At 36.6% G+C, this 62,443-nt stretch overlaps 4 protein-coding genes across 8 annotated transcripts; 2 read left to right on the top strand and 2 right to left on the bottom strand.

Annotated features, from left to right (window-relative positions):
* Positions 1-9,236: 9,236 nt before the first annotated feature.
* LOC104115418 (uncharacterized) lies at positions 9,237-11,598 on the bottom strand. The gene is made up of 2 exons (XM_070194495.1): positions 11,571-11,598; positions 9,237-10,183 (listed from the first exon to the last, which is right to left on the bottom strand). The coding sequence occupies exons 1-2, from the start codon at positions 11,596-11,598 to the stop codon at positions 9,237-9,239; spliced, it is 975 nt and encodes a 324-aa protein (XP_070050596.1).
* Positions 11,599-14,011: 2,413 nt separating this feature from the next.
* On the top strand, positions 14,012-15,675 carry LOC138905975 (uncharacterized). Its single transcript, XM_070194490.1, has 3 exons — positions 14,012-14,549; positions 14,928-15,427; positions 15,625-15,675. The coding sequence occupies exons 1-3, from the start codon at positions 14,012-14,014 to the stop codon at positions 15,673-15,675; spliced, it is 1,089 nt and encodes a 362-aa protein (XP_070050591.1).
* A 5,842-nt stretch (positions 15,676-21,517) lies between these two features.
* On the top strand, positions 21,518-31,732 carry LOC104103682 (protein RBL). Of its 5 annotated transcripts, none has more exons than XM_070181537.1 (6): positions 21,518-21,786; positions 22,406-22,504; positions 23,063-24,150; positions 24,255-24,516; positions 25,640-25,747; positions 31,211-31,732. In XM_070181537.1, exons 1-6 carry the CDS (start codon positions 21,768-21,770, stop codon positions 31,213-31,215), a joined length of 1,581 nt encoding a protein of 526 aa, XP_070037638.1. In that variant the 5' UTR covers positions 21,518-21,767; the 3' UTR covers positions 31,216-31,732. The 5 variants fall into 5 exon arrangements, with proteins under 5 accessions (XP_070037638.1, XP_009609900.1, XP_009609898.1 ...); XM_009611605.4 differs by lacking the exon at positions 31,211-31,732 and adding an exon at positions 21,900-21,947 and having other exon boundaries at positions 25,640-26,004; XM_070181539.1 differs by having other exon boundaries at positions 21,519-21,786; positions 24,255-24,513.
* On the bottom strand, positions 31,716-34,118 carry LOC104093299 (inactive protein RESTRICTED TEV MOVEMENT 2). Its single transcript, XM_009599032.4, has 2 exons — positions 33,752-34,118; positions 31,716-32,815 (listed from the first exon to the last, which is right to left on the bottom strand). The coding sequence occupies exons 1-2, from the start codon at positions 33,891-33,893 to the stop codon at positions 31,812-31,814; spliced, it is 1,146 nt and encodes a 381-aa protein (XP_009597327.1). The 5' UTR covers positions 33,894-34,118; the 3' UTR covers positions 31,716-31,811.
* Between the last annotated feature and the right edge of the window lie 28,325 nt (positions 34,119-62,443).

Genomic DNA, 62,443 nt, shown 5'->3' with positions numbered 1-62,443 from the left:
TTTCTAAGTTCTGATTTGTTTTTCAAGCAAACTCATTTTTTTTTTGCAATTCTCTACAAGTGGTTTTCACAATTTTTCAAAAAATGCACATTTCTCCTTTTTCATAGTCCAACTCAAAAACCCAACCATACCTCCATTTAGCTTTAATCAAGCTCATAAATATTTCAAGTACTCATGAGAGGTAAAAAGTTTAAATAAATGATTAATTCAAATAAAATGGATCAGGCTTGCAGTGTGGTTGTCAAAGAAGTAGGATTACATGCTCAGAGGGGCTAACTGGGATACACAACAATTAGGCGGGCCATAAACATATATAGGCTCTACAAAAAAATACATATATCACTTTCTAGATTGAACAAGACTTCTATTTCGCTTTTCAAATACACAAGGCAACTTCTAGACCTCAACTGACATGCACATAATATCAACAAAATCTCACACATATGTTGGCACATATCTCACTTAGGACCGGATCTACCCCAACTCTCTAGTCAAAGCAGTTAAGCAACATCAAAATCAAATATTTTAAGGCACTTATACATGAGTCAAGAACTGAGCCTAGGCGTCACAACTAACGCACCTACTACTCTCAAGGCACAACGAAGTCAAGAGAAGTCATCTCCATTTAATACCATAGCACAAGACTTCAAATTTCCTAACAAAAAACAACTAATTATTGTGATACCTAATTTTGCCCTCATATTTTATAAAATATTATATACAATTTCAAAATGTCATTTTCATCATTACCTAATTTATAAAAGTCATATAAGTATTTTCTATAATTTTTCATAATTTTTAAAGCTTTAAAATTAATTTTCTTGCATTTAAATTGTTCAAATATTTATTAATTACCCGTTCAAATAATTTTGTGACGACTTAATCATCCAAATTTATTATTTACATCCACATGTATGTTTTATAATATTTTACTTTATTTCATATAATTAATTTGTATTTTTGAGTTATTTACACAATTTTGCAATAATAGCCTATATTCTATACATAATTACATTTATTACATTAATTATGCTAAAAAGCATTTTTTTTTTTATGTTTGTATAATGTTAAACTATTATTTTCAATTATTTTACTGCATAAGTAATATTTGTATTATTTATTAATTACTTTTCATAAATTATTTTAAACAAATTTTACATATTTAATTTATAGCCCAATAAAGGGCTAATTTCGGACCAAAATCAGGCCCAAGGCACCTGGCCCATTCCATTTCACCCTTCAACAGCCCAACCAAATGCCCCTTTTTGAAATCCGGTCGCGACCCGTTACACTTAACCCATCCCGTTTCCTATTCGAACTTGGCCGTTGATCTTAAATGATCAACTGCCCATAATAAACCTTCCCCTCTCTTTGTAAACCTAGCCCCAAACCCTAGAGACTAATCTCCCCGCCAGCCACCTCTGCATTCTCTCATCTCTCCACTCTCACACTAAACCCTAGCCGCCTCCATTCAAACCCCAGCCCCTAATCCGGTCTCACATGGAAAATCTTCTATATTCTCTTTCCTTTTTGCACACACAATAGTTCTTACCATTTCCTCAATATTACAGTATGTGGTACTCGATTATTTATGGAAGCTGAGTCAACGGGTATTTATTCAACTCTGATTCTGTACTAACTTCATGTTCTTGACCTGATACACTTATTACCAGGCTATATGGGTCCGATTTAGTGATATTCTTTGGCTATCTGTGTTCTCCTTCTTGAACTAGGGTTTACTTGATTTTTCTCCTAAATTGATTCTAAATTGATTTTTGCGTGCTTTCTTTCCTTATTTCTATTTGATTGATTATATTTTCTTGTTTGTTCGTTCAATTTCTACTATTATATAAACTCCCTTCCCCGTTCTCCTTCTAAGTCTCAATGACTATCACTTGACTAGTGTTACTACCATTATTCTCTCACTCTCACTCATTCTATATTATTCTAAGACTTTGATTTTGGCCGGCTGAAAGCCAAGGCAACCGGAATTCGATTGTTTAACCTTTCTTAGTGTGAGCATTGCACCAGGTTCATCTGAGACTCTTGGGAACTCTGACACACTGAGAATTTTGGGGTTTCCGTCGTTCTCTCTTTGCTACTGATAAGCAAGTTGCTTCTAGCATTTAGTTTTCTACCTTATTTTCTCTTTAGTTCTGCAAACCGGTAAGTACTGAGACTCTCGCAATTTCATTTTATCTTGCTTCTGTTCATGCTTTGTATGCTCATGTCATTTAGGCCTTTGTGAATCAATATGTTGTTGTTCGCCTCTGTTGGTATTCTTATTTCCTTTGGAATTATTTTGTGCCTCTGTATTTTTCTAGCATCTGAACCAGTTTGAACTCTAAGCTTCGATGCATGCCTATTATATGTGTGCAACTTTAACGATTCTGACTATTCTGATTACCTATTGTTTGTTATGAGACTCTTCTCATACCTTGCCTTGGGTTCTTATATTGAAACTCTTAGGGGATCATCTCCTACCCAGAACTTGCTTGAATGAACATCTGCATGTTGGATCTTTTATGTGTAATCAACTGTTTCTTTACAAACTATGACTATGTGAATCCCGTGTTATAATACTGTCTTAATGTCCAACTGAACATGTTTTTTCTGCTATTTGCAATTCTAGCGATTGTACTCCTTGACTTGTTAATCTTGTATTCTTTAGCATTGCCTAAGACTTCTAGGGTAGATTTCAATGTTCAACTTATTCTCTTATGTATAGTTAACTAGCATGAAACGTGATGTTTGCTTGCCCTGTTAGCCTAGAGTTGATATATGATTTACCTACCATGAGCTCTTTAGGGTCTTTGTGCTATGATCAATGCTCACCATGTTAGGTCTCATGTTCAACTAAGTGATATGTCTGCCAAACTATGCCCACTAGCATATTCTTATGCTGTCACATTCTTACTAGGCTTTCATGTTAAAGCCTCTATGTTAAGACTGCACCTCACCTGTCCTTGTCTATGATACTACTAGATTTTCATATTCAAATCCCTGCCTAAAGCTTTTTAGGATAGTCCTGGACCATACTTTGTTTTGAAACTTTGTTTGGAATAGTTTACCATCCTATGATGGTCAATCATGTTGCTCTTAAACTCTGTTTCTGGAATGACAAGCACAAGTGTGTCTTGTGTGTCTCCCAATTTAACATGATCTTGCTTATATACCTTGATTAGAACCGTTTCTAGTTGCAGTTTTAAGAATTAAGTGTTTAAGTTGTTAATGAGTCGCTTGTTACCCGTGTGGTTAAATTCGACATCCATTTGGGTAAGTAATTTATTTTGTTGGGCATGGAAGGGGGCCATATGTGTACTTGGACTTGGGCACTGGATTCAGGGGCACTCTAGTTGTTTTTGTGAGCCTATCGTTGGGCCTGCTGTTTTGTTTGGGAAGTAAGAAGGCCTGGGGATATCCCTGAGTTACTTTGTATTGGGCTTGTAATTGCCGTAGTGGGCATGTACTTGTTTCAGTCCATATTTTATCATCTTTAAATATGTATTATTTCATTATGGGCCTGTAATAATTTGTAAACAAACAATTGGGGAGTTATTGAAATTGGGAAAAACGGGTATACTCTATTCTTGCATAAAAGGGTAAAAAAACATGCATATAGGATCTACGTGCTTTATTTGCTATTTTGTTTAACGTGCTTTATTTATATACACTGATAGAAATCATGCTTATAGAAAATCATATACTTTATTTAACTTGTCTAATACATGCACGCTATCCGAAGCATGTTAGTTTAAGTAAATATTTTATTTGTTTCCACTTTTACTTCTTTGCGCTATTAGACAAGATGTCTATAGAAATCAACGCTAATAACTACTTGTTTAATTATTAGACAACATGTCTATAGGATGCAGTAATACATTGCCTTCGCTAATGCTCATCTATATATCATGACTATAAGGTTTTAATTAATTAGTCAATTACGTTCGTTTCTTTCGTTATATTGCCTACCTAGACGACATGCCTATAGGGATAAAGTATTATAAAATCAAGTTCGAATGCCAACTGCTAGAAATCCTGCCTATAGGATACTCTCACTCATCTAAGAAGCATGTCTATAAATCAAACGCTGTTAATTATGAGGTTTCAAACTGTTTTACTGCCTCATTGTGCAAACAATTTAGATATCATGCCTATAAGATTTGAAATACTTATAAGCTGTAAATTTGTTAGTCTAAAGTTGCAGTACTGCTTGTACAATACTGAAAATTAGAATTATATAGAAGCCATGCTTATAGGACTCAACGACTCTAGTGCATCTTAACTGTCTACTGCCTAATCTACCCGCGTGCATTTGTTGCTTATGTGTGGAGGCTAACTTGAGCCATTTGTTTTCTTTATATGAAGTCCTACATATTTTGAATGTGCGACTAGTTTTATTATTTTGAGCATCCTAAGTAAAGTCTAGAACCACCCAAATAATAGGTCCAAAGCCTTATAGACAATAGGCAATGGACGAGTAGCACGCGCATATGACACTATCTAAAATTGAATTAGAATACTTTAAGTAAACAACTTTAACATAGTAATTGGGTAGCGGGAGATGATAGTTTGTGCCCGCTGAATAATATGAGCAACCCCTACCCTAAGGGAATTGCGAAGTATTATTTATATTATACGGGGTGATCCTTTGGGCTAAAAAACATAGGATCCCCCCTCCCCTCCTATTTTATATGTTTATTGTTCTCACTTCTATAACGACCCGACTTATCGTTTTAAGAATTAACGTCCCGTTCAGTGACTTAAGGTCTCGAGCAGCTTCGCAATATGTATTATGACCCACGGTGTGGTTGAGTTTAATTTACTGAAGATTCAGAATTAAATTAAAAGAACAATCTTTATTTAGAAGCATAAATGGAAAGAGTTGACCGGAGAATTGACGTTTGAGTAAACGATCTCGGATTCAAATTATCATGATTCCAATAGCTCTGTATGGTGATTTTGGACGTAGGAGCGTGTCCGAAAAATTATTTGGAAGTCCGTAGTGGAATTTGGCTTGAAATGGCGAAAATAGAATTTTTGGAAATTTGACCGGGGAGTTGACTTTTTGATATCGGGTTCAGAATCCGGTTCTGAAAATTTGTATAGGTCCGTTATGTCATTTATGATTTGTGTGCAAAATTTGAGGTCAATCGGACGTGATTTGATAGGTTTCAGCATTAAATGTAGAAGTTGGAATTTTTTAATTTTATTAAGCTTGAATTGGGGTATGATTCGTGGTTCTAGCATTTTTCGATGTAATTTGAAGTTTTGACTAAGTTCGTATGATATTTTAGGACTTGTTGGTATGATTTGACGGGTCTCGAGGGGCTTAGGTATATTTTTGGATCATTGGTTGAAAGACTAGTAAAGTTAAGAAATTTGGGAGTTTGACCATGGTCAATATCGGGTCAAGACGACCTCCTTTCAGTTTGTTGAGTGCGCGAGCAGGTCCGTAGCATATTTTATGATTGAAATTCATATATAGTTTGTGTCCGGGAGGTTTCGGATGAGTTTCAGGGTGGTTTCGGATTATTTCGGAGAAGTTTGAGTTTGCTGGTTTCTAGTGAAACACTGTTCATTCGCAATTGCGAACCATTTATGGCAATTGCAAAAATATTGTTCATTCGCAATTGCGAACCATTAATGGCAATTGCGAAAACACTGTTTATTCGCAATTGCGAACCATTTATGGCAATTGCGAAAACACTGTTCATGTGAGGTACTATTCATTCGCAAATGCAAAGTTTTTGTCCGCAAATGCGAACCTGGGCAGAAACTTAAGGATTGAAAATCTGTCATTTCTTCATTTTCGATTGGGATTTTTGGAGCTCGGATTTTGGGCGATTTTGAGGATTTCTTCACGACTTCGACTGGGGTAAGTGTTCTATATCCTAAAGTGATTATATTTAATGAATCTATGATTATATTCATCATTTAATTCGGATTTAAATAGAAGAAATCAAAATTTTTACAAAATCTTCCAAAAACGAAAATTTAAGATTTGGAGGTCGAGTTGTTATTGGAATTCGATAAAATTGGTATGGTTGAACTCGTATCAAAATGGGTATTCGGATTTCATGAAAATTATGCCGGGTCCCGAGGGGCGAGCCCCACGTTGACTTTTGTTGACTTTTTGGAATAAAATTTTAAGTCGACGTATTATTATCCGGAATTATTTCCGATGAATTTTAATGAAGTTATACAATTAATTTGGATAGATTTGAGCTGTCCGGAGGCCAATTCAAGCAAGAAGGCTATTTTGAAATATTAGCCTAACTTCAAAAAGGTAAGTGTCTTGCTTAACCTCGAGTGGGGGAATTACCCCTTAGGCATTGAGTCTTATGTACCATTTGTGAAATGTGAAAAGCCGTGTACGCGAGGTGACAAGTACGTACTCGGGTTTATACGTGCAAAATTTATTGAAATAAAGTCTTAGGCATTATTGCGTAGTAAATTAGAAAATTGTAGAAAATTATTAAATCATCTGTTTGCCATGCCTAAATCCTTATTGTTGGATTTATTTTATATGATATTTGATGTGATTGTTACTTGAAATATTTAAGAAATTTCGTGAGTATTGTTGATTTAATATTTCTTGAAAATTAATTGCAATATGAATCTTCTTATGCAAATAATTAATTTAAGCGAGCTTAAGAATAAATGTTAATATAATTATCTAAATTTGCATTAATGAAGATTTTTCTTTATGCTGAGTAATTTCTATCTCAATTAATTATTTTTGGGTGTTATATATATTGTGTGGAGCCTTGGGCTATTTGTTGTGAAATTAATTAATTTTGTTATATTTTTGGAATTTGGTTGTGGCCATTGGGCAAATTGTGATATGAATTGATATTATTATATTGTCGTGTTAATTTCCCGTGTAAATTATTATTTTGTGTGAGTTACTATTTTGGAGAGATAAGGGTGGCATTTCATCGTTGATATTATGTGGGTATAAGGGTGGCATTTTACTGTTGTTGTGTTTGTTGGAATATTATCTGGGCGGAGCGATAAGGGTGGCTATAGGAGCGATAAGGGTGGCTATTATCAGGGATAATATGTGATGATATGGGGTTGTGGTATTGATAATTTTTATGTGATGTTGTGATTTTCTTGTGTTTAGTTCTATACTTTGTGAACTTGTCTTGTTGTTGGTAAATTGATAACAATCTGATTTATGTTGAAATTGAGAGCCTGTGGCTATTGTCAGGCGGATTATAAAATGAAATGTGAGTACGAGGTGCCGTGAGTAAATAATGAGAATATTTAGCACGTGAATTGTCCGTGCAGTTGTGATATGAAATGTGGGCACGACGTGCTGTGATGAAATGATAATGATAATTGGCACGTGAATTGTCCGTGCAGTTGTGATATGAAATGAGGGCACGAGGTGCCGAGAAAATATGATGATTTAATTATGGGCACGAGGTGCAGTGGAAATATGAAAATGGGTTGAGACCCGTGTTTACAAAAAATATGAAAATGGGCTGAGACCCGTATTTTTATGATTATGAAATGAGGTGTCACATAGTGACTTTTTAATTGAAAGAATTATATTCAAAATATTTATTTGGAAGGATTTTTACTTAGAAAGTATTATATGAAAGATATTTATTTGAGAAAATTATATTTAAAAAGATTTATTGAAAGAATTATATTTGAAAAATAATTGTTTGATAAAACTATATTTTAAAGAGAGTTATCTGGAAGAATTATATATGAAAGATATTTATTTGAAGGACTTGATTTAATTGGGTGTACTTGTGTTTATTAATTGTTGAGTGGTATTAATGGTATTATTGTTGTCTATTGTGCATATCACTATTTGTTCCATGTTGTCCTATTGTTATTTGTTTCCTATTATTTTGTATATTATATTGCACAGGTTATTAGACTAGTGAGTGTCTTGACTGTACTTCGTCTCTACTCCATTAAGGTTAGTCTTGATACTTACTGGGTACCGATCGTGGCGTACTCATACTATACTTCTGCACATTTTTGTGCAGAGCCAGGTATTGAAGATATCGGACTTGATCAGAGTTAAAACGCGATTATAAGGATTCAAGGTAGAGCTACTTGGCCGTCGCAGTCCCTTGGAGTCTTTTCATTTTATTGTACTGTTAATTTGTAATCAAACAGTATTGTATATTCGGTCCTCGTGATCATTCCATGTATTCAGTTAGAGTTTGTGACTCAGTACTACCAGTCTTGGGAGGTTGTGTATTGTAATTATTTCCGCTGTTAGATTTTAATTCAAAAAAATGGCTTCAAAATGTTAAAGAAATCGGCTTACCTAGTCTTAGAGACTAGGTGCCATCACGATGCCTGTGGTGGAATTTTGGGTCGTGACAACTTCGTCTCTTGAACTTAGAATAATTAAATTATATCCTGTAACCTCCAAAGACTTGTGTTGATTATTTATATAGTTTAATTCCTGTGGGATCTTCTTTACACTTGTTTATATTTTAGTAGAACCTTTAAATTCCTTGTCTTCCCTTACTTATATGATCACATGGGACAATTATAATCCGATAGTCCCATGTAGCATAAACTTTGCCCGGGACCCACAGTTGTGGACCGAGCTCGAAGAGTGCGTAACACGAGGTAATTTGAGCCCTTACCCGATCTTTGGTAATATAGACAAATTGAACAGAGTTATTTGTAAACAGGTGCCTTAACGCACTTTAAAATCATTAGGTGATGACTCTTCTCTTTTAATACCCACTTAAAAGAGTTGTCACATGTCGAAACCCGCTTTCGATAGAAAAGGGGCGCATCAACTATACTCGGTTCAAGCAAAACCCTTGAAAAAGAACCGCGGTACAAAGAAAAATCAAGGGAGAATTGTTACACTACCTAAGAAAAATAAAATATTTTTTTCTTCGACTTTTAACCCTCAAGAAGATGGTCGAGGAAATCCATCGTCGGAAAAAGTAAAAAAAAATCCAAATAAAAGAAAAGAAAACAAACACACATGTACATATTTACATCCCCTACCCCACACTTTAAATTGTGGCATGTCCCCATGACACACAAATAAAAAGTAAGAGGTAAAGGAACTTTCCTGAATCATCTGGTCTGGGTCTGAATCGAAGTCGATATCTACTTTGCACGTGCCGAACCAGTGCACACATCCATGCTGAGAGTTTTTTCTCTGCCTTTTTTGAGTACACCCTACACTTATCATGCTTATTCTCTCCAGCTCATTCTTTTAAGGCCCCCAGTGCTCTTTATATCTTGAAGACCACCCTTTCTTCCCCCACTATGAGCATGAGCTGCCTTTCTTGAGTGTCCAAAATCACTCTGCTAGTAGTCAAACAGGGTCTCCCTAGAGTAAGAGGGATCTCCCTATTCTCTTCCATATTCACCACGATGAAGTCCACAGAGAACACAAATTTATCCACCTGAACTAGTATATCTTCCACTATTCCTTCAGGGATGATTGTAGTCCGATCTGCCAGCTGTAAAGACACAGGTATTGACCTGATTTCTCCAATCTCTTCCTCCAATTTCCTGAAAATAGACAAAGGCATAAGATTAATAGAAGCACACATATCACACAAAGATTTTTCAGACTTAGTACTTCCTAAAGAGCAAGGTATAGTAAAACTCTTTGGATCTTCACACTTTTGAGGGAGCTTATTTTGCAAAATAGCATTGCAATGCTCTGTGAGCTTGACAACCGATGTCTCTTCCACTTTTTGCTTGTTGGAAAATATCTTCTTCAGGAACTTAGCATTTGCTGGCATCTGTGAAAGCACCTCTGTGAATGGTAGATTAACATGCACCTGCTTGAGCACGTCTAGAAAATGCCTAAATTGTTTGTCTAGATTCTCTCTTCTCTGCTTCTGAGGGAAAGGTAGAGAAGACATGTATTTGCTTTCCTCGGTCTCCTCATTCATTGAATTCTCATATTTCTTCTTCTTTTGAGCTCTAGTCTTCCCTTTCTTCCTCAGACCATTATCTACCATCACTTCACCTTCTTGAAAGTTGCTATTTTTCTGTTCCTCCACAATCTCTACAAGTCCTTCAATCAACCCATCCTTTTGTTTTACCCTGGAATCCTCCAATAGGTGCCCACTCCTCAAAGACACTGCGTTTATTGTCTCTTTTGAATTTCTCTCAGTATTAGCAGGAAGAGTTTGACGAGCGCAAAACACAGAATTAAATATGCTCGCTAGTCGAATATAGTATAATAAAATATTATATCCACAGGGATTGCAGTTAAACAGTATTTTTGTAGTTTATAGCTTGATTGTTATCCAAGATGATCAACAATTGAGATTTGTGTGATTCAAACTAAAATTTAACTAAGAGTTTAAACTATTGATGAATGACAATTGCAATAGAGAAATGAAGATATCAATGGGAGAAATTAGGGGTTGATTGGATAGGTGCAAGACACTTGTCTGGGATTTAACTCTAGTCGATTTACTTCTAAGGTTCAAGTGAGTCTCTCGAATTCACTCTATTATTAGTTAAAACGTTCAGTAGAAACTCCTCTCTTGATTAAGTCTCAACCTCATAATAAGAACTAAGTTAAGCTCGGTGAAGATATGCAAGAATTCGTAATGGATTGGTCTTTAGGAGAACCGCTTTCGATTATCCTCCTAACTAAGTCTAAATAATAATTCAACTAGCCTCTTTATATTACTAAGAAGAATCAATGAATTTAACCAACAAGATAATGCAAAAATATCACAAGTTATGCCTCTTTCAATTACATGAACATGTGAAAATAGATGCAACAATAAAAATACCCAAAACGATTCAATATATAAAAACTAGAGTTAATATCTACAAACCATTCCCAATACACCAAATCTATCAATCCTTAAAGAGAACTACTCCATAGATATGGAGTAATTCATCACAAATAAGTTTAAGTTAAAGGAAAGCATAAAAGATCCAAACCCTTGTCTTGAGTGAGGATTGAATCATGAAATCCTTGGGCTCTTGCTTCTACCACTTCTTCTTAGCCTCCTTAGGTCTTAGATATGTCAAAAGTCCCTAAAATACCACTTTTCCATGTATATATACCAAGTAGGGTCGGTCCTAAATAAACACACCTTCTCCTTTACGAAGTAGGACTTTTCCCGGACAGGACGTGTGTGGCCGCGCACCTGGGATGGTGCTCACGCATTAGGCCGCACACTCTGCGTAGTGTTCTGCCTCCTATGTGCGCCCAGTGCGCGGTCGCGCACCTGGGTGACGTCCAGCTCGATTCTTCATTTCTCTTTTTGAATGCACTAGTGTCCGTTGATCCTCGAACTCGATTCCAACTTAATCCTTGGGTTTTACTCAAACTTCAAAGCTCCAAAATAGCGTGAATTCATCTCATAACATCTACATAGCTAGAAATCACTCCTACAATGTATTAAACATATAATTAGTGCAAAACACTAGCGATTAAGGCTCAAACTCAATTAAAGTACAGTAAATTAGAGTGCGATAGACGACTAAAACCTGAGATTATAAAGTGAACACGGTGTGTAGAGCTTCTCCAACTCAAGACCTAAAAAATTTCCGCTGTCACTGTAGCAGTGAGCAGTGCCAAACAGTACCGTGAACAGTGACTTCGTCACTGTTCATCGTGGACAAAGCTGGAGCTTTAGGCTTCAATGGCCACAATGGCCGGCGACCAGCCGGATTTTTCGACTAGTCTACCCTCCCCCAGCTTTGCACAACAACATAAAACAACTAACTCCAACCCAGGCCCTCTAGATTACTCTAAGATTTTGAAACCAAATTCTTTAAATCCTCCAGCGATGGCTACTGCTGCAGCTTCAATTCAACCCATTCCACTGTGACGAGCAGTGTATTTAAATGGCCAACCAGTGGTTAAATTCACATAGGCAGAAGTAGAGAGAATGGACATGATTGAAGGCCTTCAATATGTTGTCGTTAGCAAGCTTTCATATGGTTCTCCGGAGATTCACGAGCTTCGCTGAATAATTCCAACTCAATGTGGTATCAAAGGTGAGTGTAATATCGGATTCCTTAGAGATCGTCATGTGTTAATTAGATTTACTCTATGGAAAGATTTCCTCGATTTCACATCGAAGAGTATGTACTACATCAAAGCCAAAGATGGGTACGAATACCAATTGCGTACTCTTATCTACGATGCAAAATTTAAGGCGGGTGAAGAAACTCCGATGGTGATGGCGTGGATTTCTTTTCCTGGACTGCTGCCTACCTTTTTTGTAAAGGAAAATCTGTTTTCTTTGGCTACAGCTGTGGGAAGGCCAGTGTGTCTTGACGCGGCAACTACAAACAAAACTAGGCCGAGTTGCGCCAGAGTAAAAGTTCTTGTCGATTTGTTGGCCGAACTACCTAAAAAGGTGCGATTGGATATTGATGATGAAGCTTTTGATGGTGTTTGAATAGAATGGGTGAGAAGTCAGTATGACATGCTACCAAAATATTGTAAGGAATGTAAACTACAAGGACATGATGAAATTGAATGTTGGCGTTTGCACCCTGAGCTTATTGAGAATCGAAGCAGCAAGAAAAGGAATGATCTTGCTGGGTTGAACAACTGGAATTCTGCTGCTGATGAACAAGGAAAAACCAAAAATCACATTACCCCTTTAATGATTCTCACGAGTGGAAAAGTAGTCGGGAACGTAGGTGCACAGTGGAAGGAAGTTCGGGATAATTGGGGAACCAACAAAAATAACAAAACCCAGGTACAAGGGAAAACTGGCAATGCAATCGTGCTAGTGAATGCTGGTGTATAGCAGGTGCACAATAACTTTGCACTGATGGAGGTCGAAGAAGATCAGACAAACAAGGTTCAAACAAGGAATAAATTTGCAGTATTAGAGGAGGAACAAAGTGATATAAACGAGAACAACCAACTGGTTTTGGTGGGGGAAAAACCAGTCTTCAGTTCTAAAGATGGTCCTACTCCTCCTGGGATCCAGTCCACAATCGACGGGGTTCATAGAAGGTTTGGGACTAGCAAAGAGGAGCTAAAAAAACTCAATGTGACCACAAACCAACCTTGTCATGCGATTCCATCTCAAACTTTTAAAGATACTGGGCAGATGGAGGATCTTGATGAGGTAAACTCTACAAAGGTTTTATGGAGCGATGCAGTTGAGGTTAAGAATGATCAGCTGGGCAAAACAAAGACAATAGAAGACAAGGTGAAGAAGGACAACAATCCAAGCTCACCTGGCGATAGGCTGGCGACGCCAGACCTAAATCCAGGCTCACCGGGCGATAGACTGGCGACACCAGGCCTAAAGCCAGGCTCACCTGGCGATAGGCTGGCGACGCCAGGCCTAAAGCCAGGCTCACCTGGTGATAGGCTGGCGATGCCAGGCTCCCCAGACATTAGGCAGGCGATGCCAGGCTTAAAGCCAGGTTCACCTGATGAGGCAGCTACAGTAAACCCCAACCTTAGAGCCACTGGAGAGATTTTAGCCTATGTAGATGGTGTTTCGGCGTATGTCCATGAGCTACAATTCAAGGAGTATAAACATGCTGATGAGCGGGCAATTATTCCAAGAGCATCCGGGGAAATAGAGGAAGTGCCTATGGAATCTGGCACTGATCAAACCATGCAACTACATCTTAATGTTCTAACTAAGACTCCTCTACAATATTTACATGATTTAGTTACACACAATGTGACACCAATTGATGAAGACTTATTGAGACAAAATCCAATGGAGGATGTAGGAGATGATGAATCAACTGCCAAAAACTTCAAACAAGTGGCTAGGGAAGGGGATTTATCACCCACAACTAGTGCTAAAGAAGGTAAAAATACTAAGAAGAATCAGAGTAAAGATCCACCACAACCTTCAAGAATAATGCCCAGAAGGGCAGCTTCTCTATCTAGATGATGGTCAAAACATTAATATGGAATATAAGGTTTGTGAATACACAACAAACCTTTCCTAGGGTGATCAATATGAATAGGGAGCATAATTTTTTTGTAGTTGCATTGATGGAGCCTTTTCAAAAGAAGGGACTCATTGATAGATATAAAATGAGGTTGAATATGGAGACTGCTTATACAAATATTAATGGGCAAATATGGTTGTTCTTCGATGCAGTGGTGGAATGGGAATTAGTGGAGGATAGTGAGCAACATGTGACTGTGAGAGTGTTTCACCATGACCTGGGGCAGCACATGATGATGACATTTGTTTATGCAAAATATTCAGTAATGGAGAGGTTGGATTTGTGGGATCACTTGTGTTATTTAGCAAGTGATATGGAATTACCATGGTTGGTAGGAGGGGATTTCAATGTGATATTGCACGAAGATGAGAAAATAGGGAGACTTCCAGTACACCCTCCTAAATATAAGGATTTTGTATTTTGTGTAAACTTTTGTGGTTTGTTTGAGCAAGGGTACAAAGGAAGTCCATTCACATGGTGGAATGGGAGATCTAATGCTGAGTGTATATTCAAGAGATTGGATAGGATCTTTGTGAATTTGTCATTTCAAAACATGTTGCCAACTATTGAAGTTGAGCATCTAATCAGAACTGGATCAGATCATGCACCATTGCTAATGACATGTGGGGTGTAGACAACCAATTTTGTCAAGCCTTTCAGATTCTTGAACTTTTGGACAAAGCATGCTACATTTATGGATGTGGTGAGGCGGAATTGGGAAGCTGATTTCATAGGGGATCCGTTTTTGATGTTCAAGCAGAATATCAAGAGGGTGAAGGCATCACTCTCAAAATGGAATAGGGAAACATTTGGTGATATCTTCAAGCAATTGGCTATTTTGGAGGACATTGTTAGGGTGAAGGAGATGTTGTTTGAAGAAGAGCCTACAACTGAGAATAGGATTGTGCTTCAAAGGGCTCAATCTGAATTGAAGAAATACTTGAATATTGAGGAGCAGTATTGGAAGCAAAAAGCTGGGATGACTTGGTTTGTTGAAGGAGATAGGAATACAAGTTTCTTTCACAACCATGTCAATGTCAAAAGAAAGAAATTGCAATTGAAGAGGATCAAAAGTGGCAGTGGGGTATGGATTGAAGTCGAGGAGCAATTGGCTACAACTGCAGTGGACTTCTATCAAAAACAGTTCACAAATAAAGATCACGATTCTGAATTTCCCTTGCTTAATAATGTATCTTCAATGGTCACTATGGATCAGAATTTGGAACTTAGCAGATTGCCAACAATTGAAGAAGTAAGGGCAGCAATTTTTGAGCTTAGTGGGGAGAGTGCTAGTGGCCCTGATGGATTCATTGGCTTGTTTTATCAAACATGCTGGGATGTTATTGGTGCTGATATACACAACATGGTGCTACACTTCTATGGAGGAGCTGCATTGCCTAAATCTATCACTCACACCAATCTAGTGTTACTGCCCAAGAAACCTAGAATTGAGACCTTCTCTCACTTAAGACCTATTAGTTTGAGCAACTTCATTAACAAGGTTTTGTCTAGGGTGTTACATGACAGATTGAAGATTTTTTTGCCATCTCTAATAGCTCCTAATCAATCCGGATTTGTAAAGGGTATGAGTATATTTGAGAACATCTTATTGACTCAAGAAATTGTCACTGACATAAGGTTAAGGGGAAAGCCAGCTAATGTGGTGATCAAGCTTGATATGACTAAGGCCTATGATAGGGTCTCATGGAAGTACTTATTGCATGTGCTAAGGAAGATGGGATTTTCTGAACACTTCATCAATATGGTGTGGAACTTGATATCAAATAACTAGTATTCAGTATTGGTGAATGGGCAGTCCTCAGGGTTCTTTAAGTCGACAAGGGGTGTGAAACAAGGGGATCCCCTATCTCCAGCATTGTTCATTCTGTCAGCTGAGGTACTGGTTGGAATCCAGTTCTGAAAATTTTCACAGCTCCGTTATGTCATTTATGACTTGTGTGCAAAATTTGAGGTCAGTCGGACTTGATTTGATAGGTTTAGACATCGAATGTAGAAGTTGAAATTTTAAGTTTCATTAAGCTTGAATTGGAGCATAATTTATGGTTTTAGCGTTATTTTATGTAATTTGAGATTTCAAATAAGTTCGTATGATGTTTTAGGACTTGTTGGTATATTTGGTTGAAGTCCCGAGGGTCTCGGGTGAGTTTCAGATGGTTAATGGATCAAAAATGGGACTTAAACAGCTGTTGAAAAAGCTGCTGCAAATTTTCTTCTGCTGTGCAATCGAGCCCCCAGAAATCAAGCCGAGGCTCGAAGGCCAGTGATCGAAGGCCACTGATCGAATGCCCAGGATCGAGGGCTATGACCAAGGCCAGTGATCGAAGGCCACTGATCGAAGGCCCAGGATCGAGGGCTATGACGAAGGCCAGTGATCGAAGGCCATAAAGATCGAAGCCATGATCGATAGCCAGGATTGATGGCTGTGATCGAGCCCCAGGGTCGAGGGCCATGATCGGACTCCCCTTAATCGGACTCCCCATGATCGTACTCCTATGATCGAGGTCCAGGATCAGACCCCATGATCGAGGTCGCCCTGGACAGATCTGTAAGTTATAAATCAGGGGGGTTTCGTCCCATTCGCCATTTTTAATAACTTGGAGCTTGAGCAGAGGCGATTTTTGATATATCTTCAAGAAAAAACAGTGGGATAAGTGTTCTTAACCTAATCTTGGTTAGATTACCCGAATCCATCACTGTTTTTAACATTTAATTAGTGATTTAAGTTGAAAAATTTTGAAAACCCTCTTGGATAGATTTGTGGATTTGAGGGTCGAATCGTTATTGGAATTTAGTCATTTTGGTATGGTTAGACTCGTTGTTGAATGGGCGTTCATATTTCGTAACTTTCGCCGGATTCCGAGACATGCCATTTTTGAGTTAATTTTGGATTTTTATTGAAAAATATAGTATTTTCCTATAGAATTAATTCTATAATTTTTGTTGACTGCATCGAATTAATTATAACTAGATACGAGTCGATCGGAGTCAGAAAATCGAGGAAAAAGCATAATACTTGGTTAAATTGGAGCAAGTCGAGGTAAGTGACTTGTCTAACCTTGTGTGGGGAAAATTTTCCTTAGATTTGATATTAATGTGATTATTGAAATGTGTTGAAAGTCGTGTACACGAGGTGACGAGTGTGTACACGGGCTATATGTGAAAGATTATATTTTTAAATTGTGTAAATCAGTGTTGCGCATTTATTAAATTATTTTATCTTGTTATATTCTTCATCATTGATCTGAGATATATATATTTTAAATTTGTTTGACCTTTTTCTGCTAATTGATTTACCTGTTTAATTAAAACTTGGTTTCTTTTATACTGTGCATTATTTGAAGGTTGATTTTTTTAAATTAAAAATTATTAATATGAAGTATTTGACATTTTTAAATTTGATATTGAAGCAACGTATTAAAAATTTGAAATATTATCTTCCCGAATTATTTATTCTTGAATATTTTCGTACGATTTTTTGATATTCATTGTGATGGAGCCGTGAGCTCTTTATTGTGAAAAAAATATTATTGTTGGATTATTCTGGCATGAGCCGTGAGCTCTTTATTATTGAAAAATATTGTTGTTGATTTATTGTGAAAAATTAAAATATTGGGCACTTGAGGTGCAAATTGTGATATATTGTGATATTAATACGCATGCGGTGGTATAAGGTCTGGGTATTGAAATGCATACGGTGAGATAAGAGTGGCTTGATACGCGTGGCTAGTAGGGGTGACTACTAGAAGTCATGTGGTGTGATAAGGGTGGCTAAAATACGGGATGCTATTTCGGAAAAAATATTTTCTTTAAATAAATCGTGAAGGCTCCCGCGGTGATATAAGGAAATGAGATATTGTGAAATTATTTATAATTTGGGACTACGAGGCGGTACCTCGGTAGTGCCCTTGTTGATATTGATTTATGGCCATAGTTGCCTTCGATTAATTGTTGTGATTTTTATAAAGTTGAAGAAAATTTTCTTTTGATTCCACGAGATATTATTTGCAATTATTTGGTGTCAATAAATGTGACATACTATTTGATTCATTTTCATTGTCATTTGATTTTACTATATTGTTAAATATTTTACCATGCCATTATTATATTCTAGTAGGCCCTCACCTGACCTCGTCACTACTCTACCGAGGTTAGGCTTGACACTTACTGGGTACCGCTGTGGTGTACTCATACTACGCTTCTGCACATCTTTTTGTGCAGATCCAGGTACATCTTACCAGCCTAGACGTTAGTGAGTTACCTGTGTACGGAGACTTCGAGGTATATCTGCTAGCGTCCGCAAACTCCGGAGTCCCCTTCTATCATTTTATGTTGCTTCCTTATATTTTATTTAGACCTTAATATATGAGACATTGAGAAGCAAATTCTTAGAAGCTTGTGATTTATTTCTACCAAATTTTAAGAGTTGAAATTATTTGAATTGTAGTTTATTTATTTCAGATATTTATTATTATTTCGCATTGTTAGGCTTACCTAGTTTTAGAGATTAGGTGCCATCACGATATCCTACAGAGGGAATTTAGGGTCGTGACAATTTTTAAATTTAAAAAACTTGTCACCAGTTTTTCAATATTGGAAGATTGCTATTTTTTAGTTTTACAAATTTACCCTATTTAAAAAGACCCCATCAGCTATTAAGCTAGGTAACCATCAACTACCCACTTTCCCTTGCATAAAGTCAGAAACACAAAACGCAAGCAATAGGTTCTCTTCTCACCAAAGTGTGCGGCTGTCTTTCCCACAAGTCCTAGTTGATTCTTGAACTCAGCCTACTAGAAGTTTGATTATATGGTTATGAGAAATATATGGCTATGTATGCTTTTGCACCTTTTCTGTGTGTCAGTAGAATTAGAGCGTGTGATATTGATTTTGCATTTTTTGTGTGTTGCAGTAAAGCAGAATATGATAACAGTTAAACAATAGCATATTTGATTATTTGTTTCAAGCAAGATGATCAAATTAGGGTGGTTTTGATATTTTTTTATAAATTGTGGGTATAAATCATGATTCATGATTTTGAAAAAAAAGACATCCAAATATGTTGCAAGAATTATAACCAAACACAACTTTATTTTCAATTTAAGTTTTAGTGAAATTTCAAATTTGAAAAAATATTTTGGAATTCATGTCCAAACGCCTACTAATATATATCTAAGACGTCATAAGCATTTTTAATAAGGCTTATTTTTATAATTTAATTTAATATCATTTTCCACCAAATAGTACTTTAATTTGACTCATTTATTAACTCATGAAAGAAATCATATTACTTTAGTTGTTTCCTATAAAAATAGATTAACGTAATAATTACTTGAGCGCTAGAATAAAAGAAAGTGGAGTCCTATGAGAAGTTGACTTTGTTTTCCCACATCGAAAGTAGAGTAACTCCTTCCGACCCTTCTACTTTTACATAATATCATGACAAATAAAGAGGCAGCAAAGATTTAGCGTGATTTAACCATTTTTAAGAACTACATTGGAATTGATTCTTAGGTTTGAGATTTGTTGGTGAATTCAAGAGTTCGATTCCAAGACCCGTTCAAGCTCAAGGCCTTGTCAAGTTGTGAATGTCGTTGAGATTACCGTCGAATATAACGACGGGATAAACAGAAGTCTCTTTATATTCTCGAGAACTGTGTAACAAGTTTCTTTCTGCTAAGAGTGTAGACTATCATCAATGGCTCGGTTTCTCCGTCAAGGTAACTGGGATAAGTTACATTATTATTTCCAAATTTGGTTTATACAATTTTTATGTGCTTATGAGTTTTTTTCTATAATCAAATAATAAAGTTGTAAAAGTTAAGGATATAGAAAATGTAGGATTAATCAAATTTGAAAAAAATTAAAATGATTGAGATACCATAATCCAATTGATCTAACCAACTTCAATTTACTGAGGTCAAGATAGATTGGATAGATTTAGGATGAAAAGTGAATCAAAATTAAACTTTACTAGTGAATACTATTTAAAATTGGTGAAAAGTGAAGTCGTCTCTCTAAATTTTTCCAAATTTTGGAGCACCTCCCGATCATTTCTCTCAATGTTAAAAAGCCATCAAACTAATATCGTCAATTGTTTACCCCTAACGTATATCAATGGATACTGCAAAATTCTTTTATCTTTTTTGTCTAAGAGAATAAATTTTGTCAAAATGGTAACTAAAGTATATGATCTTTTCAATTTAAACCCTAATATTGGATATTAATTGCAAGTGGTTCATTAATACATCGAAAATGAAATTAAGAAATTTAATGTGAACAAGGAAAAGTTAAATGTGTGTCAATTTCAAACTAATAAACGTCAAATACAGTCAAACATCTCTATAACCGTCGCGTTTGTTCCGATATTTTTTTGATGCTATAGTGAAATATTGTTATAGATGACATATATTTTAACATAACATAAAAAATTGGTTTAGAGAAAACTTGGTCTTTATAGTGAATGTATGTTATATAAAAATGTTGTTATAGTGAATGTATATCATATCAATTTCATTCGAATAGCAAATTTGTTATCTCATAAAATAAATTTGGGTATCAAAAATTAGAAGTTCTTTAAATTTTACATATATTCCTAAACAACCATACAAACTATTATCCAACTTTATTCACTTTACCCACAATAGTACCCATAAATTATTAGTCTTTTAATACTTTCTCCTTATGATTTAGTTATACCTTTTAAGATATTTATCGTGAATAATTGACGAAGTATTTCGTTATCATAATTTTATACTTTAACAAATAAGAACATATAAAGAATTAACAAATATGAAGTTATAACAAAATAAAAGGAAAAAAAATCAATCTAATTGCCTATGTGATTTTTATCCCATTAAATTTTATGTTAAATATCAATAAATTTTAGAATCAAGAAAAAATATGATGATTGTACAAGAAGATATCACATAGCTACTGTTTTGATAATCTATTTTAGGCTGTTGTCACTTTAATAAACAATCTCTTTAAAGATAAAACATTAAAGATATATCATTTACATAAGTCCCAGTTTTATTCTTCTCATTATAATATTTCCTATTGTATTCTCTAAGATATGAAGAAAGAGCAACCACTGAGCATATGTTTATATAACGAATGTATACATTTCATAGTGTATTTAATTTTGATAAGGAAGCATTAGTAGAATATTGTTGCTATTTTATTCCAAATTAGATGTTTCCTTAATAGTATTAGACTATAATTGAGAGAAAATTTGAAATTTGAAATTATAATTCGAATTTTTTTTTTAAACTTATGGCATATACTGAATTTCTGTTTTTGATAAACTAGAAAATTGAACTTATGTTAGAGCAACTATAAAAGAATGTGCGCTTTTAATATATGAAGCATACAGTGCAAATTTAGAATATGCTACATTTTTCTTTTTTACATGTTCCTATTGGATATTAAGATTTTCTAAATTCAGTCTTCTTGTTAAACGAAATTTTCTTTAAGATATTATGATTATTTACTTTAGTACTCATGAAATTATCCCAAAGTAAAAAGGAAAAGAAAAAAGACAATAAATAAGGTGTTTAAAAACCCTTACTCATAGTTTTGAGAGTCACACTTCAGAAGTACTTTGTATTTTCTCTCTTCCCTCTCTTCCTCCTCAGCTCTCCTGCCACCTGCTCACCTCCCTCAGTTGCTCTGTTCTCCCGTGGCGTACAACTTCAGAAGCTCAGTGTACCAACACTTGTTACATAAACCCTTTTAGCCAAAAGGCTGAATTTTTCTCCGCAATTAAAGAAACCCATCAACATTAATCGCATCTTCAGCATTTTTAGCTTCTGTTTTGCACCATGAATGCCCCTATAATTGGTAATCTTGAGACCCCATCTACAAAGATTCTTATTTTTTTATTTCTGTTTTTTGAAATTTTCGTATATTTTGGGATTTTTTCGTCATGAAAGTACTGATAAGAATGTATGCAGGTGCACAGATACATGCCTTTTTGATTGAAATTTTATTATGACAAAAAGGTGAATTTTTATCTTAAAAAGGATAAAAAAGAAACCCAATAATTTTTGGCGCAGCTTCTGTATTCTAACCTTTTGTATTTGCACAGTGCTCCAATTTCTGTTATTGTTGTTGTTGTTGTTGTTTTTTTAGTTTCGTTTATGCTAACCAAAAAGCTAAATTTCCGCCTTTGAAAAAAAAGAAGAAGAAACACCCCTTTAGCATCTAAGGGCAGCTTCAGCAATTTTAGCTTCTATACTAATTTTATTCCATGAAAAAAATACTGCTTTCGTTTCTTCTCTTGTTCTTTTTAGGTTTCTTTTTGTTAAATTTTGATAAGAATGAATATAGGTGCACATACATAGGGATAAATTTGAAGTCTTTTCTTCTGTTTAAATTTTTTTCTTTTTGCTATGTGTTTAATTCTGATCGCATGCTTACTATTTGCTTTTGTTCTTTTGGGTTCTTTTCTGGGATAAAGATCCATTGCAGGGAGATTTCCCTGAAGTTATAGAAGAGTACTTGGAGAATGGGATCATGAAATGCATAGCCTTCAATCGTCGTGGTACCCTTCTTGCAGGTATAATGTGAATAACTCTTAACTGAACTTGTTTTCCCCTTTGATTGTGCTTTTGACACAACTAACATGAACTATGCAGGTTTTGGTTCTTCTTTTGACACTGGTTTTGCTGATTTTTTTTTTTTTTCTGTCATTATTATGAATCGTGTTTGCTTGGTCAGGGTTAGAATATTCATAGGCAGAGTGGTATGTAAAAACTTTTTAAGAGATAAATTTTATATAATTGTAATGCAGCTTTCTTGGGCGTCATGAAAGGCCAAAATTTGACGCTTCCTTTGGTCAAAAAGTTTCGCTTTAACCAATCATTTGTCCAGTGGATCTATCTCAATATTATTTCCTATAATTCGGTAGTTCATGTAGCTCTTTTGCTTCCATTCTTGTTTTTTATTTTTTGAATCATCATGTTTAATTAGATTAATATAATCAATTGATATCTTGAAACCAGTTGATATCTTGTTGGTGCTAAAAAGCTTAAGATTTTGGTTGTCGCTTTAGATTAATAACTTTTAGGAAAGATATGCTTGGTTTGTGAAACCTAAAATGCATTGAATTTTACAGCTGGATGCTTTGATGGAAGTTGCCTTATCTGGGATTTTGAGACCAGAGGCATTGCAAAAGAATTCAAGGACGAAGAGTGTGTTGCCTCAATTACAAGTGTTTGTTGGTCAAAGTATGGTCACCGCATACTTGTCTCTGCTGCTGATAAGTCCTTGACGCTGTGGGATGTTGTCAAAGGAGAGAAGATAACTCGGACCACTCTACAGCAAACCCCTTTACAAGCTCGCCTACATCCTGGGTCCTCTACTCCATCTATTTGCTTGGTGTGCCCCCTTTCATCTGCTCCCATGATTGTTGACTTGGACACAGGAAACATGACTGTTCTCCCTGTCTCGCCGACTGAAGGAGGAAATGGACTTGCTCCTACTTCAAAAAATAAATCTTCAGATGGATCTGCCCCATTTTCTCCTACTGCAGCTTGCTTTAATAAGTATGGAGATCTGGTTTATGTGGGGAACTCCAAAGGGGAAATACTTATAATTGACCATAAAAATGTTCAAGTTCGTGGTATAGTTCTTGTTCCAGGCAGCGCTGTTATAAAGAACATTGTGTTTAGCAGAAATGGACAGTATCTCTTAACAAATTCAAATGATCGCACAATAAGAATATACGAGAACCTTCTTCCCATAAAAAATGCAGTTACGGGTCTAGATGAAGCAACCAATGACCTGAATGAGCTTGAAGGGGTAGAGAAGCTGAAAGCTGTTGGAGCGCAATGTTTAGCGCTGTTTCGGGAGTTTCAGGATTCTGTCACCAGAGTGCACTGGAAGGCTCCATGTTTTAGTGGTGATGGCGAGTGGGTTGTTGGTGGTTCTGCCAACAAAGGAGAGCACAAGATCTACATCTGGGATCGGGCCGGTCATCTTGTGAAAATTCTTGAAGGACCAAAGGAAGCGATAATAGATCTAGCTTGGCATCCTGTCCATCCTATTGTTGTCTCTGTTTCGCTAGCTGGGGTAGTTTATATTTGGGCAAAAGACTACACCGAGAATTGGAGTGCTTTTGCTCCTGATTTCAAAGAACTTGAAGAAAACGAGGAGTATGTTGAGAGGGAAGATGAATTTGATCTCAATCCGGAAATTGAGAAGGTGAGGGTATTACTTGTTGAACTTCTTGAAAAGGAAAGAAGTATAGATAATGCGTCCTTCATTCTTTTCTTTTTCTGTTTTTTGATATGAACATGCTGCTGCAGGTTAAAGAGTCAGATGCTAATGAGGACGAAGATATTGATATTGTTGGCGTGGAGAAAGATTCAACTTTCAGTGATTCAGATATGTCACAAGATGAAATTTGCTTCTTGCCTGCTGATCCAATTCCTGATGCTCCAGAGCAGCAGGACAAGTGTGTTGGTAGTACCTCAAAGCTAGGAGAGAGCAACCAATCTGGATCCCCTCTTTCAGAAGAGGCTGGACAAAATGGGCAAGTGAATCACGAGTCCAGTCCTTTTGAAGGTGGCAAGACATTTTTTATTATACCTTAAATAAATCAAACTATTATGAATCCTGTGATTCAAGAACGTTACGTGAAAGAAAATGTTGATAAAATCTATATCCACTGCCCAGTTGACAGTCCTAAATGACAGCCTCCTAAGGTTACCAGCTCTAAGTTTAACGCTTATGTTTCAATATTTGCAGAATTTGTGTCAGGACTTTTTCTTGGATACCAATCAACTATGCCTAGATCCCAATCTCAAGATTTTTTTTGAGAATGCCCAATCTCAAGAACTTTTCTTGGATAGTGAAATTAATATTGCTATTAGATGACTCAAAGGTCTATATTGGCTTGAAAGTTGCCTTTGTTCTGTCTTTGTTATCTTAGGTTTTGTTTGTTTTTTGAGTGTATTTGTCTTTTAGTTTTCAACATATCACCATTTTGTGTTTTATCTTCCCTATTCGACTTGTCTATATGTTTTATTATGCGTGTTTGTAGTGCGTGAAAGACGCTGTCCTCAAATATTACACAAATAACAAATTTAACTCAAATATAGCACATATTCCACTGGAGGGGGAACAGAAGATATCTGTTTTAATAGAAAATATATGCAGCAAACGTGATTTTTATTCTTTGTTCATGAATGACCTCTGCTGTTAAGTTATGATGGGAACTCTTTACTTAGAACGAACAAAGATTTGGCTTCTTATTAGCAAATATGTATTCTTTATAGTTGTCAGGCCTCAGATTTCCCATTGTTGATGGACCCTTCCTACCTTCTGTCTTAAGAACCTGTAAAATAGGCTATGAAATTGTATCATGCCATTTGAACAAGTGAAGTTGCTCTTATAGATCAATTGTAAAACACAGCTTGGTCTCTGAAGATGTAGGGAAGTCACCATCTACACTGAAGCAGAACTGTTAAGAGTTCAATTTGCTCAGTAGTTCTGCTAGGAATCCTTGGATTTTTTCTTTCGTAATGTGCTAATAGGTATCTTTATCTGGGAAAACTTAATTTGACCTTGCAATGGAAAGAGAATGTGAAATTTAGTTACACATATGTATGAATCTTGATAGTAGATAACTTATAGTTAATCTTTTTTACTTTCTTATAAGTTAATACAGCCATTGATAATTCTGCTGCAGAGGACACAGGCACAACATGCTTGAAAAGGAAACGAAAGCCTTCGGAGAAGGTATTGGAGTTGCAAGCTGAGAAGGTTAAGAAACCCTCGCAAAAGACAAAACCATCTGGTAAACATCAAAACTGAAAGAATACCTGTAATCAGCTGGAAATTAATGAGTTCCTATCCAGAACATCTTAAACTTTTTGTTCCTTTTTTGTTGTTAAAAGGCCTCCTGTGGTAACCTTTCCTGTTTTAATGCTTGAGACATCACTCAAAACTTTTATTTATGGCCATTAGAGTACCACCTTTAATTCAGGAATGACAATGAGCATTCCTTGAGATGTTACTATAAACTCGAGTTCTAATGGATATAGTTTTTAGTTAGTTCTTGGTGCAACTTCATTTGCTGATCTGGGACCTTCCCCCTCCCCATGTAACTCTCTCTCCCTCTCATGCGAAGAGAAAAAAGTTTATGTGTTGGTGATGTTAGTTAGAGTTGATTTTCATGCATATGCATATAGAACTGAAACTACTTAAAATTGTCTGTCTTTGGTATTTTCCCTTTTAGATATCTCTTGAGTTGCCGCTCAACTCTTAAATACAGATTCCTTAAACTTCTTTATATTCTGTTCTTTCTGCATGCTGTCATGATATATAGCTGGCTAATAGTCGGATTTGAAGCTTAGTTGGGCTATTAATTAGGAGTTTGACTTTGGGCACTTATTTTTCTCTAAAGGACTGAATTTTAGCGAAAATATGCATAAGGGATGTTGGGTGAAGGAGAGACTAATCCAATTCTACTCTGTCAATCTTTTATTTTTCGTTTTCTCTACTTCATTGCTTTGAGAAATATGTAGCGTAGAACCCTATATTAAGCCCTCCTTAAAATTCGAAGTCAACTGACAAATATCTCAAAAACAAAAACGTAAAAAAACTGAGACGACCCTTTTCTCAATTGCAATGTGTTGCAAGGTATAAGTATTGTTTCTCCTGTTCAAAAGAAGAAGGGATCCTTACACAAATAGCCGGCGATATTCATTGTTTACTTTTTCTAGCCATATACATAGATTATACATTGATTTTACATACTTATGCACATAATACATAAATTATGCATATATTATACCTCAACCGGCTATGTGGTTGGGTGGGCGGCTATTTGGGTTAATTCTTCAAAAAAGAAGGTAGAAGTATTGTTTCTTGGGTTACTGTTAAAGGGTCTCCTTAAGTACTGGCTTACGCATGTTGTTTTGAGCTTCTTTGGTTATTCTATCATTTCATAGATGCTCAAGAATTGATTACGTTAAAATTTTCGAAATTTTGATATAACATCCATTTTAGTTTTCTGGTATTCTCACTTTTTTGGCATTGAAAGTTTTATGAAACTCCTAAATCTATCAATTCTTGCAACGTTACTAATTGTTTTTTTTTTAAAAATTCTTTAACCATTCTTTATTAGAGACATTGACGTAGTCATGTAGCAATGCACTATTCATGTTAATACAGTAAACAAAAAAGTAAATGTTATTTTAAAATAGGATCCATATTATGCTTTAACCAGGAAAAAAGAATAGAAAATGCACTAAAAGCCAGAATTTAAGCAACTATCTTTTATGCATTAGTATTAAGTATCCTTTCTCCTTAAAACCAACAATAAAATGTTCAATTTAATCTCCACAATTTTTTGGTGTAATTCGATTTTAGCAATCTGTTTTTTGTTCATTTTTGAGGAGTTTTTTTTTTGTGTGTGGGGGGGGGGGGGGGGGTAAGGGGGTAGGGAAAATGATGGGTCTGGTGAGAAATCGAAACTTTTAGCAGCTCTACCGGTGAGCTAACACTCAATTCTTGGTTTCTTTTTCACATTTTACTTGTTGTCCAGCTCATTTCCTTTTGTCACAAACAAGTTATTATGTGGTTTACTAACTATGATTAAAATTTTAAAATAAAAGTTGACTTTATTATAAGGTACATATAATTTGGTTTTGTTGTTTAAATGCTTGGAAGTAAAAACATGTAACTTCGAGTGACATTAACATTGCCAGAAATTTATCATCCAATGTTAAATTTGAGATTTCAAACCTTATAGTTGCTATATGCACATTTATAGCTATTAATGTAAAAGAAGTAGTGACATTCTGTATTTTTTAAGAACAAACTAACTGGTGACCATGCTTTGGAACTGCTTAGGATGCTTTTTTTGTTGAATTTTTTTTACTTCATGTCAATCAAGTATGCCTCAGTAAAAAATTAAACCTATTTATTTAAAATTCATTGTCTTGTTTAATTGTAGACAGGGCAAGAAGATGCAATCATGCAATTAGAATAGGAATAAACATTTCTCTAAAATAAGGAAACAAAATAATCCCAAGGTTCATGAAATGATTTAGTTTCTTAATAATTAAGCTTGAACTTACTGAAATCAATTTGTTCACTAAGATAAGGGATTAGTATGAATTACAAGTATGTAACAAAGAAACAAGCTAATTAGATCGATATGGAAGTGAAATTCTAATAGTAAATTGGTAGAGTAATGGAGTTTTACCTGTAAAAAGTAAGTTTTGCAGAAAAATCTAATAGTAGTCAATCTTATGGTATAAAATAGGGAAACAAAATAACTGTGAGTAAAAAGGTTAATTTCCGTCATAGATATTTTACCTGTAAAAGCGGTTATCAAAGAATATGTTTCTACCTATAAAAGATACATTTCTTAGAGAATTATGAATTCGTAAGTAAAAATAATTCGCGTGTGTGCGTGTGAAGCAAAAAAGGTGAGTTACAGGTATCTAATATTAATGGATAAGTAGATCAAGTAATTAGATTGGTATTGACTGTAATAAGGAAAAATAATCTTAATTATTAAGTAACTGCTAATGTTGAGATATGTCTATGAATCAATCTTACGTACAAAATGAGGAAACAAATTAATGTTTGGAGTAAGTAATAATAAATTGGTTTCCTAAAAATAAATTACAGATATCTGATTTGGTTAACTAAATTAAGGAAATTAGTTATGGGTGTTCAAAATGATTAGATTGACATTAATATTTCAAGGAAACAAAATTCTAATAAACAAATATTATTGATCTCAATTTACAAAAGAGGTAACAGATTAATTTCGGTATTAAGTAGATGTGGTTTTGATTAATGTAGAAACTGCTCTCTTCATTTCATTTTATATGACGGTGTTTTGTTAGACATGGAGTTTAAGATAAAACAGAGAAAACTTTTGACACAAACTAAATCTATATAATGTACCTCCTTGTCAAAAAGTGTATATCACATACCAAAGATCCCCTTAGTATTTAGTGGTTTATAACATGGCATGTGGCCATGTTATTCCCTATAAGAGCATGTTATCATGGTAAATGAAAATGTTAGTACTAAAGAGTTTCAAATATAAAAAGGTTTTGGTCTTTTTGGGATAGACCAAATAGGAAAAAGTGTCGTACAAAATGGAGTGAGAAGGAGAAAAAAGGGGATGGAAAGAGTATAAGAAAGTATATTATCAACCTTGAGAAAATTGATAAATATGAACTGTCAGTCCCCTATGCAGAGATTATTAAGTGACAAGTGATATGATCAGATATATTATTTCTTTGTTGGCAAAAGTATTGTATTCACTGTTGAATGCAGCGCCCTTGATGCTTCATAATATTTACAAATTTAATGTCTAGTTAGGTCAATAAATCTAGATAATCATCTAGGTATAGTACATTAATTTGGCTGCACCACAAAGACGTTTTCCTAGACAATGTTGTTTCAGCTTTAATGTGGAAATGGCCTTCCCTCCAATGCACCTCCTATTTCTGCTTCCAATGTTGGCCATGCTATACATAATGGGGTCATTTCTAGAATTCCTAGTTCTGAGTAGAATGACTTTTCCACGTTGAACATGTCAGTATAATTGTTCTTAGCATCACCTACTTGCATTGAACAGAGGTAAAAGCATATTTCATACCTCTCTGGCCATGTCACGATGTAAAAGGAGGTAGATTAACTGTTTCCTCCTCATTTTTGCACATGGAGAACCAACTACTCAGCTTCTAATTTTCTTCTTCAGATTTTCCATAGTTAAGGTGCTTCCTGGCACATAATGCAGTCAAAGGCAGCCTGTTTTGCGTAAAATGAGCATTTCATTGATCTTGTCCGTTCTCCGAAACATTACATCCTCTTCTAGATCTGTTCCAACTTTGTGCATAATTTGGAATAAATAGTCTCTGTCAATTATTGTGTGGTGACTGACAGCGTGATAAGACCAGATCTTATGCATATGACATAATATGTAATAAGCTTGGCTTTTCTGTGAGGTGAAAACTAGCCACATATTCAAAGCTCAAGCTTCGGAGGAAAGTGTATTTAGTACTTTGACTTTTGGCTTCATCTGCTAAACAGAAATACATACTAGGGAGCTGTTTGGTGGCTCTATTTTGTGAAACTTTAAGTTTTCTACCTTAGATTTCTTTTCTCAAAAAGATAGTTCAGTACATGTCCTTAGCAATGTTGGACAAGCCTGGAATTTATGAGTGAAGAATGAATGATGTGATAAGATAAATGAGCCATCCATAAGTTGCTTGTATGCTCAAAGCTCAACATTGAAGTTAAATCAGATATAGCCGAGAAGGAATATTTTTTGGAGCATCGAGATCATCTTCCAAAGAGAAGCCGAGAGGGAATATTTTTACCAAATGCAAAGTGAATTACTCCAAAATGTAGTAGATTTTATATATATATATATATATATATATATATATATATATATATATATATAGAGAGAGAGAGAGAGAGAGAGAGAGAGAGAGAGAGAGAGAGAGAGAGAGAGAGAGAGAGAGAGAGTTGTGGGTATTTTAGAAACAAGTACTCGTTATTTTGGTTCACTTCCAGATGGTAGGTCGATTATCTACTGTAAAAGCTGAGCTTAAGAGTAGATTATATCATATTCATCAGCCAAGACATGGTTTGGCAAGCCTAACCTTGTAATTGGGCTTGGTTGACAAATTAAAAGTTGCTATTGCTTTTGTTTGACAAATTATGATGTCAATACGTATGTAGTATGCGAGAGTTTTATTCTTTTGCTTTCTGCTAATTTTACTTTGAGTCTATTTTCTTGTGCTTAAACTATTTAACCTTGGTTTTGACAGTAATTATAAATTTCAACTTTAAGAGACTTTCTGCTATAGTAGCTTTAACCACCAACTTTAACAAGTTTTTATCCCACAGTAGCTTTGACCACCTCACTACCTTGTTCCCTACTAGTTTCTATCCTAAATGCCACAAAACACTCTGCCATACTTCGCAACTGTGGTAACCTTTTGGATATCATTGTCATCCTAAATATAGAGAAGGGGAGTGGGGACTGGGATTATTAAGGTGTGAAAGTCATGAAGGAAAGTTGTAGGATTAGGATATTTTGTAGGACTAGGACGTGAAAGCTGTTTACGTACGTCCTGTTTCTTATTCATTTTCTCTTTGCCTTATGCTGACATTACCTCATATCCAAGAATAAGTTATGATCTAGAATCATTCCCTATTATTGTGAAACCTTTTTCATTATGCTTTCTAATAATTTTACTGCATATCTTGACATTTGCAGGTTAATATCTGATCGAGTCGAAGCAGATTAAGAGATTGCTTCACTGGAGGTCAGGTTAATTTGTACAACAGTAAGCTGTGAATTAAGTGTAAACAAGCTAGTGATTCCATCTATAAATGGGCTGTAGAGCGCATTTGATGCTGCTTTGAAGTTGTCCAGACTTGCACCAACAAACAGATTTTTTAGCGGAGTGGTAGCAGTCAATCCAGACACTTAGAAAGACTAACTGTTAACATGAACTGACATTAGAGCATTACATTAGATTTATCCACTGTTGATGGGGCAGCGTCTGAAGAACTTTGCCTTCTTTCATGGATAGAGATTGACCGATGCTTGTATATTCAGCATGTAAGGAGAATCTGGACTGCAAGGTTAGACGATGTTGGGGTTGGGGGGGTGTCTCCCATGTACCAGAGCCATTCAAAGCTTGCTTATATTACAGTAACTCTAACAAATTATGATTAACTTAGACTTGAAAGAATTATTTATTTCTACATTTCACATATCCACTTTTCAATCCCATCTCCTTTTATTTGCACAAATTAAAAGTATCACAATTCAAGTAAATTTGTACATTTTTACATAATTGAAGTGTTGTTATTTACTCAGCTCTCTCAGGCCCTATGGAGTGATAAAGATAAGCCCCAAGTGCCATAATCACCAGCACAGCCGCTCCAGCATTCACAAGCAGTTGTCTCTCTTCATTTAGCTCCGCAAGACTTTTCTTCAAATTGCCAATACTGGATTCTCCACCAAGATAAGAAGAGGTACCAGCAGCTACTTTACCTGTAATTTGCCCGTCTTTTGATTCTTTGTGCACAACTTTTTCTTGGAACTTCTCTATTAATTCTTTACTCTTTTCAGCAACCTTCTTTCCTCCTGCTTCATGGCTCTCCTTTTTTTCAACTTCCTTGCCACTTTTGACCAATTGTGTTCTGTTCTGATCCGACTTGTCTTCTTCTTTACTCTTTTGAATCTTTGGCTCAATACTCCCTACTAGACCTTCCAATATTTTCTTCTCATCTCCTTGTTTTCCCTGTATTCCTCTAGAATCTTGATCTTTGTCTACACGTTGAGGCTTTGGCAACTGAGCTGTGGGTTTTAAAGGGGTTGGTTTTCTTGGGTTTTCGATAGTTGGATAAGTTGTTTTGGGAGGAAAATCAGTATCCTTTTGAGTCTTTGATGATTCAGCAGTACTCCCCAGTTGATCTTCCAAGACTTTCTTCTCATCTCTTTGTAATTCCTTTCCTGCTGTAGAATCAAGATTTTTGACAACATTTTGAGGCATTGGTAATTGAGCTGTGGGTTTTAAAGGGGTTGGTTTTCTTGATGTTTCAACAGTTTTGGGAGGAAAATCTGTAGTATCCTTTGGAGGAGTTTGTTTTGTGGGTTCGTATGATAATTGTTTGGGCATTTTGCAAGGCATAGTGATGGTAAGGATTCCATTCTCAAATTTGGCATGGATACCTCTCATGTTAGAGTCATCTGGTGCTTGAAAATCTTCTTGAAAACGATTCCATTTGTTGCCTGCTACAAATCGTTCTCCACGTACCCTCACTGTGTTCTTTCCTTCTGTACTAACTCTAATGTTCTCCTTCATGAAACCTGCAGCCAAATAAATCAAAGACAATTTGAAGTTCTATTCTTGATACATATTATTAAAGTGTTTCAAGTTAATGTGAAGTTTATATGCTTTCTGTTCTACCAAGATACATAATCTGAGTTTTGCAATTTTTGTGATCCTGTAGTTCACTATGAACTATGGTAATAGAAATTTCACGTCTTACAAAATCAACTTGGTGCGAGGAGAATAACCAAAAAATAAAAATTACACGCGAGGGTAATGACATTTAGGAATATGGCCCTTAGTCTTGCTCATAAAAAACTTAAAATAGTTATAAGAGATCACCCTTTTGTATAGCTTCCTCTTAAATATTTGTATCCAAACCCAAATACATGGAACAACCAATATATTGGTATGACATACGTCATTTTTTAAAATTATGATTGAGTTACAAATCTAAACTCTTCAAATATTAACCGGGATTAATCAAAGGAAAGGCAAAAAAGATATCAATGTTAAAACATATTCTACAAAGTAAAATGTTAGACCATCACTCATTTTCTTTAATCCTTTATTCAATTATTTATATTAACTCTTAAAAATAAAACCGTGCATGTAAATTTCTTTTTATCTCCTATTCTATCTATGATTCGAAAAGTTGTAAAGATCATTAAAAATGCGAGTCGCTAAGCTCACAAAAGACTATCATTATTACTCAAAAGATACCTTTCTTAGCCGTAGCTACTTTATCGGCCTTTTAGTTTTAGCTAAGATCAAGTAACAATTCTGAGGAAACAGAATTCGTTTTAGTTTTCTATGTTTCTCCTATCTGTTTGAACGATCTCTTCAAGCTTACCTATAATTTCAATTTTCAAACAAAGTATATGGACTATCATCAACGTAACAAAATATGTTTCAGTAATTCACATAATTAGAAAAAAATAAGTTTTGTAGCAGAATAGAAATAATGAACAGACCAGGAAGATAAATAAGTAGTTTTTCAGCCTCTTCCTCTTTATGCCGCTCATAAACTGGCCTAAAATCTTCATAAACTGGTCGAACTGCCACTCGCGGCGGCCGATTAGGCCGAACTCCATCACCTCTTGGTCTCATTGCCATTTAACACAAAAAAAGAAGTGCAAATTTCTATTAAATTCTCTTGTTTTTGCTTTTGTCAATTATTTGAGACTTTGTGAGCTTTGATGAATGTTTTTTGGATTACAATATCTTCCATTTTATATGTGTGTGTTTGCATTGCATGGGACATCAAAGGCTTTGAGAATTGTAACTTTTGGTTTTGTTTGTTTCCTTAAGGATGAAACTATTCCAATTTCATTACTTCAATGTTGTGGTTGTGGTCGTTTGAGGTTTGTCCAATTGGAGAAGGTAAAGCAACAAAGTTCTTTGTTTGTGCTACACACTTCCCTGGCCAGGACAAAGAATTTCAGGCCATTATTTATATTTTGTCACCTTTTTAAATGTCTTTGCAAATTATAACGAACTATAAAAAACTTTATGAAGTGGTCTAAAGTTGTCTGGAAGCGGTAGCTTAAATTTTTTTATACTTCCGATTGTGTACTGCATGGGTTATATTTGCAAACTTTTTAAAACATGGACAAAACATAAACAGTGGCCTCAAAAGAAATTTATTTACAATTATATTAGTTGTATATATTTTGTATGTCGTTTCTACACCCGACATACAAAATATATACAATTTGTTTATGTCTTCTTTTTCGAGTTTCAATCTGAAATTTCAACCAAAACCACCTCGAATCTTCACCAAATTCTTTTAAAATTGAGATATAAACTCCAAAGGATATTCCCAAGCATTTGCAACAATACCTAACCCGAACAAATAATAATTTCACAAATTTTAATTTTTTGAATTCAAAACTTTGAAGCTTTTTAATGGCTATCAATGGAGTTTTTAATGGATTAACAGGGTTTCCAATTCAATCTACTTGCTTTTGATTAGTACTATTTAGTTTATTGATTCCATCAACCTTAAAAAAATCTACTTAGACAGATTAAGCTAAATTAAACAAGCAAATCTGTAGATTACAATAAATAGAGTGTTACAATTTAAAAACAAAAGGTCGATTGAACTGAATTGCGAATTGCAATGTTCTAACTTCTCTGTTTATATAGTGCAATTAATTTTGTTATTTAGCATTTCGATTAAAAAAGGTTTGATCTTTGTTTTGCTTCGAGGATGGCTGCTTTCATTTGAGAAGCGTATTGTACTTTTTAATGGAAAGAGAAGTCCACAGTACACATGGAAGGCAAGTTTGGAGATGCCTTTTTAATGGTATTTTATAAAATTTTATATATAAATGGTAAATTGTACTTCTTCCGTTTCAAATTAGATGAATTACTTTTTTTTTAGTGTGTTCCAAAATAAATGACACATTTTTAAATTTGAAAATAATTCAACTTTAAACTCTTCATTTTACTCATTTTACTCTTAATGAGAAGCTTTTATAACCACACAAATGTCATGGCCCAATAAAGCTTTTACCCCTTAAGCTTTTAAGACCACAAGTTTCAAAAGTCTTTTTTTTTCTTCTTAAACTCTGTGCCGAGTCAAACTATTTCGTCTAAATTGAAACGGAGGGAGTATATGATAACGTAATTAAGTGATAACCTAAGGGTAAATAAGTTTATAATATGGTACTTGTGATGACCCAAAATGTCATCTTTAAATTAAATAAGTAATTCTATGTTCTAAGACCTCGAAAAGTACCATTTATCATTTCTCGACTTGTGTGCACAGTCCGTACAATTTTCCGGAAAGTTTTTTATGTGAAAAATAGATTAAAATAGGAAATAGAGCTTTAAAATTCAAGTGAGTTGACCTTAATCAACATTTTTAGCAAACGGACCCGGATCGGTATTTTGACAGTTTCGATAACCCCGTATCGTAATTTGGGACTTGGGTGCATGCCCGAAATTTAATTTAGAGGTCCCTAGCTCAAGTTATGACCATTTAACGGAACTAGCAATTTAAAGGCTAAATATTTCAAGTTTGACCACGGGGTTGATTTTTTGATATCAGAGCCAGAATCCGATTCTGAAAATTTAAACAGCTTTGTTATGTCATTTATGACTTGTGTGCCAAATTTGAAGTCATTCCGGATTCATTTAATATGTTTTGGCACGAGATTTGCAAATTGAAAGTTTAAAATTCAAAGTTCGAATCGGGGTGTGAATTATAATTTTAGTGTTGTTTGACGTGATTTTAGACCCCGAGTCAGTCCGTATTATGTTACGGAACTTGTTGGTATATTCGAATGGGGTCCCAAATACCCCGAAAGTGAAATGGATCAAAATCGGAACAAGAATTGGACTTAAGCAAAAATCTGAAATTTGGGTTCTGGTATAATCGCACATGCGAAATTTTGACCGCAGGTGCGAGCTCGCAGAAGCGAGACATCCATCGCAGATGCGGCCCTTGTGCGCAGAAGCGGACGTCGCAGGTGCGACATTTTATCCGCAGATGCGGAACCTCGCATGGCAGCCCCTTTTCGTAGATGCAAAATTTTTCTCGTGGATGCGAGCTCGCATGTGCGAACCCAGGCACCGCAGATGCAAAAATGCTAGGTAGAATACATAAAATCGGGTCTTAGCCATTTTTACTCATTTTTTTGAGTAATAAGTCTCGGATTTGGGCGATTTCAAGGGGGATTTTCACGACTTTGAACTAGGTAAGTGTTATTTATCATAAAGTGATTATATTTCACAAATCCATGTCTATATTCATCATATATTTCGAATTTAGATGGAAGAAATTGGAATTTTTGTAAAACTTTTCAAAAACAAAAATTTAAGATTTGAAGGTCCATTTGATATCGGAATTGGACAAATTTGGTATGGTTGAACTCGCATCGGAACGAGTATTCGGATTTTGTGAGTTTTTTCGGGATTTGAGACGTGGGTCCCACTGCCGAATATTTTAATGAATTTCGAATTTTTATCCGAAAAATTTATAAATTCATATGGAATTAATTCCTATGATTAGTATTGAATATATTAAATTGTTTGTGAATATATTTGAAGCTTTCGGAGGCAAATTTAAAAGGAAAAGTTGTGGTTGAATAATTGATTGGAATTTACAAAGCGAGGTAAGTGTCGGGGTTAACCTTGACTTGAGAAAATAGAACCCTTAAATTGTTTGTTATGTAAATTGAATGTAAGCGACGTATAGGCGAAGTGACGAGTGTCTATACGTCGTCAAATTAATTATTTGCCTGCTTACTTGAAAAATCATAAATTATTTTTAATCATAAATTAAATATTATAATAATTATTTCTCTCTCATTCTTTGTCAAATATTAATTCTTGAATTCCTGAATTAATTGTTACATGTTATTTGAATTATGTGTCTTAATTATTATTTGACATTTAGCATATTAAATATTAAACTGCCTATTTGCTTCCCGATTTCCATAATAATTGCTATTTGTTATTGATTGCTTCATAATTAAATCATAATTATTGTATGCTTGTTGTCTTATGATTTTTATATTAATTATTGCGTTTATTGGGGAATTTCTTCTATAAGAATTGATTGGTAAATGAATATGTTGGAGGAGCGGGTTGCACGCCGCAACAAGATTGATTATAATGAAAATATTGGAGGATCGGGTTGCACGCCGCAACAGACTTATTAAAAGTCAATATTGGAGGATCGGGTTGCACGCCGCAACAAACTTATTAAAAGTCAATATTGGAGGATCGGGTTGCACGCCGCAACAGACTTATTAAAAGTCAATATTGGAAGAGTGGGTTGCACGCCGCAACAGAACTGAATGTGGATATATTGTAAGAGCGGGTTGCACGCTGCAACAGAAATAATGGAAATGATAATTGGTTATGACTGCTGAGTTGCTTTCAATCATTATAAATGAATTACCTGATTTATTCTTCTTATTGTTGTTGTTACTAATATTGCGTACAAGTTAATGTAAGTGAACCGCCTTAGCCTCGTCACTACTTCATCGAGGTTAGGCTCAGCACTTACCAGTACATGGGGTCAGTTGTACTGATACTACACTCTGCACTTCTTGTGCAGATTTTGGAGTTGGTCCCAGCGGCGTACCATAGACTTGCTCGGATTTCAGCTATCAGAGGAGACTTGAGGTATAACTGCATGGCGTCTGCAGTTCTGAAGTCCCCGTCTATTGTACTTTAGCTGTGTGTTTATTTCCAGACAGCTTTATATTATTCAGACCTTTATTTGTATTTATTCTAGAAACTCGTGCACTTGTGACACCAATTTTGGGATGGTATTTAGACATCGTTATTATTATGGATTATTTTAAAATTGCTTCCGCATTTATTTCCTTGTTATTAATAAATTTAAAATTATTTTAAAAATGGATAATGTTATTCTAACGTTGGCTTGCCTAACAAGTGAAATGTTAGGCGCCATCACGGTCCGAAGATGGGAATTTCGGGTCGTGACAGTTGGTATTAGAGCACTAGGTTACATAAGTCTCACGAGTCACGAGCAAACTTAGTAGAGTCTGGAGGATCGGTACAGAGACGTCTGTGCTTATCTTCCAGAGGCTATGAAGTTTAGGAACAAGTTTCACTTCTATTTTACTCTGTCGTGCGATTTATTTCTATCATTGACGATTGAACTCTTCTATTCTTGTCCTCTCGCAATGGCGAGAACATGCACTGCATCTACAACTGGACAGGAGCCAGAGCCCCCAGTGACAGCTATGATTAGGGGCAAAGGCTGAGGCCGATGTCACGCCATAGGCCGAGGTAAAAGCAGAGGTAGAGCTCAGTCCAGAGCTTGAGCATCCACACATGTTGTAGAACCTTAGGTGGATCTTCAGGAGGAGGTTGCAGTTCAAAATGTACCAATTGGACCAGTTCAGGTCCCGGAAGGTTCATAGCCACTCCAGCAGCCCCGCCAGTTGGGGTAGTTCAGCCAATTATTGTGACACATACCGGTGATAGGCCCCCCACGTCTTTTGAGGCCTTATTGAGACTGGATAAGTTCACTAAGCTCTTTCCAGTTCACTTCAGTTGTACACCTTCTGAGGACCCACATGATTATCTTCAACGCTCTCATGAGGTGCTGTGGAACATGGGTATAATTGAGACCAATAGGGTTGATTTTGTTGTATTCCAGATGACGGGTTCCGCCAAGAGGTGGTGGAGAGATTATACATTGACTAGACCAGTTGGATCGCCTGCACTTACCTGGGAGCAGTTCTCTCAGCTATTTCTGGAGAAGTTCCTTCCTATCACACTGAGGGAGGATTACCAAAAGCAATTTGAACGTCTACAGTAGGGCAGTATGACTGCTACTCAGTATGAGTCCCGTTTAGTGGATTTGGCCCGTTATGCTCTCCTTTTACTACCTACTGAGGGAGAGAGACTGAGGAGGTTTATGGAGGGACTCACTCATCCTATCAAACTTAAGATGGCCAAGGAGACCGGGAGTGAGATTTCTTTTCAGGCGACTACTAATGTCGCGAGAGAGATCGAGATGGTTCTTGCACAGGAGGGAGGACAGAGGTCTGATGAGAGGCCTCGTTAGTTCGGTGGTTTCAGTGGTGCCTCGTCTGGAGGCAGGGGTACTTATGCCAGGGGTCAGGTACCTAGAGGTGGAGGTCAGACCGTTAGAGGTGGAGGACAAGCGGGTAGAATACGTCCTAGAGGTGGAGACCCAACCGTTGTTATTATTTATTTTATGGTATGGCAGAAGTCGTTACATCAGGTGGTGTCGTTATGGGTATGACCTCAATTTAAAATATTGGAATAATTTCCTTAACTTGATTCGACTCTGAGTGTTAAGACGAGTCCTCCTATTGTGCTCCACGTATGTGAAAGCTTTGTAATTCTATAATCTACTTATGTGTTTACTCCTGTTGGGAGATTCTATGGAGATAACTACACTTATCATTCCATGTTGGTCACTAATAAGAGCTGTAAGGCTAAATGTGGCTTTCTGTTGCTCATTTCGGTAAGTTTTGATGTGATTTACGGATAATTAATTACAAATTATGAATTATATGCCCTATCAGTGTAAGGTTCATTATTTGTTGTTATTTTGTGTAACTGAAATTATTTAAAAGGAGAAAAATGAAAATTTTCGATTGGCACGATATGCATATTACTTGTGATTCAGAACTGAGGACGAGATCATTCCTTTTTAAAAGAAAATAAATTGATATGTTTAAACAGGGCTACGAGCTACGGTGGAAGTTATATAAGGACGAGATCCTTGTGATGAAAATTCTTGTGTTTAAGCTCTCCCTTGTGAAATTAAATTTGTACTATAGTACTAATAAGGAGTCATGCCTGTTAGGCTTATTTGAGAATTCTTGTATGAAATTCTCTGTGCACATTTGCCAAAATTCGTGTTTGTAATTATTGAATTAACCTACGAAGTAGGTGCTCGCCCAGGTGGCGTTAAATGTTTCTCATTAGTTCGGGTAAATAATTATGAGGTCTTCATGCCTCGCATCTTGTTATCAATATTGTGAAGGTTTGCAACGCGATTCTTTTTTACATGAGGTTAATTTGCAGTTCAGTAATTGATCATGAACAACTATTAAGAACAAATATCCGTTGCCAAGAATTGATGACTTATTTGTTTAGCTTCAAGGTGCCAAGGTATTTTCGAAGATTGATTTGAGATCTGGTTACCATTAGTTGAAGATTAGGGCATCTGATGTCCCTAAGATAACTTTTCGGACTCGGTACGGGCATTACGAGTTCCTAGTGATGTCATTTAGGTTGACAAATGCTCCAACAACATTTATGGATTTGATGAATCGGGTGTTCAAGCCTTATTTGGATTCTTTTGTGGTTGTATTCATTGATGATATCTTGATTTACTCCAGCAGCCGAGAGGGGCATGAGCAGCATCTTCGAAGTGTGCTTCACACCTTGAAGAATAATCAGTTATATGCCAAATTTTCAAAATGCGAGTTTTGGTTAGACTCAGTTGCCTTTTTGGGACATGTTGTATCGGCAGAAGGCATAAAGGTGGATCCTAAGAAGATTGAGGCTATTCAAAATTGGCCTAGACCTACTTCAGTTACAGAGATCCGGAATTTCCTGGGTTTGGCAGGTTATTATCGTCGGTTCGTGGAAGGATTTTCATCTATAGCAAGCACCTTGACTAGACTAACCCAGAAGGGTATTCCATTCAGATGGTCAGACGAGTGTGAGTTGAGCTTTCAGAAGCTCAAGACCGCTTTGACTACGGTGCCAATATTGGTATTACCCACAAGTTCAAAATTGTATATGGTATATTGTGACGCATCTCACATTAGGCTTGGTGCAGTATTAATGCAAGATGGCAAGGTAATTGCATATACGTCGCGTCAGTTAAAAGTTCACGAGAAGAATTATCCTGTTCATGACCTAGAATTGGCAGCCATTGTTCATGCGCTGAAGATTTGGAGGCATTACCTCTACGGTGTCTCGTGTGAGGTATTTACTGATCATCGTAGCCTTCAGTATCTGTTCAAACAAAAAGATCTTAATTTGAGGCAGAGAAGATGGTTAGAGTTGTTGAAAGACTATGATATCACCATTTTGTATCACCCCGGAAAGGCCAATGTGGTGGCCGATGATTTGAGTAGAAAGGCTGTGAGTATGGGCAGTCTTGCGTATATTCCGGTTGGTGAGAGACCATTAGCTACAAATGTTCAAACTTTGGCTAATCAGTTCGTGAGGTTAGATGTTTCAGAACCCAGCCGGGTTCTAGCTTGCACAGTCGCTCGGTCTTCTTTATATGAGCGCATTAGAGAGAAGCAGTATGATGATCCTCATTTACTTATCCTTAAGGACACGGTGTGGCATGGTGATGCCAAAGAGGTTGCTGTAGGGGAAGATGCTGTTCTATGAAAGCAGGGCCGTATTTGTGTGCCTAATGTGGATGGGCTTCGTGAATTAATTCTTGAAGAGGCACATAGTTCCAGGTATTCTATTCATCCAGGTACCACAAAAATGTATCAAGATTTGCGGCAACATTATTGGTGGAGGAGAATGAAAAAGGATATAGTTGCACATGTAGCTCGATGTCTGAATTGTCAGCAAGTTAAGTACGAGCATCAAAAATCTGGTGGTTTGTTTGAGAAGTTAGAAATTCCTGAGTGGAAGTGGGAGCATATCACAGTGGATTTTGTTGTTGGGCTCCCACAGACTCAGAGAAAATTTGATGTAGTTTGGGTCATTGTGGACAGGCTGACCAAGTGAGCACATTTCGTTCTAGTGGCAGTTACCTATTCTTTAGAAAGGTTAGCTGAAATTTATATTCGTGAGATTGTCCGCCTTTATAGTGTGCCTGTGTCTATTATTTCAGATTGAGGTACGCAGTTTACCTCACATTTCTGGAGGGCTGTACAGCGTGAGTTAGGCAAGCAGGTGGAGTTGAGTACAACATTTCATCCACAGACAGATGGACAGTCAGAGTGCACTATTCAGATATTAGAAGATATGCTCCGCGCTTGTGTTATAGACTTTGGAGGTTCTTGGGACCAATTCTTGCCACTTGCGGAGTTTGCTTATAATAATAGCTACCAGTCGAGTATTCAGATGGTTCCATATGAGGCATTATACGGAAGGCGATGCCGATCACCAGTTGGTTGGTTTGAACCGGGAGAGGCTCGGTTATTGGGTACCTATTTGGTACAGGATGCCTTGGATAAGGTTAAGATTATTCAGGATCGACTTCGCACAGCTCAGTCTAGGCAAAAGAGTTATGCCGACCGTAAAGTTCGTGATATTGCATTCATGGTTGGAGAACGAATATTGCTTCAGGTTTCACTTATGAAAGGTGTAATGAGGTTCAGAAAGAAGGGCAAGTTGAGCCCTAGGTATATCAGACCCTTTGAAATTCTTGAAAGGGTGGGTGAAGTAGCCTACAAGCTTGCATTACCACCTAGTTTATCAGCGGTTCATCCGGTGTTCCATGTGTCTATGCTCAGGAAATATCATGGTGATCCGTCCCATGTGTTAGATTTCAACTCAATCCAATTGGACAAAGATTTGACTTACGAGGAGAAGCCGGTGGCTATTCAAGCCCGGCAGGTCCGACAGTTGAGTTCAAAGAGTTATCCTTCAGTTCGGGTGCAATGGAGAGGTCAGTCGGTAGAGGCATCTACCTGGGAGTCCGAGTCGGACATGCGGAGTAAATATCTACACCTTTTCTCCAGCTCAGGTACTTTTTCTAATTCCGTTCGAGGACGAACGTTTGTTTTAGAGGTGGAGAATGTGATGACCCAAAATGTCATCTTTAAATTTAATAAGTAATTCTGTATTCTAAGACCTCGAAAAGCACCATTTATCATTCCTCAACTTGCGTGCGCAGTCCGTATAATTTTTCGGAAAGTTTTTATGTGAAAAATGGATTAAAATGGGAAATAAAGCTTTAAAATTCAAGTGGGTTGACCTTAGTCAACATTTTTAGCAAATGGACCCGGATCGGTGTTTTGACAGTTTTGGTAACCCCGTATCGTGATTTGGGACTTGGACGTATGCCCGAAATTTAATTTGAAGGTCCCTAGCTCAAGTTATGACCATTTAACGGAACTAGCAATTTAAAGGCTAAATGTTTCAAGTTTGACCACGAGGTTGACTTTTTGATATCGGAGCCGGAATTCGATTTTAGAAATTTGAATAGCTCCGTTATGTCATTTATGACTTGTGTGCCAAATTTGAAGTCATTCCGGATTCATTTAATATATTTTGGCACGAGATTTGCAAATTGAAAGTTTAAAACTCAAAGTTCGAATCGGGGTGTGAATTATAATTTCAATGTTGTTTGACGTGATTTTAGACCCCGAGTCAGTCCGTATTATGTTACGGAACTTGTTGGTATATTCGAACGGGGTCCCAAATACCCCGAAAGTGAAACGGATCAAAATCGGAACAAGAATTGGACTTAAACAAAAATCTGAAATTTGGGTTCTGGTATAATCGCACTTGCGAAATTTTGACCGCAGGTGCGAGCTCGCAGAAGCGAGACATCCATCACAGATGCGGCCTTCGCAGATGCGGCCCTTGTGCGCAGAAGCGGACGTCGCAGGTGCGACATTTTGTCCGCAGATGCGGAACCTCGCATGGCAGCCCCTTTTCGTAGATGCGAGATTTTTCTCGCGGATGCGAGCTCGCATGGGCGAGCCCAGGCACCGCAGATGCGAAAATACTGGGCAGAATACATAAAATCGGGTCTTAGCCATTTGTACTCATTTTTTTGAGTTATAAGTGTTCGGATTTGGGCGATTTCAAGGGGGATTTTCACGACTTTGAACTAGATAAGTATTTTTTATTATAAAGTGATTATATTTCACAAATTCATGTCTATATTCATCATATATTTCGGATTTAGATGGAAAAAATTAGAATTTTTGTAAAACTTTCCAAAAACAAAAATTTAAGATTTGAAGGTCCATTTGATATCGGAATTGGACAAATTTGGTATGGTTGAACTCGTATCGGAACGGGTGTTCAGATTTCGCGAGTTTTTCCGGTATTTGAGACGTGGGTCCCACTGCCGAATATTTTAATGAATTTCGAATTTTTATCCGAAAAATTTATAAATTCATATGAAATTAATTCCTATGATTAGTATTGAATATATTAAATTATTTGTGAATATATTTGAAGCTTTCGGAGGCAAATTTAAAAGGAAATGTTGTGGTTGAATAATTGATTGGAATTTGCAAAGCGAGGTAAGTGTCGGGGTTAACCTTGACTTGAGGGAATAAAACCTTTAAATTGTTTGTTATGTGAATTGCATGTAAGCGACGTATAGGCGAAGTGACGAGTGTCTATACGTCGTCAAATTAATTGTTTGCCTGCTTACTTGAAAAATCATAAATTGTTTTTAATCATAAATTAAATATTATAATAATTGTTTCTCTCTCATTCTTTGTCAAATATTAATTCTTAAATTCCTGCATTAATTGTTACATGTTATTTGAATTATATGCCTTAATTGTTATTTGACATTTAGCATATTAAATATTAAACTGCCTGTTTGCTTCCTGATTTTCATAATAATTGCTATTTGTCATTGGTTTCTTCATAATTAAATCATAATTATTGTATGCTTGTTGTCTTGTGATTTTTATATTAATTATTGCGTTTATTGGGAAATTTCTTCTATAAGAATTGATTGGTAAATGAATATGTTGGAGGAGCGGGTTGCACGCCGCAACAGGATTGATTATAATAAAAATATTGGAGGATCGGGTTGCACGCCGCAACAGACTTATTAAAAGTCAATATTGGAGGATCGGGTTGCATGCCGCAACAGACTTATTAAAAGTCAATATTGGAGGATCGGGTTGCACGCCGCAACAGGCTTATTAAAAGTCAATATTGAAAGAGCGGGTTGCACGCTGCAACAGAAATAATAAATATGATAATTGGTTATGACTGCTGAGTTGCTTTCAATCATTATAAATGAATTACCTGATTTATTCCTATTATTGTTGTTGTTACTAATATTGCGTACAGGTTAATGTAAGTGAACTGTCTTAGCCTCGTCACTACTTTCTCGAGGTTAGGCTCAGCACTTACCAGTACATGGGGTCGGTTGTACTAATACTACACTCTGCACTTCTTGTGCAGATTTTGGAGTTGGTCCCAGCGGCGTACCATAGACTTGCTCGGATTTCAGCTATCAGAGGAGACTTGAGGTATAACTGCATGGCGTCCGCAGTTCTGAAGTCCCCGTCTATTGTACTTTAGCTGTGTGTTTATTTCCAGACAGCTTTATATTATTCAGACCTTTATTTGTATTTATTCTAGAAGCTCGTGCACTTGTGACACCAATTCTGGGATGGTATTTAGACATCGTTATTATTATGAATTATTTTAAAATTGCTTCCGCATTTATTTCCTAGTTATTAATAAATTGAAATTTGTTTTAAAAATGGATAATGTTATTCTAACATTGGCTTGCCTAACAAGTGAAATGTTAGGCGCCATCACGGTCCGAATGTGAGAATTTCGGGTCGTGACAGTTCTAGTATCTATCAACGCGCGTTGCAAGTTGATAATGACACGTGATGATTTAAACATTTATTTATATAAAAAAAAAATATAATTTAATTAATTAGAGAAATTTTATGTATAATAATACAACAATCAACTAAATGCCAAAAAATATTATTACATTAGCGTAATACATGAATTTAAAATAAAAGGACATCATCAAAACTTACACAAATGATCAATTTTGTCATGTTAGTTAGATAATTATGTATTATTGTTTAAAAGTTTTTAATGTGATGGTATCTTAACCAACATTTCTTTGCGGACAATATTGTTTTGTGTATGTTTCCTCCTAATGCTTTGGTTACTCTGCCTTAACCAGAACTTTTGTTGTCGATCTTGATATCCCTCTTGAAACATACAGTTATTCGTGCAAGAAAATATATTGCGGTAAATATAGTCCAATATTTAGGATGTTTGTCCTTGTGCTTTATTTATTATATTTGCAAAATATAAACATACTAAAAATTATTTTCACACAAATTTAAAAGAATATTCCTTAGTTTCGAAAGACGAAAGTTGAATTCAGGGATAAGAATATACTTAGAAGCATATTGACCAATATCATAATTTTTGCATGTATGACATTATTGTCAAAACTTCTATGTACCATTTGTGTGCTATTACATAAGTTATTCGGCGTATTTAAGTTTTTCAGTAGCATGACAAACAACTTTTTCTTCAAAATCAACATATAGACAATGGAGGATCAATTTTAACTTAGTCTATTATATATACTGTGACACTAACATACGTAAGAAATAATAAACTTGACAACAAATATGTATGGTAGAAAGTCATTTGGTATTAAAGTATTTAAGTATTGTTCTTGGTAGTAATTATTCATATTTTTTTCAGCTGAGTCAAAAGCAGAAAAACATTTTATTTTACTATAAAATTTTGCAATCAACCTTTTATTTAGTCGATCAACATATTCATTTCTGTTAGCTAAGATATCTTTTTAATTCTATCATATGATTTGCACAAATTGCATTTTAATCTAGTGATAGAAATATTTCTCTTATTAAATGCACTACTATTACCATTGGGATTGATAACCAAGTGTTCAGGAAGACCCAAATCATCTTTTATTGGATGCTCTTCTTCATTTCCAACACGAAGCAAGAAGACACTGAATACTGAATTTGTTCTCACTTTATATTTCTTGTTAGTTGAATCTTTTTCATTTGAGGCCCGAAGTATAACTTTCCCAAGCTAGCTTTTACCGTCTCTTCTTTTGTCGATTTTGGAATTACTGGTAGTACTTGACATAAATTACCTCTCAAACCATCAATGTTTCATCAAACGGTTCATTAATATCCAATATATCTCTAGAATTCCGGGCAATTATTTTGATCGTTTGACACTTAGCCATAAGTGCTTTATTTCATAGTATCAATTTTGTTTTTCTTATAAAGTTAGCATCCTTGCTCTACTTTGATATATTTGTGATGGTTATTTAAGTTGTTTGAGGAGGTATATCAAATCTAAAGTTGGTGGTCTCACAATAAAATCGTTGTTGGTACACCACTTGCTATTATTGCTAGCAGTGTCATGCCTCTTGATATGATATTTGCAAGTAATGCATGACATCGAAATTCGATTCCACCAAGGGCATCTACAAAGAATAATCCCGTTATAGCAGAGTCGACTCTTTTGTAATACAGTCTTGAAAGCTTATTCTTTTTTAGGATTTAGCTTTGATTGTGCTTCTTCAGACACTTGTATAGCAATTTGATTCTTAATAATATACTAACATTTTTACTTTGTGTTCTAACGCTCTTTTTATGGAATAAATTTATGTATCCTAAGATTTTTTTAACTTGAACAAGAATTTTACTCATATGACGAATTTAAAAAATAATTGAATTGGATTCTCTTGCTAAATAATTAATTAAAAGATTTAATTATTAGTTTTAACATAAAAATAATTTATTCTATGATGATTCAGATCTTAATATTAGTTCATCTCTTTTTTTGAATATTTAATCTTAATTATAATTTTATCCACCATAAATTTTATTTTCAAAGAGTAAAATATTGATATGACATTTCACTTTTAGATCTTTATGTATGTAGAATCATTATTGGTATTGACTCTTGCCAACCATTTTTTTTCTCTTTCTCACACATTTATATTCTTAAATATTTTCTTAGTTGTTGTTTAATAATTGGGTATTTTTAAATATTACACGAAAAATTGATAAAAAATATATTATTTGAGTAAAAAAATAGTTCAAATATTATATAAAAATATATTATCGTGGGGGTATTATTTCACCTCAATTTCAACTCTTTATGCTGTCCATTTAATATTAATTATTTTTTTGGTATTGGATATTATGGAATAATAATGTATTGCCAATACGGAGGATTCTTATGAAATTTATTTTATTAAACCTTCATACATATTTTTAGTAAGTACTAAATATACCAAATTTTATTAATTTTAAAATCTTAAATATTAAAAATTAGCATAGAAGGTATTGTAGTTAGTTATTGCAGTTATGTCCTTTCCCTATGAGCTCTTCCATTTAATATTTTAGGACTACTTTGGTATATTAATATTGTATTTATTCTATTATAATAACATGGACTCTCTTTTTTCTAAATGGATTTGGACAATATAATACATTCTCTAATTAAATTAGTAATAGGATATTATAATATATTTTTAAATTAAATTAGTAATAGAAATTTTTAAGAAGCATATCCTAAAAGTAATAGGATTACATAACTAAAGATATTTACTTATTCAATGTTATATGAATTAGACAGCCCGAAAGTAATTATACTAATAAGATTCCTAACGTGTAGTATTATTGTGATGACCCAAAATGTCATCTTTAAATTTAATAATTAATTATGTATTCTAAGACCTCTAAAATTACTATTTATCATTCCTCGACTTGCGTGCACAATCCATAAAATTTTATGGAAAGTTTTTATGTGAAAAATGGATTAAAATGTGGATTAGAGCTTTAAAACTCAATTGAGTTGACTTTGGTCAATATTTTGAGCAAACGGACTCAGATCAGTATTTTGACAGTTCCGGTAGGTCCGTATCGTGATTTAGGAGTTGGGCGTATGCCCGGAATCAAATTCCGAGGTCCCTAGCCCGAGATATGGAATTTTGATGAAACAATTAAAAAGTTTTAGTTCAAATAGTGACTGGATGTCGAATTATGTGAAAACGACCCCAGAATAGAATTTTGATAATCCCAACACCTCCTTATGATTATTTTGGACTTAGGAGCGTGATTGGAAGTCTGTAGTGAAATTTGGGCTTGAAATGGCTAAAACAAGAATTTAAGTTTGAAAGTTTGACCGGGGAGTTGACTTTTTGATACCGGAGTCAGAATATAGTTCCAAAAATTTTTATAGCTCCGTTATGTCATTTATGACTTGTGTGCAAAATTTGAGGTCAATCAGAGTTGATTTGATAGGTTTCGACATCGAATGTAAAAGTTAGAAATTTTAAGTTTCATTAAGCTTGAATTGGAGCATAATTCGTGGTTTTAGCGTCGTTTTATGTGATTTGAGGTTTCAAATAAGTTCGTATGATGTTGTAGGACTTGTTGGTATATTTGGTTGAGGTCCCGAGGGCCTCGGGTGGATTTCGGGTGGTTAACGGATCGAATTTGGAATTTGAAGATGAGTTGAGGCAGCTGATATCTGGTGTGATTGCGGGTGCGAAAAATCCACCGCGGGTGCGAGGCCGCGGATGCGAAATATTTTGCCGCGGGCGCGATTATCGCTGGGCAGTGAGTGTTTAAAGCAGGGATTTGAGCATTTTTGCTCATTTCTTCATTCTTGGACGATCTTGGGAGCTTCTTGAGAGGAGAATTCACCTAGCAACTTAGAGGTAAGTTAATTCACACCTATTGCAAGTTAAATACATGGTTTATATATGGATTTAGACATGTAAATTTGTAGAAATTTGGAGTTTTGAAGAAAAACCTAGAAATTGGTATTTTTGATTTTCACCACGGAAATGGTTATGGAATTGGGTAGAAATTATATATTCAAGTTCTAGAGATTATGGGTAACGTTTTCATCCGAAAATTTCTAAAATCCGAGCACGTGGGCCCGGGATAAATTTTAAGAATTTTACCATTTTGGATAGGGTAATTTATTTAATAGATGAATTTCGAATTTATTGAACATATATTAATTATTTTATATAACTTTTGGATAGTTTTGGATTTTTTTCGGCATCAAATCGAGAATTTTACACGACGCGATAATTGGAAAGTGGACCTTGAGACGAGGTAAGTCTCTTGTCTAATATTGTGAGGGGAAAATTACCCCGTAGGGATTAAATTGAATAATTATTGATAATTGTGGGGGCTACGTACACATGAGGTGACGAGAGTCCGTGCGTAGCTACTATTAATGCTAAAGTCCGAGTAGTTTAGTACTCAAAGCATGAATTACTTGTGTAAATTGTATTCCTTATATATATATATATATATATATATATATATATATATATATATATATATATATATATATATATATATATATATTGTGAATTGTTAGATCGCAATATTAAAGGATGGAAAAATTTATATGTTTGATTTTTTGTTTAAAATTAATTAATTGTTAAAATAAATTATTCTTCTTCCCGAATTTATCTCATAATAAATATATTCTCCTTCCAGAGGTACATAAGAAAATGTTCTCCTTTCTTGTTGAGCGGGCCGAACGCCTCGACAGGATAGATGCATCTATGGATCGCGCCGCACGTCCCTCGGCAGTGTACACGACACTCTGGATCGGGTCGTACGTCCTCGGCAGAAATCGTGCTTAATAATATTAATAATTATACGATACTTTAATAATTTATTTCAGCTTGCGAAGCTAATTGATAAATTGAAAAAAAATCTTGGAATTTAATTAATATATTGAGAATTATTGCATTTGAAGAAATTTGATTATTTCCGCTGATTTGATAAATTATTTTAAACTCTGTAAATCATACTGATTTAAATATCCTAGTTGTATTTTAATTATTATTATTATTGACCCATAGTGAGTGTCAAAGTCGGCCATCTCGTCTCTACCACTTCGAGATTAGGCTTGATACTTACTGGGTACACATTGTTAACGTACTCATACTACACTTGCTGCACTTTTTGTGCAGGAACTGAGGCAAGTACTAGCGGGGGACCTATCGTCTTGCATCCACGTTATCTAGGGGCATAGTGGTGAGCTGTTTCTCTGATCCGTTCTGCAGCTACTAGTGTCTCTCTTTGTATTTTTTTCATTCTGTCTATTTTTATTTCAGACAGTATTTGAGATTTTTTGTATAATCTACTAGATGCTCATACACTTGTGACACCAGGTCTTGGCACACACATTGGTAGAGTTTGGGTTTTAATATATTTTCTTGGTTTTAAATTTTATCAATATATGCTTAATTTATCAGTTGGCTTGCCTAGCTGTAGTGTTGGGCGCTATCACGACTTATAGGTGAAATTGGGTCGTGACAACATGGTATCAGAGCACTAGGTTCACTTATGTCTCACAAGTTATGAGCAGGCCTAATAGAGTCTTGCGGATCGGTACAGAGACGTCTGTACTTATCTTCAAGAGGCTATAGGGTGTTAGAAAATTAACTTTATTCATATTCCATCGTGCAATTAATGTAGTACTAAATATCCTTCTTTTATTCTCTCACAGATGGTGAGAACGCGCTCGAATGAAGTTCCAGACCAGGGAAGAGCTACTCCCCCAGTTGCTAGAGGCCGAGGCAGTTGCCGAGGTAGGGCTCCAGCCCGTGGTAGAGGGAGAGGACGTCCCAGGACTATTCCAGTTATGCCGCCAGTGGGTCCAGCAGAGAATCCCATCATTTAGGAGTAGGGTGAGGTGCCTGTGGCAGAGCCAGCTCCGGTGGATTTCACATATGTACCGGGATTTCAGAATGTCATGGGTCGCATGCTGCGGTTCATGGACAATATGACTCAGGACGGTTTATTTCTGGCAGATCCATCCAAATCTCAGGCGGGCGGGGGAGCACAAACCCCTACCGCGCAGGCTCATGGACAGGCATCTGCTGTATATCAGACCCAGGGTGCACTACCCGTGGGTGGAGTCCACCCAGTGGCAGCAGCTACACTTGAGCCCAGGCCAGCTGTAGCCGTCGATCCTCAGAAACTATTGGACAGATGGACTAGACTACATCCTCCTGTCTTTGGGGGTGAGCGACATAAGGATCCACAGGACTTCATTGATTGTTGCAGGGACAGGCTGCATAACATGAGGATATTGGAATCTCATGGGGTTGACTTTGCTACTTTTAAGTTAGAGGGCAGAGCCCGTAGATGGTGGCAGTCTTATGCTCTTGGCAGACCAGCGGATTCTCCTCCCATGACTTGGGACAGGTTCACCCGTATCTTCCTGGACAAGTATATTCTCCCCTCCCAGAGGGAAGAGTTGCGATTTTAGTTTGAGCAGCTCCAGCAGGGTCAGATGTCAGTGACTGATTATGAGGCGAGGTTTTCTGAATTATCTCGCCATGCACTTATGGTACTCCCTAATGAGGCGGAGAGAGTGCGGAGGTTTGTAGCCGGTTTACATACTGGTATTCAGGCCACTATGGTTCGAGAGGTTGAGATGGGTACTTCTTATGAGCGAGTTGTGGAGATAGCCCGGAGGATTGAGGGTGTGCGTCAGCGGAGCCGAGAGCAGCTTATGAGAGATAAGCGGTTCAGGTACTCTGGAGAGTTCAGGGGTGCTCTGTTTGGGGACAGAGGTCAGTTTGTGAGGGGGCAGTCTAGCAGACCCCCATATCCAGCACCACCACCTCCTCGAGGTGCTCCAGTGCGACCTTATCTCAGTGCTATTCCAGAGAGTTCTTACAGCCCACCGGCTATTCAGGGTCCTCCCAGTGGGTATTCAGTTCCCCAGGGCCAGACACTTAGTCAGCAGCCCATCGCACCGAAGAGTTGTTACGAGTGTGGGGATCCCAGTCACATGCAGAGTTTTTGCCCCAGGCTTCGGGGTAGACCAGTACAGCAGGGTCAGCAGCCTATGCTTACCGGACCAGTTTCTCCACCAGTAGTCCGACCACCAAGAGGTGGAGGACAGGTGGGTAGGGGCCGTCCTAGAGGTGGAGGTCAGCCAGTTGGCGCTCCAGCTCGGTTCTATGCTTTTCCGGCTAGACCAGATACAGAAGCCTCAGATGATGTGATTACAGGTATTATTTCTATTTGCGGCAGAGATGCCTCAGTATTATTTGATCCAGGATCCACGTATTAATATGTGTCATCTCTATTTGCTCAATTCCTGGGTGTTTCTCGTGAATCCTTGAGTACTCCTGTTTATGTGTCCACTCCTATAGGCGATTCTATTATTGTGAATCGGGTCTACCGGTCTTGTATTATTACATTCTGTGGTTATGAAACTAGAGCAGATCTCTTATTGCTCGAGATGATCGATTTTGAAATTATTTTGGGTATGGACTGGTTATCTCCATATCATGCTATTCTAGATTGTCATGCCAAAACCGTTACCTTGGCTATTCCATCTTTGCCTAGGCTGGAGTGGAAGGGTTCGTCTGTTAGTTCATTTAATCGAGTTATTTCTTTTATAAAGGCTCAACACATGGTTGAGAAGGGTTATTTGGCTTATCTAGCCTATGTCCGGGATACTACTGCAGAGACTCCGGCGATTGATTCAGTGCCTGTAGCTCGGGAGTTCTCCGATGTATTTCCTTCATATATTCCAGGTATGCCACCTGATCATGATATTGATTTCTGTATTGACTTTGCTCCAAATACTCAGCCTATATCTATCCCACCGTATCGCATGGCTCCGAAAGAATTGAAAGAGTAGAAAAAACAACATGAAGAATTACTAGCCAAAGGGTTTGTTAGACCGAGTATATCTCCTTGGGGTGCACCGGTATTATTTGTGAAGAAGAAAGATGGCATAATGCGAATATGTATTGATTATCGCCAATTGAACAAAGTTACTATTAAAAACAAGTACTCGTTGTCACGTATTGATGACTTATTTGACCAGTTACAGGGTGCTAGGGTGTTCTCTAAGATCGATTTGAGGTCGGGGTATTATCAGTTGAAGATTCGAGATTCGGATGTTCTGAAAACTGCTTTCCGTACTAGATATGGTCATTATGACTTTCTGGTAATGTCTTTCGGTTTAACTAATGTCCCGGTAGCGTTTATGGATCTGATGAACAGGGTATTCAGGCCATATATTGATTCATTTGTCATTATCTTCATTGATGACATTTTGATCTACTCACGCAGTAAGAAGGAGCATGAGCAGCATATGAGAGTAGTGCTTCAGACATTGCGGGAACAAAATCTATATGCTAAGTTCTCTAAATGTGAGTTCTGGCTTGAATCTGTAGCATTTTTTGGACATATTGTATCGGGCGAAGGTATTAAAGTTGATCCCAAAAAGATTGAGGCAGTTCAGAATTGGCATTGTCCCACTTCAGCGACTGAGATTAGGAGTTTTCTGGGTTTGACAGGTTATTATCATCGGTTTATGGAAGGTTTTTCATCTATTACAGCACCTTTGACCAAATTAACCCAGAAGGGTGCTCCATTCCGATGGTCCGATGATTGTGAGGCGAGCTTTCAGAAGCTCAAGACAGCATTGACTACAGCACCAGTGTTAGTGTTGCCTTCCGATTCGGGGATGTATACAGTGTATTGCGATGCTTCGCGCATTAGCTTGGGTTGTGTATTGATGCAGGAAGGGCAATTTATTGCATATGCTTCACGTCAGTTGAAGCCCCACGAAAAGAATTATCCGGTGCATGATTTGGAGTTAGCTGCGATTGTTCACGCTCTTAAGATTTGGAGGCATTATCTTTATGGGGTGTCTTGTGAAGTTTACACTGATCATCGCAGTTTGCAGCATTTGTTCAAGCAGAGGGACCTAAATTTGAGGCAGCGCAGATGGCTGAAGTTACTAAAAGATTATGATATTACTATCCTGTATCATCCGGGCAAAGCAAATGTAGTTGCAGATGCCTTGAGCAGAAAAGCAGAGAGTATGGGTAGTTTGGCTTTCATTTCAACAGAGGAAAGGCCATTAGCCTCAGATATTCAGTCCTTGGCTAACAGACTTGTGAGGCTGGATATTTCAGAGCCCAGCCGAGTTCTTGCATGTATTGTGGCCCAATCTTCACTATTTGAGCAGATCAAAGCTCGCCAGTATGATGACCCAAACTTGATGGTTCTTCATGAAACAGTACTATGAGGTGGTGCCAAGGAAGTCACTATTGGTGCAGATGGTGTTCTACGACTCCAGGATCGTCTGTGTGTTCCTAAGGTGGATGAACTGAGAAAAAAGATCTTGGAGGAGGCACACAATTCTCGGTATTCTATTCATCCAGGTGCTACGAAGATGTATCATGACTTGAGGCAGCATTATTGGTGGCGACGAATGAAAAAGGACATAGTTGAGTATGTAGCTAGGTGTCTAAATTGCCAGCAAGTTAAATATGAGCACCAGAGGCCAGGTGGCCTACTTCAGCAGATAACTATACCAGAGTGGAAATGGGAACGAATTACTATGGATTTTGTAGTTGGGTTGCTGCGGACCTTGCGGAAGTTTGATGCAGTTTGTATCATTGTTGATAGGTTGACCAAGTCGGCACATTTTGTTCCTGTTGTGACTACGTATACTTCAAAGAGGTTGGCCCAAATTTATATTCAGGAGATAGTTTGGTTGCACGGTGTGCCAATTTCCATCATATCAGATAGAGGCCCTCAGTTTACTTCACATTTCTGGAGAGCAGTACAGAGTGAATTAGGGACCCATTTAGAGCTCAGCACAGCCTTTCATCCGCAGACCGACAGGCAGTTAGAGCGGATAGTTCAGATTTTGGAGGATATGCTCAGGGCATGTGTGATTGACTTTGGAGGTCAGTGGGATCGTTTCCTGCCTTTGGCGAGTTTGCTTATAATAACAGTTACCAATCTAGCATCGTGATGGCTCCATTTGAGGATTTATATGGCCGTCGATGTCGTTCACCTATCGGATGGTTTGAGCACGGTGAGGCTAAGTAATATGGTACTAATTTGGTAAAGGATGCCTTGGAAAAGGTAAAGTTGATTCAGGAGCGACTTCGTACAGCACAGTCCAGGCAGAAAAGTTACGCGGATCAGAAAGCATGTGATTTATCATTAATGGTAGGTGAAAAAGTTCTCTTGAAGGTTTCGCCGATGAAGGGAATCATGAGATTTGGGAAAAAGGTGAAATTGAGCCCAAGGTTTATGGGCCCATTTGAGGTGTTGAGACAAGTTGGGGAGGTTGCTTATGAGCTTGCATTGCCACCCAGTCTATCGGGAGTTCATCCGGTTTTTCATGTATCTATGCTCTGGAAGTATCATGCCGATCTATCACATGTGTTAGACTTCAGCACAGTTCAGCTAGATAATAGCTTGGGTTATGAAGAGGAGCCAATTGCCATTGTTGATAAACAGGTTTGCCAGTTGAGGTCCAAGAGAGTTTCTACAGTAAAAGTCCAGTGGAGAGGGCTAACCAGTCGAGGAAGCGACTTGGGAGGCCGAGGAAAACATACGGAGCATATATCCACACTTATTCAGCACTTCAGGTATAATTCTAAACTCGTTCGAGGACGAACGTTTGTTTAATAATTAATTATGTATTCTAAGACCTCGAAAAGTACTATTTATCATTCCTCGACTTGCGTGCGCAATCCATAAATTTTATGGAAAGTTTTTATGTGAAAAATGGATTAAAATGTGGATTAGAGCTTTAAAACTCAATTGAGTTGACTTTGGTCAATATTTTGAGCAAACGGACTCAGATCAGTGTTTTGATAGTTCCAGTAGGTCCGTATTGTGATTTGGGAGTTGGGCGTATTCCCGGAATCAAATTCCGAGGTCCCTAGCCCGAGATATGGAATTTTGATGAAACAATTAAAAAGTTTAAGTTCAACTAGTGACCGGATGTCGAATTATATGAAAACGACCCCGGAATAGAATTTTGATGATTCCAACAGCTCCATATGGTAATTTTGGACTTAGGAGCGTGATTGGAAGTCCGTAGTGAAATTTGGACTTGAAATGGCTAAAACAAGAATTTAAGTTTGAAAGTTTGACCGGAGAGTTGACTTTTTGATACCGGAGTCAGAATATAGTTCCGAAAATTTTCATAGCTCTGATATGTCATTTATGACTTGTGTGCAAAATTTGAGGTCAATCGGAGTTGATTTGATAGATTTCGACATCGAATGTAGAAGTTGAAAATTTTAAGTTTCATTAAGCTTGAATTGGAGCATAATTCGTGTTTTTAGCGTCATTTTATGTGATTTGAGATTTCAAATAAGTTCGTATGATGTTGTAGGACTTGTTGGTATATTTGGTTGAGGTCCCGAGGGCCTCGGGTGGATTCCGGGTGGTTAACGGATTGAATTTGGAATTTGAAGAAGAGTTGAGGCAGCTGATATCTGGTGTGATCGCGGAGGATGCGAAAAATCCATCACGGGTTCGAATCCGCAGGTGCGAAAAATCCATCGCGGGTGCGAAAAATTTTGCCGCGGGCGCGATGATCGCTGGGCAGTGAGTGTTTAAAGTGGGGATTTGAGCATTTTTGCTCATTTCTTCATTCTTGGACGATCTTGGGAGCTTCTTGAGAGGAGAATTCACCTAGCAACTTAGAGGTAAGTTAATTCACACCTATTGCAAGTTAAATACATGGTTTATATATGGATTTAGACATGTAAATTTGTAGAAATTTGGAGTTTTGAAGAAAAACCTAGAAATTGGTATTTTTGATTTTCACCACGGAAATGGTTATGGAATTGGGTAGAAATTATATATTCAAGTTCTAGAGATTATGGGTAACGTTTTCATCCGAAAATTTCTAAAATCCGAGCACGTGGGGCCGGGATAAATTTTAAGAATTTTACCATTTTGGATAGGGTAATTTATTTAATAGATGAATTTCGAATTTATTGAACATATATTAATTATTTTATATAACTTTTGGATAGTTTCGAATTTTTTTCGGCATCGAATCGAGAATTTTACACGACGCGATAATTGGAAAGTGGACCTTGAGACCAGGTAAGTCTCTTGTCTAATATTGTGAGGGGGAAATTACCCCGTAGGGATTAAATTGAATAATTATTGATAATTCCGGGGGCTACATACGCACGAGGTGACGAGAGTCCGTACGTAGCTACTATTAATGCTAAAGTCCGGGTAGTTTAGTACTCAAAGCATGAATTACTTGTGTAAATTATATTCCTTATTATATATATATATATATATATATATATATTGTGAATTGTTAGATCACAATATTAAAGGATGGAAAAATTTATATGTTTGATTTTCTGTTTAAAATTAATTAATTATTAAAAAAAATTATTCTTCCTCCCGAATTTATCTCATAATAAATATATTCTTCTTCCGGAGGTACATAAGAAAATTTCCTCCTTTCTTGTGGAGCGGGCCAAACGCCTCGGCAGGATAGATGCATCTATGGATCGCGCCGCACGTCCCTCAGCAGTGTACACGATACTCTGGATCGAGCCGTACGTCCTCGGCAGAAATCGTGCTTAATAATATTAATAATTACACGATACTTTAATTATTTATTTCAGCTTGCGAAGCTAATTGATAAATTAAAAAACAAATAATCTTGGAATTTAATTAATATATTGAGAATTGTTGCATTTGAAGAAATTTGATTATTTCCACTGATTTGATAAATTATTTTAAACTCTGTAAATCATACTGATTTAAATATCCTAGTTGTATTTCAATTATTATTATTATTGACCCATAGTGAGTGTCAAAGTCGGTCATCTCGTCTCTACCACTTCGCGATTAGGCTTGATACTTACTGGGTACACGTTGTTTACGTACTCATACTACACTTGCTGCACTTTTTGTGCAGAAACTGAGGCAAGTACTAGTGGGGGACCTATCGTCTTGCACCCACATTATCCAGGGGCATAGTGGTGAGCTGTTTCTCTGATCCGTTCTGCAGCTACTAGTGTCTCTCTTTGTATTTTTTTCATTCTGTCTATTTTTATTTCAGATAGTATTTGAGGTTTTGTATAATCTACTAGATGCTCATACACTTGTGACACCAGGTATTGGCACATACATTGGTAGAGTTTGGGTTTTAATATATTTTTTTGGTTTTAAATTTTATTAATGTATGCTTAATTTATCAGTTGGCTTGCCTAGCTGTAGTGTTGGGCGCCATCACGACTTATAGGTGAAATTGGGTCGTGACAATTATGTCCTAAAACTAATAGGATTATAAGTCTAATATCTAGATTTCCGATTATGACTTTTTACTATGAGTTATTATACTTAATATTATAAGGTTATTTTTATAAACCGTCATGTTATGTTACTTATCATTAGGACAAGGCATTAGCTTTGAGTCACGATGTAATATTTAAGAATTTTTTATTTACTTACTATATTTCAAAATACATAAAAATAGAAATAAGTAAAGATAGATTAATCACGGTATGTGCATTGTGTATGTACCCCATCAATAACTATTCTATGTTGAAAATTTGCGTAAATTTTACATTAAACAACATGTTTGATTTATGAGATGAAAAGTAAATAAAATTTTCTGTAAATGTTAAATTTTGATTCTATTTAAATAATTAAAGATGGAAAAAATCATGAAGATAAAACAACAAATAAAATAAAATAATTTTAAAACTAATTTTAATTAAAATCGATACAAAATGAGTAACGACCCGACCGGTCGTTTTGAGCCCTAACACGTTCGGCAGTTTGAGGCCATGAGTAGCTTCACTTCAGGTATTATAACTTGTATGCGTGGTCGGAATTTAATTTCGGGAAGTTCGGAGTTTATTTGGAAAGAAAGTTCTAACTTCAGAAGCCTTAAGTTGGAGAAATTGACCAAGGTGTGAATTTTGAGTAAACGGCCTTGGAATCGGGATTTGAAGGTTCCAACAGGTTCGTATGAAGATTTTGGATTTCCGGATCGGGTTTTGGATGACCCGGGAGCGTTTCGCCGCCTATTATGGAAGTTGGAATTTTGGAAGAATTTCATGAAAATTTGGGTTGAGGTGTATTTCAATGTTATCGATGTCCGTTTGGGATTCTGTCACGACCCAAAAACCTAATCTATCGTGATGGCGCCTATCGTGGAACTAGGCAAGCCGACTCATTTTCAAACAAACTGATATTTTCATTTCAAAGATAATTTCAATACTATTTAACATAAAACCTTCATTTAAGGAGTTCAAATCAAAGAAAAACAGAAGTGCGGAAAAGAAAAGCCCGACATCGGGGTGTCACTAGTCATGAGCATCTACTATAATCTGTCTAACAATATCAAGGCTAACTCAGCCTGGAATATAGCTAAATACAACTAGAGGAAGATAAGAGGGAGAAGAGCAGGGGCTGCGATCGCCAAACAACTACCTTGCTATCTCCAAGAAAATCTGCAACCAGAACTCTCAATAACCGCTACCGTGTCCAGCTACACCTGAATATGCACACAAGGTGCATGGAGTAATGTGAGTACGACAACTCAGTAAGTAACAACAATAAATAAAGACTGAGCAGTAGTGACGAGCAATAAAGCATATAACGTTCATATCATGAAATCTCAGTAAAGTACGACATGCTTTAAAAATCAGTGTTCGAATCAAATCATCTCGTTTAAACCTGGCTCCAGTAAAAATCATTTAAAGATATTTTTCCAACAGTTTTTCAAACAAAGGCTCAATGCAAAGGTGAGCAAAAATGATGAAATCATAAACAATCCCTCGGGCAAAACATCACTCATATACAGCCCCTCGGGCAAACCTCACAGTCACTCGTGCCACTCGGGCATACCTCACAATCACTCTTGCCACTCGGGCATACCTCACAATCACTCATGCCTCCCAGTCACTCAGCACTCGGCACTCGACACTCGCACTCAGTAGGTACCTGCGCTCACTGGGGGTGTGTACAGACTTCGGAGGGGCTCCTTCAGCCCAAGCGCTATAATCTGCACGGACAACTCACGTGCTGCACGGACAACTCACGTGCTATAATAATAAAGTATGCTGTAAGCGGGCAGTCCCGATCCACACTCATCCTCACAAATCAAGCCCTCGGCCTCACTCAGTCATAAACCTCTCAAGCCACTCGGGCATTTCAGTAAAATAAGGCATTCGGTCCAAAACATTTATATGCCTCAAAATAGAGTCATAAAACTGAGTTATGCGGTAAACAAGTATAAACATGACTGAGTATAGATTTCCAATCGAAAACAATGAGAGGATGGTAAGAAACAGCCCCTAAGGGTCCAAACAACATTGGCGCAAGGCCCAAACATGGCATTCAGCCCAATTTACAGAAATTCTTTCTAAAACATATAAGTATCATATGGTTTCAACAAAGTATGCAACTTTACAGTTGCTACGGGACGGACCAGGTCACAAATCCCCAACAGTGCATGCCCATACGCCCGTTACCTAGCATGTGCGTCACTAAAAATAGTAGGATGATACAAAATCCGGGGTTTCGTACCCTCAGGACTAGATTTACAATCGTTACTTACCTCAAACCGGTCAAATCTCTACCCCGCAATGCTCTTGCCTCTGGACTCGGCCTCCAAATGCTCCAAATCTATTCACAATAAGTACAATACCATCAATATACGCTAATGGAATGAATTCCACAAGAAAAGCTTCAAAATTAGACCAAAATCCGAAATTTGGGTCAAACCCGGCCCCCGGGACCATGTCTCGAAATCTGATAAAATTTACAAAACTAGAAAGTTCATTCACTCACGAGTCTAACCATACAAAATTTATCAAAATCCGACATCGTTTGGTCCTTCAAATCCTTAAATTACTTTCCAAAAATTCCAAGCCCTAACCCCTCATTTTCACTAATTATCATGATTAAACAACGGAAAATCACCATATATAGAAGTATTAGGGCTCAAGTAACTTACCTCAATGAAACCCCCCTGATTCCCTCTTCAAATCTCTCCCAAAAGCTTCAAAAACTGAATAGAAATGGTGAAGAATGCACCAAACTCGCGAAGGGTTCTATTTATGGTTTCTGCCCAGGTTTTTCGCACCTGCGACCATTTTCTCGCACCCGCGCGACCGCACCTGCGGTCCAAGGAGCCGCACCTTCCCAACTCACTTAATCCACCAGCTTCCGCACCTGCGGACACCTTTCTCGCATTTGCGGACTCGTATCTGCGGTCCCTGGTGCGTATCTGCGAAACCAGCCCAAAATCCTCATCTCCGCATCTGCGCTCAAGGCCTCGCACCTGCGGGGTCGCAGATGCAGCCAATTCTTTGCACCTGTGTTCCCAGCCTTGGCCCAGCGTCGCCCGCACCTGCGCACTCCCCACGCACACCAGCGGCTTCGCACCTGCGAGGCTTTCTTCCGCAGGTGCGAAAATAGCATAAGTAGCAGCTCCTGCTGCAAATTCCAACTTCGACAAATCTGTTAACCACTCGGAATCACTCCGAGGCCATCGGGACCTCAACCAAAAATACCAAAAAGTCATATATCAACATACAAACTTAGTAGAACCTTCGAATCACTCAAAACAACATCCAAACACCAAATTACCCTCGAATTCAAGCCTAAGAACTTCTAAAT

This window comes from Nicotiana tomentosiformis, chromosome 1, assembly GCF_000390325.3.
Source record: "Nicotiana tomentosiformis chromosome 1, ASM39032v3, whole genome shotgun sequence".
Taxonomy (NCBI): domain Eukaryota; kingdom Viridiplantae; phylum Streptophyta; class Magnoliopsida; order Solanales; family Solanaceae; genus Nicotiana; species Nicotiana tomentosiformis.
This window is presented reverse-complemented; position numbering and strand designations above follow the sequence as displayed.

Coding starts and splice junctions, on each gene's coding strand:
- LOC104115418 (XM_070194495.1), bottom strand. CDS start 11,598: ATGAACAGTGACGAAGTCACTGTTCACG. Junction 10,184..11,570: donor TGACGAAGTCACTGTTCACG/GTACTGTTTGGC, acceptor ATATTCGACTAG/CGAGCATATTTAATTCTGTG.
- LOC138905975 (XM_070194490.1), top strand. CDS start 14,012: ATGAGGTTGAATATGGAGACTGCTTATACAAATATTAATGGGCAAATA. Junction 14,550..14,927: donor TGCACCATTGCTAATGACAT/GTGGGGTGTAGA, acceptor TTGTTGAAGGAG/ATAGGAATACAAGTTTCTTT. Junction 15,428..15,624: donor TGAGCAACTTCATTAACAAG/GTTTTGTCTAGG, acceptor GGCCTATGATAG/GGTCTCATGGAAGTACTTAT.
- LOC104103682 (XM_009611603.4), top strand. Junction 22,505..23,062: donor TCGTGGTACCCTTCTTGCAG/GTATAATGTGAA, acceptor TGAATTTTACAG/CTGGATGCTTTGATGGAAGT. Junction 24,517..25,639: donor GTCCAGTCCTTTTGAAGGTG/GCAAGACATTTT, acceptor ATTCTGCTGCAG/AGGACACAGGCACAACATGC.
- LOC104093299 (XM_009599032.4), bottom strand. CDS start 33,893: ATGGCAATGAGACCAAGAGGTGATGGAGTTCGGCCTAATCGGCCGCCG. Junction 32,816..33,751: donor ACTACTTATTTATCTTCCTG/GTCTGTTCATTA, acceptor ATTTGGCTGCAG/GTTTCATGAAGGAGAACATT.